This window comes from Vulpes lagopus, chromosome X, assembly GCF_018345385.1.
Source record: "Vulpes lagopus strain Blue_001 chromosome X, ASM1834538v1, whole genome shotgun sequence".
Taxonomy (NCBI): domain Eukaryota; kingdom Metazoa; phylum Chordata; class Mammalia; order Carnivora; family Canidae; genus Vulpes; species Vulpes lagopus.
Window position 1 is genome coordinate 25,529,700 of NC_054848.1, and position 72,089 is coordinate 25,601,788.

Sequence of the window (72,089 nt, forward strand, 5' to 3'; positions counted from 1 at the left end):
GCCACCCAGGTACCCCACATCCTATAAACTTTTAACTGTTACCTCTCTACCTGTCCACCTTGTGAAATGAAGATTCCTCCTTTTTTCCATCTCTTCCTTCCATGTCTCACCTGTCATCAGTTTCCCTTTATTTTACATTAACAAGGCTCCTAAGTTTTTCATTCCAGTCTGTAGTCAAATTTAAGCATTTCACTCTTTATCTAAATATTGTCAAAGGTAAACACCAAAACATTATTACAATGATGAAAATATTATTCACTCTTGCATCAACTAGTATTTACTTTCCCATGAATACCATCAATCCTGGATCTCTTTACAGGGAATATTCCTATTATCAGGGTAAATTGTAGACTCATTTCTTACAGTTCATCAGTTGCTTCAAATCATATCATAATTTTCTTTTTAAAAAATATTTTATTTGAGAGAGAGAGAGGGAGAGCACAAAGGTTAGGGAAAGGGAGAAGCAGGTTCCCTGTGAGTAGAGAGCCCAATTTAGGGCTTAATCCCAGGACCTGAGATCATGACCTGAAATGAAGACAGACACTTAACCAACTGAGCCACCCAGGGGCCCCCATATCATATTTTTTCTCTTTTTTTCCCCATATCATAATTTTCTTGAGCTTCCAACTAGATTGGCTAAAATTAAAAAGCCTAATAATACCACTGTAAAGGATGTGAAGCAACTAGAATTTTCAAACCCTGGTGGTTAGAGTGTTAATTGGCACAGTCATTTTGGAAAACATTTTAGCGACATGTATTAAAACTGAACATATACATACCCTATGATTAAACTTCTCCAGCCTCATGTATATAGCCCCAAAGAAATGTGAACATATATGGACCACAGACATGTACAAGAATGACCATAGCAGCAATTCAAATACCTTTCAATAGTAGAAGAGATTAACAAATTCATACAGTAAAATATTATACAGCAATGAGAATATGCTGCCATGTGCAACACATGAATGATGATATTGAATAAAAGAAGCAAGACCCAAAAGAGTAATGTACTATAGATTACTTTGTATGAAATTAAAGGACAAGAAGAAATATTTTATAGAGTGTTAGAAGTCAGGATTGTGTTTACCCTCAGAGATGCAGGTAGTAACTAGGATCACAAGAATGACATTGGAATGCTAAGAATATTAAATTTCTTGATACAGGTGATGTTTATATGGATATATTCACTTTGTGAAAATTCATCAAGCAGTACATTTACAAATTATGGACTTCTGTTATGCATGTTATACTTTTATTTTAAAAAATTAACCTTAAAATGGTTTTTTTTAGTGGTCAAATAAAAATGGCTTGTTTTCTATTGGGCTCAGAAATAACTTTTTTAATTTAAAGTTTAGGTAGTTAACATACAGTGCAATATTGGTTTCTGGAGGAGAATTCAGTGATTCATCACTGTGCTTATCCCAACAAGTGACCTCTTTTTTTATTTTTATTTTTTTGTGACCTCTTTTTTTTTAAAAAAAAAAAGATTTTATTTATCTATTCATGAGAGAGAGAGAGAGAGAGAGATTGGCAGAGACACAGGCAGTGGGAGAAGCAGGCTTCATGCAGGGAGCCTGATGCGGGACTCGATCCCAGGTCTCCAGGGTCACACCCTGGGCTGAAGGCAGCGCTAAACCGCTGAGCCACCCAGGCTGCCCACAAATGGCCCCTTTAATTCCCATCATCCATCTAGACCATCCTTCCCAAATCCCTCCATCAACCCTCAGTTTGTTCTCTATCATTGAGTCTCTTATGTCTTGTTTCCCTCCCTCCCTTTTTTCTTTTCCCCCTTCCCATATGTCCATCTGTTTTCTTTCTTAAATTCCACATGTGAGTGAAATAATATGGTATTTGTCTTTCTCTAACTTATTTCACTTAGCATAATACACTCTAGCTCTAATGTCCACAATAGCCAAACTGTGGAAGGAGCCTCAGTGTCCATCGAAAGATGAATGGATAAAGAAGATGTGGTTTATGTATACAATGGAATATTACTCAGCCATTAGAAACGACAAATACCCACCATTTGCCTCGACATGGATGGAACTGGAGGGTATTATGCTGAGTGAAATAAGTCAATCGGAGAAGGACAAACATTATATGGTCTCATTCATTTGGGGAATATAAACAATAGTGAAAGGGAGTAAAGGGAAAAGGAGAAAAAATAAGTGGGAAATATCAGAAAGGGAGACAGAACATGAAAGACTCCTAACTCTGGGAAACGAACTAGGAGTGGTGGAAGAGGAGGTGGGCAGGGGGTGGGGGTGACTGGGTGATGGGCACTGAGGTGGGCACTTGACGGGATGAGCACTGGATGTTATTCTATATGTTGGCAAATTGAACACCAATAAAAAATAAATTTATAAAAAAAATACACTCTAGCTCCATCCATGTCATTGCAAAGGGCAAGATTTCATTCTTTTTGATGGCTGAGTAATATTCCATTATATATATATACCACTCTTCTTTATCCATTCATCAGTTGATGGACATTTGGACTCTCTCCATAGTTTGGCTATTATTGATAATGCCACTATAAACATCAAGGTGCATGTATCCCTTCAAATCTGTATTTTTGTATCCTTTGGTTAAATACCTAATAGTGCAATTGCTGGATCATAGACTAGTTCTATTTTTAACAAGAAATAATTTTTAAAAATTAAATCCCACGTTTTATTTTTGTCTTCATAATTCTATTTTCTGAGTTTTCTAACATGAAAATTAACTTATCATAAGAGGTTAGTTTGTCAATTTCAAAAAAAAAATTATGAGTCCACATCACCCTTCTCAAACTTAAACCATTTTTATATGCAGTTTGTAGTGGATTGAATTGTATCCCCTTAAAAGATATATTTGCCCTAATATGCAGTACCTGTGAATGTGACCTTATTTGGGAATAGAGTCTTTTCAGCTGTAATTAAGGATCTCAAGATGAGCCTGCTCTAAATCCAGTAAGTGGTTGCCTTTATTTGAGACAGGAGAGAGATTTGACACTTAGATATCAGGAAGAAAGCCATGTGTAGACAGAGGTGAAGATGGGAGTAATGCATCTACAAAGTCGAGAACACCAAGGATTGTCAGTGCCCAGAAGCTATGAGAGAGGCCTGGAAAACACTGTCCTTTAGAGCCTCCAGAAGGAACCGACCTTGTTGACACTTTGATTTCTGACTTTAGACCTCCAGTACTGTGAATCAATTTCTGCTGCTTTAGTCCACCAAGTTTGTGGTAATTTATCTGAGCAGCTTTAGGAAACTAATACATCATCCCTCCTCATACACACATTCAGACAAAGGTACACTTAGACTAATGGCCCCACTTGAGTATTAAATGTACCATAAAGTTGTGTTACCAGATTTGTATTGTTTTTATAATAGTAGAAAAATCCATGGTGATTGGGAAAGTTTGTACCCCTTTCCTATGTCACTTCTTTGTGGTCCCAGTTTTCCATAGCCCTACAGACTGAGTCAGCACCAAGCTAGCAGTTTGTCAAAGTAACAGCTGTAAGCATTTCAACTTTCCCATCCCATGACACATTTCATCATTTCCTTCATCATGGCAGTTGATAACGCCAAAGAACAAAGTAGATCTCTTCTTGTAATTTGTTTTTTACTTAGAGTCCTAATTAGCATAAAGGGAGTTGAAGAGCAATTTCTATGTGGAATACTTATTACCAAGGTTAAGAGACACTATGCTTAACATTTAATTGGGTTATAGTCCTGTGAAGCTAGTCTTCAAGGTCATAAAAATCTTACTTATGAACACAAAAAGAAAATGCTAACAGCTGTTTTAAAAACATCAAATTTGCATTTTCTTCTTGAGCAATGAGGAGTTGTTTCTTACATAGAACACCAAGTTTATAATATGTCTTTAAATGTTCTTTTTAGTAATAGAAGAAAGAAACGACCCTGTTCTAAGAACAATGAGTTGACTGCAAATGTGATGTCTTTTGATTCCCCAGCATTCCCCCATGCATGAACCAATCTTCCAGTCATTCAGCTTATACTGACAAGGAAGTAAGACCCACTTGAGAGTCTGCCACAGTCTCACAATCTCCTGTCATGCAAGAACATGGTGGCTCAATGCTTTACTGCCAATGAACATACCTGGGTTATGGGTAAGCCTTGTTGAATGGACTAACCCAATACTGTTTCCAAATTTTTCCCTAACCTCCCATCCACCACAACCTATTTTTTTATACAGAAGCCATTTAATGACCATTTAAACACTTAAATGAAATGTTCTATTCCCTGACAAAACTCTCTAAGGGCTTTCTACTACCTTTAGAATGAAATCCAAAGACACTACATGATCCAATCCCTGTCTACACACTCTTCTTATTCTCAGCTCAGCATTTGCCATTCCTTCTACCTGCTGTGTTCAGCCCGCAGATTTTCCCATTGCTGAATTTTTCTTACCCGTCAGAATTGAACTTAGTGGTTACAAATCCCGAGAAGCTTTCAAAAGAGGTGCCCCATGCCCATGGCCAGTCTGTCTATATGGCATAAGCCAACTTTATTTTTTCTGAAATTATTAATCATTTACTGGTGGACTTGTCATTTGTCCCCATCACTTTCACCCTAAACTCGATTATAAACTCCATTAAAGTGGAGCCCTTTTTCATTTTGAATTCTCCTGTCCCCAGAATGGTTCTTAATAAAATATTTGTAGAATGAATGAATGACTATAACCATTTTGATAAATGCCACTATGGACATAGGTCCTTGCTCAAAATTAACCCTCATTTACCGCCAATAATTCATGTTTTCTTAAAAAAAACACTCTTGTATGTAATTATACATTTCACCCCATGACTATTGTATTCATTATTTATGGCTGAATAACAATTTACTCCAATACTTAGTGGTTGGAAGCAACAAATATTGATGGGATGAGCACTCGGTGTTATATGTTGGCAAATTGAATTTAAATTTTTTTAAAAAGGAAAAAATTAAATACATACATACATACAGAAATTATTAATGATCTCATAGTTTCTGTGGGTCAGGCAACTAGGAATGGTGGAGCCGAGTCCTTCTGCCTCAGAGTCTCTCGGGTTGCAGTCAAGGAGTTGGCCAGGGCAGCAATTGTCTCACAGCCCCCAAAGGGAAGTGTATGCTTTTAAACTCACTCTGGCTGTTGGAAGGATTCAGCTTCTCACAGGAGGTCTCACAGAAGGCTGAATTAGACTGGCTATCAGCAGAGGCTTTCTTCAGTTCTTTGCCACATGGACCTTCCCATATAGCCACTCAACACATGGCATTTTGCTTTGGCAGAGTGAGAAAGTGAGAGAGAGTAAGAGCCCTAAGACACACAGAAACGAAATCATTTTGTAGCCACATCTTGAAAATGACATACCATGACCTTTACAGTGTCCTATTTGTTGGAATTGAATCACTAGATCCAGCCCAAATTGAAGGGAAGGAGATTTCTCTCGAGTATTGGAAATCAGGGATCATTGGAAGCCATTTCAGAGGCCACCTGCTACAACAAATACCTCCATGTTTGCCTAGTGTTTGTACCTCCCCTCACTCTGTCTAGTTTTCTTGGGATTTTCTGTTCTTGAAGGCCAAAGCTCTGGTCATCAGGCCCACTTTCTGTCACTTGCCAGTTATTCTTGACAACTTAGCCATCTGGAGTGAAAAGTTTCAGTTCAAAGTATGTAGGAAGCTGGGACAAACAGCAGGTTACAAAACTTCCCTAACACATGGGTATCAGAACTATATGTACCAAGGACCGAGTATCATTAGAAGACAAATATTCATTCATTCTTTCGAGAAATATTTATCGAATGACTGAATGTGCTACATACTGTTCTAGATACGGAGATACATCAATCTACAAAACTGGAAAAATAAAGCTTGCTCTCATCAACCTTTATAAACTGATGTAGATAGAGGGCAGGTAATAAGCTATAAATAAAAATACACAGTGTGTTAGTGCTAAGTGCTAAGGAGAATGAGGGGGGATATAAGGTGCCAGATTGGGAGAGGGTAACATTTTAGCTGCAGTAGACCACCCTTCTTCCAATCCAGCACTTTATATTTCCTCTCGTCTTCCTTAGCACTTAGCACTATATCCTCATTGAGAAGATGCCCATTGAACAAAGACCCGAAGGATGATCTGCAAAAACCTGGGGGAAGTCATCCAGCCAGGTGAAATAACAAGTACAATGGAGAGACCAGGACCAATGTATGACAGAAAATTTAAAAGTTCAATGTGTCTGAAATGAATGAATAGGGGAAAGTGTAGAAGGAAATGAAGTCAGAAAGTGGGGGTCAGATCATACAAGGTCCTACAGATCGTTGTTACAATTTGGTTTTTCTTGGCAGTGATGTGGGGAGCTTCTTGGAAGATGTTGAGCACAGGACTGATCATGAGCTGCTGTAATATGTTAACAGGGTCATGTTGGCTGCCATGATGGGAGAGCAGACTAATGGGAACTTGGGAAGAAAGAATGAGACATCCTTTACATGGCCACTGCTATGAGCCAGATTAGAGATGCTAGGCACTCCAAGTAGAGTAGCAACAGTGGGGGTGCATGAGAAGTGATCAAATCCTGGGTATATTATGTTTTGTTTTGTTCTGTTTTTGTATATTTTTTATTGGAGTTCGATTTGCCAACATATAAAGCCCAGTACTCATCCTGTCAAGTGCCCCCCTCAGTGCCCGTCACCCAGTCACCCCATCCCCCTCACCCACCTCCCTTTCCACTACGCCTTGTTCGTTTCCCTGAGTTAGGAGTCTCTCATGTCCTGTCACCCTCACTGATATTTCCCACTCATTTTCTCTCCTTTCCCCTTTAATCCCTTTCACTATTTTTATATTGCCCGAATGAATGAAACCACATAATGTTTGTCCTTCTCCAATTGACTTATGAATGGATAAAGAAGCTGTGGTCTACGTATACAATGGAATATTCCTCAGCTATTAGAAAAGACAAATTACCCACCATTTGCTCCGATGTGGATGGAACTGGAGACTATTATGCTGAGTGAAATAAGTCAATTGGAGAAGGACAAACATTATATGGTCTCATTCATTTGGGGAATATAAAAAATAGTGAAAGGGAATGAAGGGGAAAGGAGAGAAAATGAGTGGGAAATATCAGTGAGGGTGACAACATGAGAGACTCCTAACTCTGGGAAACGAACAAGGGGTGGTGGAGGGGAGTTGGGCAGGGGGATGGGGTGACTGGGTGACGGGCACTGAGGTGGGCACTTGATGGGATGAGCACTGGGTGTTATTCTTTATGTTGGCAAATTGAACTCCAATAAAAAAAGAAAAAAAAGAAAAAGAAAAAACTCCTGGGTATATTTTGAAAGCAAAACTGAGAGGATTCTTTGAGTGATTGGATAGTATTTGTAGCAGAAAGGGAAGTCATGTCTGACTCCAAGGACTTTGGCCTGGACCAACAAAGAATGAAGTTGCCATAAACTGAGATGGGGGAGTCAGGTTGTGGGAGGAGCACATTTGGGGGAGGAATATCAGGGGACCAGTTTTAGACATGTTGACTTTGAAAAGCCTTTCTAGACATCTGAATGCAGATGTTGAGCAGGCAATAGTCTGGAGTTAGGAAAGAGGTTCGGTCTAGAGATAGACACTTGCAAGGACTTATTGTATAGTCGGCATGTAAAGCAATAAGACTGGATGAGATCACCTAGGCCACAAGGGTACCCAGAAAAGAAAGAGGTGAAAACCAAAACATCAGAGTCAAAAGCATGGTTCTGGAATCAGCTCTGTGCTTAAACTAGGTCCAATTACTAGGAGCATGACAGGAATTTCCTGCTGAATAGATGGCTGAGGTAATCCCAGGAGGGTCCCGTTGTTTAGATTTTTTTCTAGCCAGGACTAACATGAGTCAAATAAGATCTTCCTTCTGCCTTCGAGGTGGCAAACCTCAAGGCAAGCTCCACTTCATACCTGGGCTTCAAGAAAGTCTATTATTTCCTTTCTTCCAACTTTGACCTTTGTTTCCTCTAGGTGGGTGGTTTTCAAGCATCAATGTGTGTAATAATCCCCAGGAGGGTTTGTAGTTGCCTCCCTCCAGAGAGTGTAGGGAGGCTAGAAATTCTGTAGGTGAGGCTGGAAATCTTCATTCTTACTAAGTGCCCTGGTTAATCTTGATAAGGGTGCTCCACTTTGAGAAAGCTAGATCACCATAACGAGTACTAAGTCTTTATTACTCTAGAAAGGTAAGTTTAAATACTCATAGTGGCTATTAACTCTAGCTTTCTAATGATAATGTAGTTACTTCCTAAGTGCTGTCATAGATTTGAAGCTTAAAATCATATATCATCAGTTACTTAGCTGCTTGAAAATACATTTGGGAAACAAATACTCCTACTCTATTATTTTTTTTGGAAAGAGTACCAATCAACTATTATTGATTCAGAGAGTTAAGTTCTAAGCATGCAAAAAGGCATTTCTATCTGAAGACCACTGTTATAGGGACATTTGTGATCTTCCATATCCAGGTTTTGCTCTCCTTCCAGTTATAGAGGAGTATTAAACCTTGGCGGGGGAGAGGGGCATGTCATTGGTTCTGGTCAATGGATTGTGAGCAGAAATATTAGAAATATTAGACCTTCCAGACCAAAGTATTTCAGAGTCAGTATTTGACCTTCCAGTAGTTTCTTCCTTTGCCAGAGCAATTGTAGAGGAGGCCTCATGTTGAGTTGATGGATATGGAAGATCAAAACAGTCCATATCTCTAGTCATCTGATGGTGATGTTCACCTTGGTGAGTCTCTGGATTCATAGCAGACTTTATGAGTGAAAAATATATTGTGTGTGGAGCCACCAAAATTTTTACTGGTTTATTTGTTACTGTGTCATAAGCCTATCATAACCTGATGCTGTCACCTGCCAATATATCATAAGATAACTATAAAAATGTAGACCTGGAAAAGATTTTATTATTTTAAGTTTGTAACTCATTTTCAGACTTCATCCCACATATTGAAATGTTTCCTTGCTATATATAAAAACAATCAGATCACCTCTCACATAACAACTCTTACTCTCTCTTATGTATACAATTTCATATTGTTTGCTAAATGTAACATGAAACTTTGCTGCCTGCATGTTCTGGATTATTCTACTTACTCTATTTTGATATTTATATTAGGAAACTGAAACAGAGCGCATCCTATTTTTCAAACACTGCTTCCTTTAGTTGTTTCCTGTCCTTTGTTCTTATCCTACCCCCAATAAGCAAGATCACCAGCTCATCTTTCTCATTTTCCTTTTTACAAAGGCCAGGCTAGGTGCCTACCCAACATCTCTCTTTGCCGCCCTCACAGGCTTCTGTAATATTCCCTGCGTCCCTCTCACCACATAATATCAAAGTCTGCTGTCTCTGTATTAGGCTTAAGCTCTTCACCCACAGGGATTGTATCTCATTTGTACCTAGGACCTAGAACATAGAAGATATTCAGTGAATGTTGTTGCACTGAACCTGACCACTTGAGTCACACATGTCAAGCCTGTATGTAGCTCTGCAGATGGCAGGATGGATTCTCAGGAGTGTTCTTCCTCCAGGCCTCATGTAATGCCCCAGTTGTCTCTGTGATGGTTGTAAGAAGCTCTTATGCTTAAAAGGAATATTAACAGTTATTAAAAACATGGAATACTAGCTGTTTGTTCCATATTGATGTGTCAAAAGAATCATACAGGCCTAGAGGATGTGGCCACTTTTTAAAGTAGTCACCATATGCAATGAATACTGGCTGATTTCTAATTCATGAAGTTTTTATCATCCATCTTCTGGAAATGAATTGGGAATCTAGTTTTATAGACATCTAATTTTATTTGATTAGTTTAAGAAGCAAAAGCACGAGTTAATGGTGTATTACCATTCCCATGTACTAGAAAGATGTGTTAATGAAATATAATTGTCAACTATTCCATATGTTAATGGGAACTACATGTGAGAATCCGATATGCTTGCTTGCTCTATAAAACATCTTGAAGAGGTCTTTATGGGTGTTTTACAGCTAATTCAGAGATCTCAACCATGGCCAAGTCAGAGTAACATGATTTTGCATTACTATCTACCTTTCTGCAAAGTGGTTATCATTGCATTTTGAGAACAGAGAACATTGTATCCAAACTATGTTTTATAGAACAGTGGTAAGCTTTGAGATGTTAGTAGGACTCTGTAAGTACAAATTTTGGAAGTGTTAGGTAAACCAAAAGTAAACAGGATTTCTCTTTGTAAGACTTCTGCGAGTCTTGCCCTTGCCTTAAGAATGGGACTCATTTATCCAGTAGGCATGGTGCCAGGGCCCGTAATGCTTAGAGGAACCCACAAAAATATCTTCATTTCTTTCAAAATGAGAAGAATAAATGAATATATAATAATGAATCCAGCCTGGATTATATTAATCTTTATACCAATGTAATCATAAAACATATTTTCATAGTTTTTTATGGAGGAAGTAGCCCACAAGCAAAAGTGTCTAGAGCCCTTGGGTATTATAATGCAATCCTGGTTATAATTCTCTAAAAAGTGTGATATGCAGGATTTTCCAGAAATTACTTGTGCATGAGTATCGTTTCATACAGTTTCTCAGAGGGCCAGAGCTAAGAACATGTGGGAATATTTATAAATTGAAATGAACACTAGAATAAGAGTTATAAGAATTAGATTTTAGTGATATCTGCTACTAACTAACCATGCATCTTTGAGTAAGCCATGCAACATCCCTGGCTCCCAGATTGTTAAGAAAAAATGATGGTATTCAACTGGATGCCTTAAAATATGCTTTCCATCTTAAAGGTAATGTTATTTCATATTTTGACTATCCTTGCTTGGTTTGCTGATTTTTTTAAGTTTATACGCATAGGTTAGAACATGAATTCTGAGCGAAAGTCAGAAATACAAGTTTTATGCCTGCTTTCGGCCTTACCTACCTTCTTCCAATAAGAAAATATGCCAAATGTTTATCTCTCAAACAGGAAAAAAGAGTAAGAAATTGGGGCACCTGGATGGCTCAGTGGCTGAGCGTCTTGCCTTTGGCTCAGGTCATGATCCCAGGGTCTTGGGATGGAGTCTTGCATCTGGCTCAAACGGGGAGTCTGCTTCTCCCTCTGCCTATGTCTCTGCCTCTCTCTCTCTGTCTCTCATGAATAAATAAAATGAAATCTTTTTTTTTAAAAAAGGGTAAGGATATTGTGGACATTGCTGCTAAAAACATCGGGGTGCAGGTGTCCTGGCATTTCATTGCATCTGTATCTTTGGGGTAAGTCCCCAGCAGTACAATTGCTGGGTCGTACCAATAAAAAAATAAATTTATTAAAATAAATAAATAATTAAATAGATAGATATAAATCTGAGATTAAAAAAATGTATCCTAACGAAGCTTGGGGCTCCACATTTAGATAAATACAAAAGATAGAGAAGCCACAGTTTGAAAGAGAAACTAGTATTTTCACATAAGTACTAATACTGACCCCCCAAAAAATTCTATTATGAAGGGAGAGAGATTATATAACTATATTCTTGCTATTCTTGTGGTTTAAAGATTGTTTAAGTCTTAGATACATGTAATTATGACTTTAAAGTTACTTTTTTATAATGTAGAATATAGTGTCAGATTCTGAATAAAATGATGCTACTAATTTAAAAAAAAAAGGGTAAGGAACTTGGGAAATTCCCATCTTGAATGTGCTCTCTATTCAGATAGATAGCCATTAAAGTTAAGGTCTTTTTTTCCCTATGATAGGGGATAATACGGTGTTGGGGAGGGTGGTTGGTCAAGAAAGAAAAGGCAAATATGTCTCTTAGGTTTTAAGTGTGGGTGACTTCCTGGCTTGGCTAGTTGTACTACCAACTCACTTTTTGACATGTTGAGTTTTTGGTTATTTGTAAGATAACAAAAAGGAGATGCCCCACAGATGGTTCTACACACAAGTCTAAAATTCAGGAGAGAGGCCAGGTCTTGTGTCTTATATGTGGGAATCTTCAGCCTAGTGGAAGCAGTTCAAAGTACTGGAGTAGAAGAAATAATCCTAGGGAATAAGAGAGAAGAATAGTGGACTATGGATGTAAGTACGGGAAACATCAATTATAAGGGGTAGTTATAGCAAGATAAACTCCCAAAAGGGGGGACAGGAAAAAACAGAGAAATACAAGAACTAGAAGAGGTTATCATTATACAAATAGAGCAGAAGACATTATAATGGAAATGGATTAGAAAGTTTAAGACAAAAAGAAAAAGAAACCAGGTATTCCTACTCACTTCAGCTGAGACCATGAATAACTCCTGCTTTCCTAGGAGTCAGTCCGGTAGTGTACAGCACAACCCAAAGAACAGTAACACCATAGGACCTGATAATTCCCTTTTAAATAATTTATGATAAAGAAAGAATCCCAAGGAAATTGTCAAAGATTTATGTTCAAGGATGTATATAATACTTTCATTTATTTGTAATTTAAAAAGATTAAAAATATGGAGCAAATAGCCAGTAGTACAGGAATGCATCACCTATGACAGTTTATTTTGTAGAACATCATGCAGTTAAAAGCATTTTAAAAAATATTAAAGATACGGGGACATATTCACAATATCCATCTATCGAGGTATATGTGTATATGTCAAAATGTTAACAATGGTTATCACCATTTGTGTTTTTACAGGTGAAGTTAATTTTCTTTTTTGTGTTTTCCTATATTTTCCAAATACCACATAATTGCTATGGTCTGAATGTCGCGATCCTCCAAAATTCATAAGCTGAAATTCTAACCCCCAGAGGTGACAGGATGAGAAGGGGTAGCCTTGGGGAAGTGCCTCAGTGCTTAGGGTGGAGCCCTCATGAATCAGATTAGTGCTTTCTAAATGAGGCTTCAGAGAGCTCCCTTCCCCATCTGCCATGTGAGAGTTCCATGAGAAGTCTGCAGCCTGGAAGAGGGCCTTGGCTGGCCATGCTGGCACCTGAATCCTGAGCTCCCAGTCCACAGAATGGTAAGAAATAAAGTTCTGTTGTCTCTAAGCCACTCAGTCTGTAGTATTTTGCTTATAGGCATCTGAGTGGACTAAGATGGAAATGAACAGGAAGTGCTGATTTTATAATTAGGAGAAAAAGATTACATTTTGAAAGGAGAAAGCAATTAGCAGTGTCAAAGAGTGAAGTCTGGTTACATAATACTGGAAATGTATATCAGACATGGCAATTAGGTCATGATGGATCTTGGGAAAAACACTTTCAGTAGAGGAACGAGAGGAAGGCTGGTTGCAAGGCTCAAGGAGTAAAATGGAAGTGAAAGCCCCAGCCAGTTTTTCTGTGCTTTCACAAGATCTGAAAGTGGAGCGACGGAGAAGAGCCAGATGGTAGCTGAATAGGATGCAGGTGGGAGGGCCTTTTCAAATGAAAAAGTCTTCAGGTGTTTATAGACAAGGAGAGGATCCAGTAAAGAGTTTGAGAAAGAGATGACTGACAGAGCAAGGTCAGGGCAGATACAGGAGATGGAGTTGGACCACCAGCATGAATTGGCCTTGAGCTGGGAAGGGACACCACAGACTTCGGAGTGAAGGAAGGAAAGTCAAAACCAATGAATATAGATATGTTTACAGCGAAATTGAGCAAGACCTCCCTGATGACCTCAATTTTTTCACTGATGTAAAGGCAAGGTCGTCTGCTGAGAATGAAATCGGCAGTTGTTGGGAGGAAGGACCGGGGGTAACTTCTTCAGTTCTGGGCTCATCGTTGAGGGGGACGGAAAAGAGCTGACCCAGACCAAGGACAGAGATGGCCGGGTTGTGCTGGGAGGTGAACAGAATTCGGACACGATAAACGTGGGGAACCGTTGCATGTGAATATTTTTAAATTCCTTTCACAGAATGAGGCTACCAGGGAGGAATCAAGTGGTGAGAAAAAGAAAAAGTAGGAAGTTGGGAGCAGTGAGTGGGAAGCGAAAAGTGGAGAGTGTGTCCACCATGATGAGATGCAGGGCATGAGATTTTGAGTAGAGAGCTAAAGGAATGACAAGGCCCTTTAAGCTGGGTAAAGGTATCTCCATGTATCTTAAGTTATTCCAGGAGAGTAGGACTGGGAGCCGGCCTTCTTCCGTGAGGGGACAGATAACCAGGGGGCAAGTGGATGAGGACGGATGAAGAGTGCAGCCATAACGGTAGCGAGTCGGCCAGGAGAATGGGACCTTGCAAGCAATGGCAAAATCCCGTCCAGAGGCAACCCTGATATATGCCACCTCACCTGTGGGATTCATGGCTCCCCGAGTGGGAAACCTGGCAGCCTCTATGAAAATGGGCTAACGGAAAGGAAGTGGGTGACTGAGGAAGGAGCTAGTTAAGGCAAGCAGAGAGGAAGCTTTCTGGCCTCAATACTTAAGGCAGAGAGGAGATTGGTAGCAATGGACTGAAGTTTCCAACAGAATCCCCAGTTGAGTGGGGCCAGTTGTGAGAAGAATCTGGAAGCAAAAACATGGGATGGTAAGAGGGTAAAGATCTAAGAAAGTAAAACAGGCTTGATATTCGGAAGTTAGCCAAGGAACATAGAGGAGCCTTAGATGCCCTAAATTTGTAGTACTTGGTTTTGGGGCCAGAACAACATGCCTCCAAGGCAGCGTCTGCCTTAACAAGGTATGAGGAAGGCCTCCTCTGCACATACTCAAAAAACCATGGTAAACTATGGAAGAAGACAGCATTTTTTTTTCTTCATTACAAAAAATATTCTTTAGTTGTTTGATTACTCTGTTTCTACTTTCTAAAAGCTATGAAGTCTTTTGTAAATGATTTGAGGAACCTCAGACTAGTGTTCAGAACTAACATGCTTGTCACATTTATTAAACATGTAGTTGAGGGGAAAACTCTGATTTTAGAGGAGTTCAATTTAGGTTGTTTTGTTTTGTTTCTTTATGGAAGGAGATCCATATCTGTTTTTTCCCCCCAGTTATTTAACTTGGGAGGAAACAGTCAATCTTAGAAACAGATTTTTTATGCCTGATATCCGAATACTCATCTATTCATTCCTCTGTTGGGAAAGTGCTTACATCAAACTTCCTTATATCTGTGGCCCGGGTATGGGACCTGAGCCTGACCTATCCACTGTGTACACACCAGACTTTGAATCGGTGACTCGAAAGGCAAAGAAGCTGGGACAGAGGCATTCTTTTTTCTAGCAGCAACAGCCAGAGGAATGCGGTATTAGTGGCGAGAATTCAATGCTGACTATGCCAGCTATGAGATCTGGAATATAGCATGACTAAAACGTAGCTTTCCTGACGCTAGTACCATGGTGTGATGTTGGCTGGGTTCCAGGCCCTGGGGCCCTCGCTCCTCGCCTTTTCCTGAGCCTATTTCTCAAATCCTCCCAGTGATTTTATGACCTACTAAATGGTCTCTCAGTAAATTCCTTTTTTCTGAAATCTACCAGAGTTGGTTTCTGGTGCTTGCAACTATAAACCCTGATTGAAACGTGTAGACAGCTTACTATAGTCACCACCAATCACTGAGAATTCCAAACATAAACTTACCCTGTGACCCAGCAATTCTACTCGTAGGTTTAAACCACGCAGAAATGCATATGTGCACTAGAATATCCAGAGCAGCATTATAATAAAAGACAAAAACTGGGAACGATGCAAAAGTACATCAACATTTGTTCATTATGTAAAATGAATACATGTTGTGGCAAATTCTTAATACAGAACAGCAACGACAGTGATGAATTACTGCTATCTCAACAAGGTAGATGAATCTCAAACCAAATGCTGAGCAAAAGAAGCCAGATGACAAAAAATACATACCTATTAATTCAATTTATGTGAAATGCAAAAACTTGCAGGATGATATTAGGATATTCGAAGTCAGAGTAATGTTACTTTCGTAGCATTCTGTAGCATTTCGTAGCATTCTTTCGTTTCCTCTACAAAAGAGGAAAAGGTTACTAGGAAGGGGCACTAAGTGGGGACTTCTGGGTCTCAGGTCATGTTCTATCACTGGACCTGCATGATGATTTTGTGGATGTGCTTCCTTTTTGGTAATTCTGACCGTACTCTTAAGTTCGAGTGAAGTTTTCCATTTGTGGTTATCAGTGACAGTGCATAGGGAGCAGGCCAAACCAAGGCTCAGAGAGATCAAATAGCTGCCCAAGATTATATAAATGTTCAGTTAACCAGGCTGCCTGACTCCCACTCCCAGGCTCTTAAAATTGCCCCCAACAGTCTTGGCAGGAAGGCCTTACAAGTATCGTTGAGGGACTACGTAAGGTTCAGAGTTTTAGTCATCTTGCCCAAATCTCAAAGCTAGTGTGTAGGTGATGGAGCCATAATCTCTGTAAAGCCGGTTTCTATGTGTTTTCATTTCACTGCATAGTTCTTCTGAAAGTGAAAAGATTGATCATACTGGCAGCATACAAATAGCGTATATAAAAACTTTATCTACTGTTGTTAGGAAATGGTATCCATGAAAGCAAACAACCAGAGTACAGATTAATATGTATGGTATGCTACCATTTGTGTAAAAATTGAAAACCTTTGTGTGCACCTGCATGCATGCGTACAGGTGCATTTGTGTATTTTCTCTTAAGTATTAAATATTTCTGGAAGGATCCCCAAGAAACTGGTAACATTGATTGCTTCTGGGAAAGTGAGCAGTTTGGCTGAGGGACAGAGATAGAAGAGAAAATGTTACTGTAGACCCTTTAAATCATTTAAATTTTGAAGCATGGGAATGTGTTGTGTATTTTTAAATACATTTAAAAGGGGGATCCCTGGGTGGCGCAGCGGTTTGGCGCCTGCCTTTGGCCCAAGGCGCGATCCTGGAGAGCCGGGATCGAATCCCACATCGGGCTCCCGGTGCATGGAGCCTGCTTCTCCCTCTGCCTGTGTCTCTGCCTCTCTCTCTCTCTCTCTCTCTCTCTGTGACTATCATAAATAAATAAAAAAATTTAAAAAAAAATAAATAAATACATTTAAAAGTCTTCGTTCTACCTACAACCAAAAGTGGATCTCCCCCAGGTACCATATGAGCAGTGTTTAGAGGTGAAGAATTCGGGATTTTCAGGGACTTAGTGGATGTGTTCAATATGAGAAAACACTTATTTTCCTTGTGTTTCAGGTTCTTAATCTTATAATGAAGTAAGATATTTCTTAGCTCCTTCTTGGTACTTCTGGAAAGTCAATGGCATAATAGATGTGTAAGAAAAGGTAAGATTTTTTTTTTTTTTTTTACGATTAGCAGCACTTGTGGCATATCACTAGAACATGACCCTCTTCTCCCTTTCTTTTTCTCACTTCCTATTTAAATGTGTCCACTGATTTTCCATGTCTTATCCCTCCTCACTCCAATCCTCACAAACACCAGTTACCCACAGTTTGAAAAGCCTCTGCTGCTCTCAGGGTGTATAGTCTTAGGCCTAAAATTTTGTGTGACCAAATTTTAAAACATTTAGAGAGTGGACAATGGGACCTGAATATGTTGATAATAATAAATTATGGGAAGTGCAGGAATCCCTTCTTCAGAGAAATTCCTTAACAGAATTCTAAACATAATGAATGAATGAAGTGGGTGAAATAAGGAACCCTGCCCATAAACATTCAGTATTTGGAAGGACTCTTGCCTTTATTTTGTTCTGACATCCAGTGCCTGGTGCTATCAGAGTGAGTTAATGTCTTGACCACCATTTTATTATGGAACTCAAGGAATGGCCTGCACGTTAGAAAGCTCAGTGCGCATGATTTTTATTTTTTTTTCAAGACATTATTTGAGGGACACCTGGGTGGCTCAGTTGGTTTAAGGGTCTGCCTTCAGCTTGGGTCATGATCTCAGGGTCCTGGGATCAAATCCTGCATGGGATTCCCTGCTGTGTGGGGAGCTTGCTTCTCCCTCTGTCTCTGCCTCACTCTCTATGTCTCTCATGAATATATGAATAAAATCTTTTTTTAAAAGGACATCTGTTGATACAACAATATATATGGAAGCAAACAATACCATCTATAAGTTAATCATTCTTATTGATCATTTGGGCATGAACTAGTTGTCGTATGCCCTAATTGTATCAGGCCTCCTGTGTACCAAGAAAATTCTCTACTTTGTATATCTGTTAAACCTCTCTTTTTCCATTGACCATCCCGCAAGTAGTTGCTTAGGTTTACACGAGTATAGTACACACACATAAAAATACGTTTGGAGGGAAATCAGCATACTCATCAATAAAATGTACATGAAAATAATTTTTATTTTTTTATTTTTTAAAAGATTTTATTTATTTATTCATAAGAGACAGAGAGAGAGAGAGAGAGAGGCAGAGACACAGGCAGAGAGAGAAGCAGGCTCCATGCAGGGAGCCCGATGTGGGACTCGATCCCGGGACCCAGGATCATGCCCTGGGCCGAAGGCAGGTGCTAAATCACTGAGCTACCCAGGGATCCCGAAGATAATTTTTAAATGATGTTCAATGGGAAGTGAAATTTTTCAAGGACATCAAAGCAGTTGGCAAGGGGCACCTGGGTGGCTCAGTCGGTTAAGAGTCTGCCTTCAGCTCAGGTCATGATCCCGGGGTCTCACTCTCTCTCTGTCAAATAAATAAATAAATAAAATCTTAAAAAAAAAAAAAGAAAAGAGGCAGTTGGAGAGCCTACTTAAATAGGTGAAGCTTTTTGTAGGAAAATATATGTCAAGATGGAACAGTTACACTGGCATAATTTTAAGAACTATACTACCTTATTTTCAGTATTCCTTTGATACTTTTAAGTGTGGCTCAGTGACACTGATGGTAATTTCTGTTTTTAAAAAAAGATTTTATTTATTTACTTGAGAGAAAGAGCAAGTGAGAGAGCAAGCACAAGCGAGGAGGAGGGGCAGAGGGAGAGGGAGAAGCAGACTCCCTGCTGAGCAGGGAGCCCGATGCAGGACTCAATCCCAGAACCCTGAGATCATGACCTGAGCTGAAGGCACATGCTTAACTGACTGAGCCACTCAGGTGCCCTGTTACTGCCGGTAATTTCAATTATTTGTTAATACTAGCGCTTTGTCAAAAATGAACTTTCTTCTTTAGATAGTTTTAAAGATTTGTTCATTCATTTTTTTTTATTTTTTTATTTTTTTATTTTTTTAATTAACTTTTATTGGTGTTTAATTTACCAACATACAGAAAAACACCCAGTGCTCATCCCGTCAAGTGTCCACCTCAGTGCCCGTCACCCATTCCCCTCCAACACCCGCCCTCCTCCCCTTCCACCACCCCTAGTTCGTTTCCCCGAGTTAGGAGTCTTTATGTTCTGTCTCCCTTCCTGATATTTCCCAACATTTCTTTTCCCTTCCTTTATATTCCCTTTCACTATTATTCATATTCCCCAAATGAGGTCTAAGATACATAGAGTAAAGCACACAAATCATATATCTACAACTCCATGAACTTTTGTGCATGTGCACGCACACACACACACACACACACACACCTACACACAGCAGGGTAACTACCACTCAGTTGAAGATAAAGGGCATTTCCAATACCCCAGAGGCTTCCCTCATGACCTTGCTGCTTGTAACATACTCCCAGAGGGAACCGCTCTTCTGACCTCTATCACAATACATTTGGTTTGCCCATTATTGAAATTCATATAAGTGGAATCATATGCTATTAAGGGAGCTCATATAAATGGAACCTATTCTTCTGTATCTGAATTTTTTGGCTTATCATGACATCTGTGAAAGAAAGCCACATTGTAGAGTGTAGCAGTAGTTGATTCTTTTTTATAGCAAAATAGTATTCCACTGATTATACCACAATTTGTTTATTCATTGTACTGTTGTTGGGCATTTGAGTTGGTTTTAGTTTGGGGCTATTATAAAGCTGCTAAGAGACACCTGGGTGGCTCAGTCCATTAGGCATCCTACTCTTGGTTTTGACTCAAGCCATAATCTCAGGGTCTCAAGGTCAAACACCATGTTGGGCTCCACATTCAGTGTGGAGTCTGCTTAAGACTCTCTCCCTCTGCCCCTGCACACCCCTAAAATAAGTAAATAAATATTTTTTAATAAGCCTCTAAGAACATTCTCGTACCTGACTTCTGCACTCATTCTTGTGGGTGTAAATCTAGGTGTGTGATGGCTAGGATATAAGGTCAGCATTATGTTTAGCTTCAGAAGATACTGACAAGTATCTTTCCAAAGTGGTCATATCATTTTACACTCCTGGCAGCTTATGTATGAGAGTTCCAGTTCCGTATCTTCACCAATACTGGGTGTTGTCAATGTCTTTCATTTTAGGTAGGTGTTTAATAGTATCTCATTGAGGTTTTAATTTACATTTCTCTGAGTAGTAATGTTGAGAATATTTATATATGCTTATTGCCTGCTTGAGTATCCCCTTTTTGTGAAGTAATAACTCAAATCCATTGCCTGTTTTCTGACTTGATAGTTTTTTACTGTGCTTTATTGCCTTTGTGATCCAGTTGGTTTCCCTCAAAAGTATAGAAGTCAATTAGAAAACAAATTAAATTTGAAATACATTCTCTTTATGGCAAATGTGGTCAACTACCTCAATTTCTCTTATAAAGTATTTCTATGTATATGTATGAGATAATAACCTGAGAGAATGTATACCACTTAAAAGAAATGTTAAAGAACTTGCCTTATGTCCATTGTCACCACTGCTATTCAACATAGTACTAGAAGTCCTAGCCTCAGCAATCAGACAACAAAAAGAAATAAAAGGCATTCAAATTGGCAAAGAAGAAGTCAAACTCTCCCTCTTCACCGATGACATGATACTCTACATAGAAAACCCAAAAGACTCCACTCCAGGATTGCTAGAACTCATACAGCAATTTGGTAGCGTGGCAGGATACAAAATCAATGCCCAGAAATCAATGGCATTTCTATACACTAACAATGAGACTGAAGAAAGAGAAATTAAGGAGTCAATCCCATTTACAATTGCACCCAAAAGCATAAGATACCTAGTAATAAACGTAACCAAAGAGGTAAAGGAACTATACCCTAAAAACTATAGAACACTTCTGAAAGAAATTGAGGAAACACAAAAGACGGGAAAATATTCCATGCTCATGGATTGGCAGAATTAATATTGTGAAAATGTCAATGTTACCCAGGGCAAGTTACACGTTCAATGCAATCCCTATCAAAATATCATGGACTTCCTTCAGAGAGTTAGAACAAATTATTTTAAGATTTGTGTGGAATCAGAAAAGACCCCGAATAGCCAGGGGAATTTTAAAAAAGAAAACCATATCTGGGGGCATCACAATGCCAGATTTTAGGTTGTACTACAAAGCTGTAGTAATCAAGACAGTGTGGTACTGGCACAAAAACAGACACATAGATCAATGGAACAGAATAGAGAACCCAGAAGTGGACCCTGAACTTTATGGTCAACTAATATTCGATAAAGGAGGAAAGACTATCCACTGGAAGAAAGACAGTCTCTTCAATAAATGGTGCTGGGAAAATTGGACATCCACATGCAGAAGAATGAAACTAGACCACTCTCTTGCACCATACACAAAGATAAACTCAAAATGGATGAAAGATCTAAATGTGAGACAAGATTCCATCAAAATCCTAGAGGAGAACACAGGCAACACCCTTTTTGAACTCAGCCACAGGAACTTCTTGCAAGATACAACCACGAAGACAAAAGAAACAAAAGCAAAAATGAACTATTGGGACTTCATCAAGATAAGAAGCTTCTGCACAGCCAAGGGTACAGTCAACAAAACTAAAAGACAACCTACAGAATGGGAGAAGATATTTGCAAATGACGTATCAGGTAAAGGGCTAGTTTCCGAGATCGATAAAGAACTTATTAAACTCAACAGCCAAGAAACAAACAATCCAATCATGAAATGGGCAAAAGACATGAACAGAAATCTCACAGAGGAAGACATGGACATGGCCAACAAGCACATGAGAAAATGCTCCACATCACTTGCCATCAGGGAAATACAAATCAAAACCACAATGAGATACCACCTCACACCAGTGAGAATGGGGAAAATTAACAAGGCAGGAAACCACAAATTTTGGAGAGGATGCAGAGAAAAGGGAACCCTCTTGCACTGTTGGTGGGAATGTGAACTGGTGCAGCCACTCTGGAAAACTGTGTGGAGGTTCCTCAAACAGTTAAAAATAGATCTGCCCTATGACCCAGCAACTGCACTGCTGGGGATTTACCCCAAAGATACAGATGCAATGAAACGCTGGGACACCTGCACCCCGATGTTTCTAGCAGCAATGTCCACAATAGCCAAACTGTGGAGGGAGCTTCGGTGTCCATCGAAAGATGAATGGATAAAGAAGATGTGGTCTATGTATACAATGGAATATTCCTCAGCCATTAGAAACGACCAATACCCACCATTTGCTTCGACGTGGTTGGAACTGGAGGGTATTATGCTGAGTGAAGTAAGTCAATCGGAAAAGGACAAACATTATATGGTCTCATTCCTTTGGGGAATATAAATAATAGTGAAAGGGAATAGAGGGGAAGGGAGAAGAAATGTGTGGGGAAATATCAGAAAGGGAGACAGAACATGGAAGACTCCTAACTCTGGGAAACGAACTAGGGGTGGTGGAAGGGGAGGAAGGCGGGGAGTGGGGGTGACTGGGTGGCAGGCACTGAGGGGGGCACTTGACGGGATGAGCACTGGGTGTTATTCTGTATGTTGGCAAATTGAACACCAATAAAAAATAAATTTATTATTAGAAAAAAAAGAACTTGCATTATCAACTGTAATTATTTGTTCCTCTTACCTGAAAGCCTATTCTACCATTGTGAAAATGAACCATATTCACTGACAACATCAAACGCTGGTGAGGATATGGAGCACAGAAATGCTTATACATCACTGGTGGGCATGCATAATGGGAGAGCCATTTTGGAAGACAGTTTAGCAGTTTCTTAAAAAACTTAACATCTTCTTAACATATGATCCAGCAATCATGCTGGATTTACCGAAAGGAGTTGAAAACTTAAGTCCAAACAAAAACCCACAAACTAATGTTTATAATGGCTTTATTGATAATTGCCAAAACTCGGAAGCAACCAAGATCTTCCTAAGTAAGTAAGTAAGTAAGTAAGTAAGTAAGTAAGTAAAGTAAGTAAGTAAAGTAAGTAAACTGTGGTACATCCAGATAATGGAATATTACTCTGTGCTAAAAAAAAGAAATGAACTATTAAACCATGAGGAGACATGGAAGGAACTTAAGTGCATACTATTAAGTGGAAGGAGCCAATCTGAAAAGGCTATATACTCTATGGTTTCAACTGTATGGCATTCTGGAAAAGGTAAAACTATGGAGACAATAAAAAGATTAGCAGTTGCCATGGGGTATCTGGGTGGCCCAGTCAGTTAAGCATCCGACTCTTGATCTCAGCTCAGATCATGATCTCATGGTCGTGAGTTTGGGTCCTACATTGGGTTCCATTCTGGGCATAAAGCCTACTTAACAAAAGATTAGCAATTACCAGGAGTGGGGAGGTGTGGGGAGAGGTGACTAGAGAAAGAATGGAATTTTGGGGGGCAGTGAAAATATTCTGTATAATATACAGTGGTGGATACATATCAAAATAGTTTTGTTCAAACACATAGAATATACAGCACCAAGAGTGAACCCTAAGATAAACTGGACTGTGGGTGATTATGATGTGTCAGTGTAGATTCTTACTTAGCTTAAAAAGAAAAAGGTACCATTCTGTTGGTGATGATGATAGCAGAGCCCATGCATGTGTGGGGGCAGAGGATATATAGGAAATCTCTGTGACTTCCTCTTAATTTTGTTGTAAACCTAAAACTGCTCTTACAAATAGTCTCAGAAAAATATCCAAATTTCCCCACAACTTCCTGCCTTCTGTAATTTACTTTAGAGTCTGTGATCAAGACATAAAACCTTGTGACAGGCACTAAGGAGGGTGCTTGATGGGATGAGCACTTGATGGGTGTTATACTATATGTTGGCAAATTGAATTTAAATTTTTAAAAATTAAGAAAATAAAACCTTAATTTGGTAAATAATCATTATTCAAATTAGAGCAACTAACAGAAACACTGCCACATGCCTATTAATGGTGCATTCTTGCCTGAGCAGATATGTAGAAGATAGAAATATATAAAATATACAAAGTAAACTTTACAAAAATGAATCTTACATTGTGAAGTAATAATAATGGTACTTACAGCATGAAAAAGATTTTTAATCTTCGAAACCCATTTATGTACCTTGTTTTCACCAAGATTGGCAATGACTGGTGAAAAGGGAGAAGGTTATCTTATTTACAGTGTGAAATTGAGCAAAGTAATGGACAGAAAGCTTAAATGTGTTTGTATGAAAACATGTTTCTCCATTTCAAAAGTACTGATACATATTAATAATGAGATACTGATCTTCCAACGTACGGTTCTCCTTTGCCATCTCAATTTGCTCCTCTTTTGGAACAATAGTGAATATCCTCTCTTGTGCACACCCCCTAGTATTCACAGAAGCAAATCAATGGACAATTGATCCAAGTATTTTCTTGAGTTAAATCCAACCATCTCAAAATGAGCACAAGATTGAATATCCTTCGGTGGCTTGTGACATCAGCTGAGCAACATGAGTGAATTACAGCTGCATGTCCCCTCTAGGGCTATCTATTATCCAATATGTCTTATTTAATTTTCAGTTTCAGGCAGGCAAATTGACCATGTATACTTGCTTGTGTCAGTAGCTAATTTTAGATCACTATTCTAATTGGAAATGGCATGCCCCTTTAGCTTGTCATGTAAAAATTCACATTTTCTGATTAATGTGATTCATTTATATTAGATTTGACTTGACAGAATGGCAATGTGTAATATAGGAGGCAAGTATGACAGGATTCCTCTCTCCCTCACTCAGTCACCCTCTTTATAAATGATCCAATCAAGGCATCAGACTGCAGTGTCTTCCTTTAAATAGATAAATTTTGAACTCACACCTATTCTAATGTGACTTTCGTGGTATTTTCTCACAAGTCAGGCACCTCTTATTGGGGGGGCAATTTTATTTGTAGTGTTGCCTTTACATTCATTCATGGCACATGGACAAACTGCTGTGATCGAAAGGTTGCTCTTTTGCTATTGTTTTTGTGTGTCTGGGTTTGTGTCTAAACTGCAGATCAGACAAAGCTGGACATTCAGGTTTTAAATGCAATTTGAAGATAGTAGTGGGAATTGTGAATTATATAAGCACTATGTCATGTCACTATTAGTCTGAAAAAAGTAAGAACTGGTAAAATGAGAATTGCAACTAAAAGTAAAAGGAAATGTTTAAAAGACTAAAGGAAAAACATATCAGGTTAGGAATTCCTGTTATTAAAAGAAGATTTTATTTTATGTAACTTATGAATTTTCTATACTCTATGCCCTTCCCTTTGTTATATTAAAGCATGTTCTCAGGCAGCCCGGGTGGCTCAGTGGTTTAGCGCTGCTTTCAGCCCAGGGCCTGATCCTGGAGACCTGGGTTCAAGTCCCACATCAGGCTCCCTGCATGGAGCCTGCTTCTCCCTCTGCCTATGTCTCTTCCTCTCTCTCTCTCTCTCTCTCTCTCTCTCTCTCTCTCTCTCTCTTTCATGAATAAATAAATAAATAAATAAAATATTTTTTAAAAAAGTACGTTCCCTCTAAACCTACTTTGTTGAGCTCTTTTATCGTGAATGGATGTTGTACTTTGTCAAATGCTTTTTCTTCATCTATTGAAATGATTATATGGTTCTTAACCATTAACATGATGTATCACATTGATTGATTTGCAAATATTGAATTACAGTTGCATCCTGGGAACAAATCCCAGTTGATTGTGAATGATTTTTTAAAATGTATTCTTGAATTTGGTTTGCTACTATTTTCTTGAGGATTTTTGCATCCATGTTCATCAGGGATATTGACCTGTAGTTCTCTTTTTCTGTGGTGTCAATCTGGGTAGCAGGATAATGTTGGCCTCATAGGAAGAATTTGGCAGTTTTCCGTTCTCTTCTATTTTTTGGAATAGTTTGAGGAGAATAGGTATTAATGCATCTTTAAATGTTTGGTAGAATTTACCCATGAAGCCATCTGGTCCTGAACTTTGTTCAGGAGTTTTTTTATTACAGATTCAGTTTCTTTGCTGGTTATCAGTCTGTTCAAATTTTCTATCTTTTCTTGTTTCAGTTTTGGTAATTTATGTTTCTAAAAATTTACCCATTTCTTCTAGGTTGTCCAATTTGTTGGCATATAGGTTTTCATAATATTCTCTCATAATTGTTTGTATTTCTGGAGTGATGGTTGTTATTTCTCTCCTCTAATTTGTGATTTCATTTATTTGAGTCCTATTCTTTTTTTTATTGAGGAGACTGGCTAGAGGTTTATGATTTTTTTTTCAAAGAACAAGCTCCTGGGATGTCCAGTGGCTTAGTCGATTAAGTGTCCAACTCTTTTATTTCAGCTAAAGTTATGATCTCAAGGTCCAGGGATCCAGCCCCTTGTTGGGCTCCATGATCAGCAGGGTGTCTGCATGAGAATTCTCTCCCTCTCCCTCTGCCTGCACCTCCACCTGCTTGTGCACACAATCATTCTCTTTCCCTTTCTCTCTCTAAAATAAAATAAAATAAAATAAAATAAAATAAAATAAAACTTAAAAAAAAAAGAAGAACCAGCTCCTGGTTTCATTGATCTATTATATATATCTATTTTTTAGTTTCTATATAATTTATTTGTATTCTCATCTTTATTATTTCCTTCCTTCTGCTGGTTTTAGGTTTTGTTTGTTGTTCTTTTTAGCAAGCTTAGGTTGCTAATTTGACATTTTCCTTGCTTTTGTAGATAAGCCATTATTGCTATAAACTTCCCTCTTAGAACTGCTTTTACTGCATCCCAGAGGTTTTGGAATGTTGTGTTTCCATTTTCATTTTTTCTATGTACCTTTTTATTTCTTCTTTGATTTCCTGGTTGACCCATTCATTGTTTAGTAGCTTTAATCTTCATGTGTTGTGATCTTGCCAGATTTTTTCTTGTGGTTGACTTCAGGTTTCATAGAGTTGTGGTCAGAAAAAATCTTGAATTTGTTGAGGCTCATTTTATGGGAAAATACATTATCTGTTCTGAAGAATGTTTTGTGTGTACTTGAAAAGAATGTGTATTCCACTCTTTTAGGATGGAACATTCTGAATATATATGTTAAGTCCATCTATTCCAGAATGACATCCAAAACCATTGTTTCCTTGTTGATTATCTGCTTAGATTATCTGTCCGTTGATGTAAGTGGGGTGTTAAAGTCCCCTACTATTACTGTATTATTATCAATTAGTTACTTTATGTTCAATATTAATTATTATATGTGTTTGCTCCCATGTTGGGTGCATAAATACTTAAAATTGTTATGTTTTCCTGTTGGATTGTCCCCTTTAGTATGATATAGTGTCCTTCTTTGTCTCTTGTTGCAGTCTTTGGTTTAATGTCTGTTTTGTCTGATATTAAGTATTACTACTCAACAACAAAGAAACAAACAATCCAATCATGAAATGGGCAAAAGACATGAACAGAAATCTCACAAAGTAAGACATAGACATGGCCAACAAGCACATGAGAAAATGCTCCACATCACTTGCCATCAGGGAAATACAAATCAAAACCACAATGAGATACCACCTCACACCAGTGAGAATGGGGAAAATTAACAAGACAGGAAACAACAAATGTTGGAGAGGATGTGGAGAAAGGGGAAGCGTCTTGCACTGTTGGTGGGAATGTGAACTGGTGCAGCCACTCCGAAAACTGTGGAGGTTCCTCAGAGTTAAAAATAGATCTACCCTACCACCCAGCAATTGCAGTGCTGGGGATTTACCCCAAAGAAACAGATGCAGTGAAACGCCAGGACACCTGCTCCCCGATGTTTCTAGCAGCAATGTCCACAATAGCCAAACTGTGGAAGGAGCCTCGGTGTCCATGGAAAGATGAATGGATAAAGAAGATGTGGTCTATGTATACAATGGAATATTACTCAGCCATTAGAAATGACAAATACCCACCATTTGCTTCAACATGGATGGAACTGGAGGGTAGTATGCTGAGTGAAATAAGTCAATCGGAGAAGGACAAACATTAAATGGTCTCATTCATTTGGGAAATATAAAAAACAGTGAAAGGGAATAAAGGGGAAAGGAGAAAAAATGAGTGGGAATTATCAGAAAGGGAGACGGAACATGGAAGACTCCTAACTCTGGAAAACGAACAAGGGGTGGTGGAAAGGGAGGTGGGTGGGGGGTGGGGGTGACTGGATGATGGGCACTGAGGGGGGCACTTGATGGGATGAGCACTGGGTGTTATGCTATATGTTGGCAAATTGAACTCCAATTAAAAAAAAATGTAAAAAAATAAATAAATAAACATAGACAAATTTTAAAAAAGTATTACTACTCCAGCTTTCTTTTGACATTTATTTGCATGATAGATGTTTCTCCATCCCCTCACTTTGAATCTGCAAGTGTCTTTAGGTCCAAAGCGAGTCCCTTGTAGACAGCATATAGATAAGTTTGGTTTTGTTTTCTTTTTAATCCATTGTATCATGCTGTGTCTTTTGATTGGGGCATTTAGGCCATTTACGTTCAAAGTAGCTATTAATAGATATTAATTTATTGCCATTTTATTATTGTTGTTTCTGAAGTTCTTCTCTAATTCTTCTCTTTCTCTCTTTCATGGTTTGCTGGATTTCTTTAGATTTCTTTCTCTTTATTTTCTGGATAATTATTAGTGGCTTTTCATATATAATTGCCATTCAGTTTGCATATAACCTGTTCTGCATATAGCTGTCAATATTAAGTTGATAGTTGTTTAAGTTTGAACCTATTTTTTCCTCCTTTCCTCCCCACATTTTAGGTATATGTTATTATATTTTTATATCCTTTTATTTGTGAATTCCTTCACTGATTTTTTTTATAGAAATAGTCATTTTTACTTCTTTTGTGTTTCCTACCTTTATACTGTCACTTTTGACTTCTTTCCATTCAAAGACTCCTCTTTACTATTTCTTGCTGGTTTAGTGGTCACAAACTCCTTTTTTTTTTTTTTTTTTTTTTTTTGTTTGTCTGGGAAAATATCTCTCCTTCTATTCTGAACAATAGGCTTGCTGGTTAGAATATTTTTGGCTGCACATTTTTCCCATTTAGCATGTTGAATATACCATTGCACTGCCTTCTGGCTTGTCATGTTTCTGTTGAAAAATCTTGCTAGCCTGATGGGTCTTCCGTGTAAGTTAAAAGACTTCTTTTGTCTTGTTGCTTTTAAGATTTTTTTCTTCATCACTATAATTTGTGAATTTAATTATAGTATGTCTTGGTGCGGGCCTGCTTTTGTTGATTTTGATGGAAGTTCTCTGTGCCTCCTGGATCTGGATGTCTGTTTCCTTCCCCAGATTAGGGAAGTTTTCAGCCATTATTTCTTCAAAAAAATTTTCTGCCCCCTTTTGTCTCTTATCTTCTTCTGGGACTTCTGCAATATGAATATTATTATGTTTAATGGAGTCACTGAGTTCCCTAAGTCTATTCTTGTGTTGCATAATTCTTTTTCCTCTCTTCTGTTCAGCTTACTTTCCATTACTCTGTCCTCTAGGTTACTAATTTGTTCCTCTGCTTCTTCCATCCTGTTCATTCCATCAAGTGTGTTTCTCATTTCATGTATTGAGCCCTTTATCTCTGCTATGTTATTTCTTATCTCTGTGGTAAGGGTCTCACTCATGTCTTCCCCTCTTTTCTCAAGTCCAGTGAGTATCCTTATAATCATTGCTTTAAATTCTTTATGAGGCATGTTACTTTTATCGGTTTTGCTTAGATTTCTGGCCATGGCCTTGTCCTGTTCTTTCATTTGGGGTAAATTTCTCTGTCTCCTCATCTTGTCTGCCTCTCTGTCTGCTTCTGTGATGAGAGTCAACTGTCTTCTGCTCTTGGAAGTAGTGTCTTTGTGAAGAGTAGGTCCTGGAGTGCCCTGCAATGCAGTATCTCCTGTTCACCAGAGCCTGACACTTTAGGAGAGTCTCCCATATGTGTTATTTATGCTCTACTGTTGTGTCTAAGTCCCTTTTCCTTTCTTTAGAGATGTTTTTACTGACTCTCTGCCTGCTATGGGCTATCCTTGCTCTCTGTGGTGTTAGTGGGACCCAGACAGGCCAGCTCTGAGGGGGAGTGCCTGCCAGTGAATTTGAGAGCCAGAAAGTGTGGTGCTAGGAAAATTTGTGCTGGGCCACTAGTCCTGTACCAGATCCCCCAAAGCACTATGGTGGCTGGGGCTCTGCCCTGGGGCAGCTGGGGGCACATGGATGGGCACAGCACTGATGATGGCTGGGTGAGGCTGGGCCTGGCATGTGATGGTGACTGGAGATGTGCAGCTGTGCACATGGCAGTGGCTGTGCACCTGGCGGCTGTCACGACACGGTGATGAGGGCTTGAGACTTGTGGAAGCTAGGTGGGGCATATGTGGGGCTTTAACAAAATTTGCCCTAAGCCCAGGCCCAAGGCCAGCAGTCTTGGAGTGGGTGGATCCTCAGGAAATCTTATGAGTGTGGCGCACTACTAGCAGGTTAGGTTACAAATGTCTGTGTAGCCCCATCTTCTTCAGGTGGCTCTGTGTTTATGATGGGAGTGGAAGAAAATGATGCCTGCCAGCTCCTTCATTTCTAAAGCAGTCCCCCAACATACTGAAACCAGTATGAACAGAGTCTCTGGTTTATCCCATGTCTTATGTAAAGTGCCATTTTTATGTGGTTTCTCCATGCAGGCCACTGTGTCTTTAAGGATGACAACCCAGCTATCACTCATCTTCTTGGCTGGCCCAGTGCTGAGTCAGCTGACTTTGCAAGCTCCAGGTTCCAAGCCCTACTGGTTTTACAAACTCATGGAATTCAGCCACTCTGGTTTTTAAGGCCAAATGTTATGTGGATTAGTCTTCCCCATGTGAAATCCTTAGTGTGAGGGCCTGTTTGCCCACCTACTGTGCGTGCACGCAGCTCCCTCCCTCCTGGGGATAGCCTCTTTCCACCATTCTGACCTTCCTAACCTTTCATATGCAGCTTCTTCTCTATATTTAGTTGTGAAGTTTGTTTTCCCAGTCTTCTGATCGCTCTCCTGGTCACTGACTTGGATGTGGATGCTATCTAGTTGTAAACTGGGATAGGGTGAGCTCAGGGTCCTCCTACTCTGCCGTCTTCCCAAGCTCCTTACAATGAAGGTAATTAACACATCCATCACCCCCACATACTTACCATTCTTTGTGTGTGATGAGAACACTTGAGATCTACTCTCAGCATGTTTCAGGTATATAATACAGTATTATTAACTATGGTCATCATGCTGTACATTACATTCTGAGAACTTATACATCTTATAACTAAAAGTTTGTGCCCATTAAGCAACATCTCCCCATTTCCTCCAGTCTGCCCCCAGCCCCACCATTCTACCCTCTCTTTCTGTGAGTTCAATTTTTTTAGATTCCGTGTATGAGTGGGATCATACAGTTTTTGTCCTACATCACTTAACAGTGCTCCAGGTTTATTCATGTTATCACAAATGGCAGAATTTCCTCCTTTTTCATGGCTGAAAAATATTTCTTTGTATATATACACCACATTTTCCTTATCCACTCATTTATGTTGTTTTCATATCTTGGCTCTTGTGAATAATGCTACACTGAGCATGGGAGTGCACATACCTCTTTGAGATACTGATTTTATTTCCTCTGGTCATATACCCAGAGGTGGAACTGCTGGATCACATGGTATTTCCATTTTTAATTTTTTGGGCAACCTTCATACTGTTTTACATAGTGATTGTACCAGTTTGCATTCCCACCAACGGTGTACAAGGGTTCCCCTTTTCTCTACACTCTCACCAGTACTCGTTATTTCTTGTCTTTTTGGTGAAGTTCATCCTAACATGGGTGATGTCCTATCTCATTGTGGTTTTGATTTGCATTTCCCTGACAGTTAGTGATGTTAAGAACCTTTTCATTTATTTTTTTGGCTAAGTGTATATTGTCTTTGGAAATATGTCTATTCTGAGATGCTTTATATAAAAAGGATTGTGAGTCACTGGTGACGACAGTCACCAAAGCAAATTTCTTAAAAGACCTTTCTAATCCTCTTTGAGGTTATTCCTACTCCATTTATCTGTGGAATCTGTTTTAGGGAAATTGGAGTAAATACCTATAAACTTAAAATAAGGAAAATGAGGGATATATCATGTGTGTGGATAATTTTCATGAAGTAGACCCAGAGCTATTAAATATAATAATATTAGGCAGCTTATCAAAATGTAATCCCAGGGGTGCCTGGGTGACTCAGTTGGTTAAGTGTCTACCTTCAGCTCAGGTTATGATCCCAGGGACCTGGGATCAAGGTTCACATTTGGCTCCCTGATCAGTGGGGAGTCTGCTTCCCCCTCTCTCTCTCCCTCTCCCCTCTTTCTGCTCATGTTCTCTCTCTCTTTTTCTCTCAAATAAGTAAAATCTTAAAAAATATATAATAATACTTGCTTTGTGGCAAATGTAAAACTCTCAACTGCAAAAACAGAGCAGTCACAGAGCCAGTAAGTGGTAGAACAAGGACTTGAATGTGAGTCTTATGATTCCACATCTAATGTTTTTTAAGACTCAGAATTCCAAAATATGCCACCATTATCCATTGCACTTTATTACTAGTGACCTAAATTGGGAGTGCTAACGGGGAATTATGACATAAATATTCTTCAATGTAGCCTGTTGTTTTTAAATATCTAAAGGGATTTCACTACTCACAATATTAGATGTTGCTTTAAGCATTCTTCACAACTGTGCATTTCCAAGAAGGCAGATGATTGCCACATTCCGTCATTTCACTGGGCAGTAATTGATGTACTGGTTGACCATTGATAATTAGTAAAACGATTTCCGCTGTTGGTTCAACAAAACAAAGGAAAATTATTCATGGCTATTACTAATATGTATTACAGCACACCATTTTTTGTTTCCTGTCTGAGTGAGAATTCTGCATTTCATATCTACAACTAGGCTTTAGAACTGTCAATACTATTATATACCGTGTAGTATATATGTATATACTATTATATACTGTGGTTCGTGTATGTTAACATGAACTAAATGCTGATTGCTTACCCTGAGATTGGAAAATATTAACTTCCCTGTATTCTGTGTAAGTTAGTGCCTATCATCCTGTCCTATATATATAGACCCAATGAAACACATTTATTTAATTTGAATTATTTTTTTTTTGTTTTTTGGGGGTTTTTTGTAATTTGAATTATTATTGACAATTTAAGAATAAATAGTATCATCAATTTATAGCACCAGAGAAGGTACCTATCCATCTACTTTTAAGTATAATCTTTTTTTAATGCAGTATAATGAACATACAGTATTATGTTAGTGTCAAGTGTACAATCTTTGCACAAGGTAGGTGTCATATGTGATTAAAACATATATAATGAGTCCAACCCTTCCTCACAATTCCTTTGTTATCACTCTAATCCACAGTTTACAATGTCAGCCTAAGACTTCTACAGTGGCTTCATGGCTAGCTCTCTTGAATCTGATCTTCAGCCAGCCAAGTTGCCTTGACTGTCATTAATAGGAGCAATTAAAAATAAAATAGGAGTAAATTTTCTTAGAGGCTATTGTAATTATGCTACTTTCTTGCTCAACATGTCTTATCCCATAGAGTCTCAGTACTTCTGCCCTAATGCCAGTTTTCCATAATCATCGTAATTGTGCTAAAAAGCTCACCTGTTTATATTTAATCCTCAGCAAACAGGTAATTTTACATATAGGGGAACTGAGGTTTAGAGTGGGAGATGACTTGAATATAATCACAACCAACCTGTATTTGGCACAGTCTGGATGTGACTTCAGCTAAGTCCTGTTGCCTCAATTTACCTTTCTAACATTATTCCTCCTTACTTTGCTATACATACAATTAGCAGTGGTCATTCTGGTGTCCACACGTTCTCCACAAATACAGTATGCTTGTACTTTTGTTCATCCTGATCTTTTATTGGAATGCCCTTTCTCTTCCCTTTAGAGACTCAAATTCTACGCATCTTCCAGGGCAACACAAGCCCCAGCTCCTCTGTCTTCATTGACCTCCGTCTCCTTTCACTTTCTTCTTTTTTTTTAAGATTTTATTTGCCCATTTTAGGGAGAGAGAGAGAGAGCAAGGAGAGGAGCAGAAGGAGGGGGAGGAGCAGACTCCTGCACTGAGCGTAGACCCCAATGCAAGGCTTGATCCCAGGACCCTAAGATCACTACCTGAGCCAAAATCAAGAGCTGGTCACTCTTCCAACTAGGCCAGCCAGGCACCCCTCATTTCCCTTCTATAGCATATTAAAAATTCCCAGTATTAGCATACTGTCATCATTATTTTGTGGACATTAATCATTCCTACCAAAACATATTGTGAGCTGCCCGAGGGCAAGACCATGTTTTACATGCCTTTGGTATTTCTTGGCACAGTCATAAGCCCATTGTAAATGATAATAAATGCTGGCTGTTTAACTGTTATTTTGCTTTAAATGAGCCTTTCCTTTTTTGGCCTTTTCTCAATGAGAATAAAAAGGATTTGTTAAAGCCTGTAATTGAACTTTAGCTATCAGCCATTCTGCATTTTAGTTTTGTAATATAATAACAGTAATTCTTATTGGGCTCATTTTTTTCCATTCAACATAAAATAGTAAATGTAAAACATGGGAAATAACAAATTACTTTAAGGAGTATTCTGAGCACCATTTGGAGTTCTCAGACTGAGCTGAATAAATAATTTGAAAATGCGGGTGTGTCCTGCATTTCTATGCTTCTAAAATGGTCTATGAAGTGAGATGTTTAATCATTTATTAAAAACAAACAGATCATTTAGACCCAGAAAAATGTAGTAGGCAAAGTAAGATTAACCCCTTTAGTTGCTAGTGTCACATAATACTGTCTAAACAATGTACAGGTGGGGAGACCACTCTAATACAGTACTGGCTAGTGCGTGCACCCCAGCTTGCTGCTTCTTTCTTTATGGAGAGCTGTATTTCTCTCCCAGGCCCTTCACCTCTGTTTTGCACCCCTCCCTCCCTCCCTCCCCTGCTCAGCCAAGTGTTGAAACATTTTGTAGGACTAATTTAGTCTAAGTAATTTCATTTGAATTTTGGTAAAGTGACATTCAGAAGTTATGGTTCTTTGGATAAATCTTTCTCTTAATTGGTATAGGTCTCAAAGGTATAAAAGAAGTATATACATGCATGTGTGTAGAGAGAATATCCCCCATACTAGCTTGATAAATAAGTACATAAGTTATGTATATCAAAGGTATAAAAGAAGAAAGCTATATATATCCATATATACATAAACATGTTTGCGCAAGCGGGCATAGGTGTGTGTATGGAGAGAGTGGGGTGGAGAATATCCCCATACTAGCTTGGTAGCCCATTTCTATAAACATTTTTTGTGATGATTCCTTGGATGTAAAGTTTGTATCCTTCTTGTATCTTTTTTATTCCTGCATCACCCTTTTCTCAACTTTCTTGTGCATTAATGATCCTGGTATAGGCATTTTCCAAGATTGATGGACGACTAGCTAAAAGGTTTCATAGCCCAAGGCAAGGGAGAGGTCCATTAACTTCACATGGTCAATAATTTCCCTGGGTAATGCCCTCTTCTGAGATTTTATTGCTAATAAAACCCATGTTATAATGTTCAGAAAAATTAAACATCATTGTAAGTTGCTCATTCTTAAAATTAAACCTGTCCTTGCCTTTTTGCTGTGTCTTCATTCCTCATATATGTTGGTATGCTTTTTTTATATATATCTTTAAAACTTAAATTTTACTTTCTTTTTATATATTGAGTCCCACGCTTAGAAACTAATACTCATTTTCAAGTGACACATTTATATAATTCCCTTAACTAAAGGAATCAAGCGTGGTATTCTGAAATGGAGTGTCTGTAACTGATAGCTTTAGTCAAACTATATATTTATATCTGATGGGTCTACTAGGATTACTAGGTTGCCAAATCCAGCTAAAAACTTAGGGGAAAAAAGACACTTACCATCATCTGGGGAAAATAACATAATTTTGTTGTTTCTGTGGTGTTTAATTATTTGACTGAGGCAGGCTGAATATAAGACCATCTTCCTGCAGACCTTACTTTTTCATCCAAAGAAACCTTCCGTGGACTTTTATTGGCCTTTTGGTTTAATTTGTCACCCCCTCTGAAATCACTAATTCTTTGTATGGCTTTTAATTTTTAAATCTCTTCAGATACAGAAACTTAAAATAGTCCTTTGTATTTTCTGAAATATGTCCAAATGGGCTTTGATTTTTATTTAAGACAGAGACAAAGGTATTAAAAGTTCCAAGAGTGGGAAAGTTTACTTAAATATTTTTCATACCCTTGGGGAAATTACCAGTAATCTGTAGGCTTGGATACATCTGATCTCATCCACATTGTGTCCAAATACAGGGTATAGAGCTTCCTCTCCCAGTTTTATTTCTTTCAATGATGGGATTAAAAAGTACAGAGGGAATAAATTGAGAATCAAAACACTTTATTTTGAGCTCATCCTTACCAGCCTAGTGACCTCTGGAAAATCGCTTAACCTGCTAGTACATTAGTTATATATCACCCCCTTGAAACACTATTTAGTAGCAGTGATATTTGCCCTGCCTACCTATAGGGCTATAGTGAGAATCAATGCAGGCAATGTAGGCAAAAGTGCTTTCTAAAGTCTAAAACCCCAAACAAATATCATATACCAAATGAGAATATAGCTGCAGCTCGGCCTTGCTACTTTCCTTGGCATGAAATGTCTCTATAAATTACTTTGTCTGCCATTGTAAACTTGGGAAAGAAAAAAAGAATCAAGGTCAAGAAAAATATGCCTATGAGTTATTCTTCTGCATGTTAATAAGTGAAAATGGTACCCATTATGGCCCTATAAGTTGTAAAACCTGGGGGAGCCATGTTGGCTAATTATGTTAATGGTTAGATGCTGGAGGATGTTGAATATTAATTCCTGTATAGAATTTGTCTAATCACCCATTTCTTACCTGCCAATCTGTTCCAACTACTAATCAATCAGGCAGAAAACACAGAACTCCAGCCATTAGAAAACAAATGGCCACACATATGTAGCTACCCATATGCCTGAATCCTTCATTTTTGATAAAAACATATTACCTGTAATGAAATAACATTGTGAATATTTACTTCACTTTTGTATATAGAATGGATTCCCCTTTCTGTATGGAGCTGTGTAATATATGCATACATAAAAATGGCTGTTCAATCAGATCAAATAGTTCCATAATACTGTCCCTATAATCTGGTCAAGAAAAACTACTCCATTGTCTAACTGATAAAATAGAAAACTAAAAGTAGCTACTTATGTGAGTCCACTTAAAGTGGACTGTGGGGAAATTATTAAGATGTTGGGCAGGAAATCTTCATCTTTAGAAATTCATTAGGTGGGAAAATCCGTATTCATTAATAAATTTAAAATCTATAAATTATTTTTCTATAAATTATTTATAAGTTATTTATAAATTCTTCTTTTGCAATTCATAAAAAATTTTAAATTTATAAATCATTTAAAAACCAATAAATTTAATTTCCATATTCATAAAGCACTGCACTCAAATATGTGCAGTGCTTTCAACCAGGGTAGTATTGTCATTTGGGAAAGAACAGTTCATCGAGGGGGCCCATCCCTCAGAGGGCAGGACATTTAGCAGTCAGGCTCTTGCTCTGTAATGACCCTACCCATAGTCATTGTGACAAAAGGCTGTTAGGAAGATAAATATCCCACTATCAAGAGCTACTGGAAGGAAAATTCTACATGTTAAGGTAGGACAGACAGAAAACTAAACTTTTGTCAGAGAGTGGAGCCTAGAAGCACAGAGAAAGAATGATTAAAAATGACAAATGAAATTTTGAAGATAATTTTAATTAACAATTGTGAAGAAAGCAATTTTTTAATAATAAATTGATTTTTTATTGATGTTCAATTTGCCAACATACAGAATAACACCCAGTGCTCATCCCGTCAAGTGCCCCCCTCAGTGCCCGTCACCCATTCACCCCCACCCCCCACCCTCCTCCCCTTCCACCACCCCTAGTTCGTTTCCCAGAGTTAGGAGTCTTCCATGTTCTGTCTCCCTTTCTGATATTTCCCCACACATTTCTTCTCCCTTCCCCTCTATTCCCTTTCACTATTATTTATATTCCCCAAAGGAATGAGACCATATAATGTTTGTCCTTTTCCGATTGACTTACTTCACTCAGCATAATACCCTCCAGTTCCAACCACGTCGAAGCAAATGGTGGGTATTGGTCGTTTCTAATGGCTGAGGAATATTCCATTGTATACATAGACCACATCTTCTTTATCCATTCATCTTTCCATGGACACCGAAGCTCCCTCCACAGTTTGGCTATTGTGGACATTGCTGCTAGAAACATCGGGGTGCAGGTGTCCCAGCGTTTCATTGCATCTGTATCTTTGGGGTAAATCCCCAGCAGTGCAGTTGCTGGGTCATAGGGCAGATCTATTTTTAACTGTTTGAGGAACCTCCACACAGTTTTCCAGAGTGGCTGCACCAGTTCACATTCCCACCAACAGTGCAAGAGGGTTCCCTTTTCTCTGCATCCTCTCCAAAATTTGTGGTTTCCTGCCTTGTTAATTTTCCCCATTCTCACTGGTGTGAGGTGGTATCTCATTGTGGTTTTGATTTGTATTTCCCTGATGGCAAGTGATGTGGAGCATTTTCTCATGTGCTTGTTGGCCATGTCCATGTCTTCCTCTGTGAGATTTCTGTTCATGTCTTTTGCCCATTTCATGATTGGATTGTTTGTTTCTTGGCTGCTGAGTTTAATAAGTTCTTTATCGATCTCGGAAACTAGCCCTTTACCTGATACGTCATTTGCAAATATCTTCTCCCATTCTATAGGTTGTCTTTTAGTTTTGTTGACTGTTTCTTTTGCTGTGCAGAAGCTTCTTATCTTGATGAAGTCCCAATAGTTCATTTTTGCTTTTGTTTCTTTTGTCTTCGTGGTTGTATCTTGCAAGAAGTTCCTGTGGCCGAGTTCAAAAAGGGTGTTGCCTGTGTTCTCCTCTAGGATTTTGATGGAATCTTGTCTCACATTTAGATCTTTCATCCATTTTGAGTTTATCTTTGTGTATGGTGAAAGAAAGTGGTCTAGTTTCATTCTTCTGCATGTGGATGTCCAATTTTCCCAGCACCATTTATTGAAGAGACTGTCTTTCTTCCAGTGAATAGTCTTTCCTCCTTTATCGAATATTAGTTCACCATAAAGTTCAGGGTCCACTTCTGGGTTCTCTATTCTGTTCCATTGATCTATGTGTCTGTTTTTGTGCCAGTACCACACTGTCTTGATGACCACAGCTTTGTAGTACAACCTAAAATCGGGCATTGTGATGCCCCCAGATACGGTTTTCTTTTTTAAAATTCCCCTGGCTATTCGGGGTCTTTTCTGATTCCACACAAATCTTAAAATAATTTGTTCTAACTCTCTGAAGGAAGTCCATGATATTTTGATAGGGATTGCATTGAACGTGTAACTTGCCCTGGGTAACATTGACATTTTCACAATATTAATTCTGCCAATCCATGAGCATGGAATATTTTTCCATCTCTTTGTGTCTTCCTCAATTTCTTTCAGAAGAAAGCAAATTTAATAGTAGTTTATCACTTAGAGATGAGTAGCTTTTGTTGAAACCAACCTTTGCATAATTCTTGTTAATCACTTTGCCCCTTTCAGTTATTGATGATAAAATGCCCTTCACTCCACAAAGCAATCATCAATTTTATTTGTAAATTGACAGTTTTCTACCATTGACTTAAATTTTCTCAGTAAATACAATTTGTTCGAATTCCCCCAAGAGCCCCAGCTCTGGTGCTGCAGCTCCTAATACACATCACCCTGTCCTTACATGGCTTGGACTCAAGGAAGTTTCCTGTTGGATTCTTCTCCACATATTTATAGACTAGCCAAGAAATGTCCCACCCTTTCCTTAAAACACACTGTCACGGGCAGCCTGGGTGGCTCAGCGGTTGAGCGCCTGCCTTCGACCCAGGGTGTGATCCCAGAGTCCCAGGATTGAGTCCCACATCGGGCTCCCTGCATGGAGCCTGCTTCTTCCTCTGCCTGTGTCTCTGCCTCTCTTTCTCTCTCTCTCTTTCTTTCTCTCTCTCTCTCTCTCTCTCTCTCTCTCTCTCTCTCTCTCTGTGTGTCATGAATAAATAAATAAAATATTAAAAAAAAAAAAGAGTCACGAACTAATAGCTACAAATGCCGTCACTGTTTCGCCATAACCTCCGTATTAGGTCCTGTGGGTTCGGTGTGCCTTGGTCCCTAGCCAGCTCTGAGACGATTTTCTACTCCTTAGCTCTTTGCTTTCCCTTTTGTGCCCCGGCCGCCTTGTAATTACTACCAGTTTGCTCCCACTGGAGGGACCCTGCCCTGGTAGATCCATCTGCCAGGACGCGTTCCTCCTGATCTTCACTTAACCCTGCCTTTTCTCCTTTCAGACCTCAATTCATCTCCTCAGGGAGGTCTCTCTAAGGCCAACATATCTAAACATGTGCTTCCCTCTCCCCCATTCTGTCATTCTCCATAGCCTCGAGCCAGCTCTACTTCTCTTCAGAGAGCTTACTGCCCCCCTGCTATGTGTTGGAGTACTTATCCAATAAAGTCTTTATCAATAACATATTGAGATGGTTAAGGGTGGGCTACCTGGGCTTGAGTCCAGTGCTGTGCCTTCCTACCTGGCGACCTTCGGCAGTTGCTTAACGTTTCATTGTATCTCCTTCAGAGTGCTGCTGCCCCATCTTCCTTGGCATGAAGATATGGCCTACGGAGAAAGCACTTGAGAGACTATTTACTCCAACTTTCTGTCAAAGAAAATAATATTTGCTCCTCTCTTCTTCTCCTGCATCTCCTCTTCTCTCTTAATTTTATCTGTTTCTTATTACTCAGTCTCAGAAAGGCGAGGAGGAAGAATCACCTTCAGAGCTTTTCGCCATCTTGTGTATGTCCTTTTTATGAGGCTCTTAGGTAGAAAATCTCAGTGATCTTAATTTCACCTCACATCTGCTTTTCTTTCCTTTTTTTTTTTTTAAAGATTTTATTTATTTATTTGACAGAGGGATAGAGAGAACACAAGTAGACAGAGTGGCAGGCAGAGGGACAAGGAGAAGCCCCGAGCCTGATGTGGGACTCGATCCCAGGACCCCGGGATCATGACCTGAGCCAAAGGCAGACAACCAACTGAGCCGCCCAGGTGCCCCTCACATCAGCTTTTCAGTGAAACAGCTCTTCAACTGATTTTCTCTATCATACACTACAAAAAGTGACAATTGTCATTTGATTATTTGACTAATTTCAAGCCTCAACAAATACCTACATAGACCAGCTCTTACATCCTCACAGGTGGTACGTACTGAGAGTAAAAGCTGAGATTGCCAATAAAGTTTAGATTATAGCCTGTGTCCTTACCAAAACTCAGAATATAATTATGCATATAAAAATCAGTGCTCATCAAACAAGCAATCTTATTTGAGTTTTTTAAACATCTAAGGGTATTATTTTTTTGTTTCCAGAAGAAAATTTTTGCTACTATGTATTTTTTAAATGAGTATTTTGGTAAAATTAAATAAATTTAAAACCCAGATTTTCTCAAGCATTTAAGTTCAATTTCAAATCTTATACTCCTTACAGTTCTAAAATTATAAATGATCATTTATACTTACTCTTTGATTGGTGTTCATTAGCTCACATTTAGCGGGTTAAATTCCCCTAAACAATTAACCTCAAATACTTAAATTCCCTTAAGAATTTCAACATATCTACCAATTTAATATATCTGATTATTAAAATTCTTTACACAGCTCCCAGTATGACACAATCTTCTTCACTTAAGCAGCTCCTGTGAATCTAATAGAGCAGAAACATTAATAAAGTAAATCAGGTCCACTTACACATTTAAATACTTTTATCAACTTTAAGATTCCTTTATACCTCTCAAGTCAAAGTCACAAGTCTAATGTTGATTAACCATTTCAAATCAAATCATTTCACATGTCAAATTCTCTAGCACATCAGCTTCTTTGAAATGTGTTAACCATCTTAAAAAGCGATAATAACTGAACTGGCAAAAGGTAATCCTAAACTTAAAGTGATATTAGTATTGTTTTAATTTCAGTTTCTGCTTTTAGAATTGCAAAGATTCTATAGGATCTGATACATGACACCATAATTTCAGTTTGTGGTTAGAAAAGTCAATCCAGAACATAGGAGCCCCCTCATACAGTTTTATACTGAGTTTCTTCCCCATTTCAGTCAATTGAGCTAGTCTCTTATCATCTGATCGGATGCCATTTTGTCCTAATACTTTTTTCCTGGCTGGTTATCATCAACAACCACCACTTATCATAATTTTATATTAGACTACATAACATGAATTAGAGTATAATATCTAATGGCTTCACTGTACCATATACACTACATGCACAAAAGTAAACTATTTTCATGTTGCCTGGGGAATTTCTATGAGCAGATATATGCTAGTATTAAAAGATAAGATTCTGTTTTAGCTCATGTTCAGTTTCATTTCAGAAATACACTGTTGTCTATTAGTGGATCTTAAAGCAAACAGGATAGCGACAAACCCAGTTTTGAGTTTGATTGAGCACCTTTTTAGAACAAATGAGAAAAATTGATTGAAAGGTATTTTTTAAAAAGGACCTAAAACCAATTGGTGTTCAGGGGATTTCCCATGCAACTTTCCAAGTTCCAAAAAAAAAAAAAAAAGAAAAAAAAACAGGTTTTAAATTATAGTCCTGCTCATGAAGCTATGAGCAGATGACCAACTTCAATGGCTGGAAACCCAGATTCAAAGTCAACTTCATTTATAGCCCCTCCTTCTTTTCCTTTAAACTGCCTCAACTTGTTGTATTAATGGCATTGTAACTAAAGCCAAAGCTAAAGAATAGAACCGGAGGACAGGAAAAGCAGTTGAATTAACTTTAAAGTACTCTTCATATTATCCTTTAAAATCTTTACTTCTACAAGGAAGAAAAAAGTCTTCAAAGTGGAATGTTATTTAAAAGGAATTTTCAAGTGCAGGCGTTGGCAAAGCTGGCCGAGGGAACTATAGGCAATGAAGTAGCCGGAGGAAGAATGTCAGAACGAGCCTGAGGTTTCCATGTGAAGGCCTTGCTTCCTAATTGTTATTATGCTTACAAGGACATTCTGTAAAAAGAAAAATGAACGAACGCCTTGTTCAACACCTGCTGTAAAAAGATGCTGGAACTCTGTGGCTTGCTTAAATCATTTTTTTTCCAGAAACAAATTGCCGAACAAGCCCTAGGCCATTTAATTTCCAAATACCAGTAATTAAAATGAGTAACATCGTCAGAATTTGGCAGGGCCACAGCTTTCCTTTCCCTTTTCATTTTCACATAAATTTCAGTGAAGGTCAGATTTGTTGAAGGGAGGAGAGGGGGCGAAGCCTGCCGGCCGCGTGCTCATGGGAGGTTAAAATATGACTCGTTCACAGTGTCCCTCATAGTTCAGGACTTAATGGTCCTTGACGGGGATAACCTAGAAGTTCATTTTACTCTGTGTCCCAAAAGCAGTCATTGTCAATGTAATCTTTCTTGTGGGCTGAAAGATATTGTCAACAAATGATCTGACTTTCAATAGCAGTTGACCAGCAGTGCCTCAGATCCAAAACCTCATGAATGTGGATCCTTGTTGATCTGTTTCCTACTCATAGCAGTACAGATATTTATTTGGGTTTCCTTTCATTTTGGGTTTTTTTTTTTTTGGCTTTATTTCTTATACAGGTCATTTTTACCTATTTCTCCCTAAAAACCAAACTTTTTAAGGTGATAGCTAGGTCTTGTTCTGGGAAAGATGGGGTGCAGCAGTGCAGAGAATGTGTGCCCTGGTTGCAGTCCATTTCTCAGCTGAGCACTGCTACTTCCTAGATGGGCACACTGGGGTACCTGTCTCACCACACTTGGCCTTATTGCCTAATCTGTGAAGGGGAAAGATTAAAACTTGCCTCAGTGAAAATCCAAGGACATGGAGCATGTGAGGCAGATTGACTTTGCTGAAGGATAACCTGAGTCTCATTCCCACAACAGAGTCATCGTGGATAAGCAAATAAGATTTTTCCTTTTCTAGTCTACCCCACCCTAAAGAGAGCAGTGAAGTCCAAGCTCCTGGAAGTGTGGGTTCTCCTCACCCAGCTGAGAGTAACAGGCATGGATCTTCAGAATGCCAGCCACCTGGGTTGTTCTCCACAGGGGCCCTGCTGGAGAGGATGACTCTCGTAATCTATGGAAGCTAGACGGTAAATGCCAAGGACATGAGCATGATCAAGGACCTTGAGTGGTAGAGCCTGTTGGGAGGGACATTGCAGTAGAAGCGCTGCAATCTGTTGGAAAGCCTCTAATAATGGAAAATGTGGGAAGAGAGGACAAAAGGACCAGTCAGAAAAGAGCTCATCTGAGGCAGGAGAAAGAACACATGGAGACAATGTATTTGTCACATAGCATGGAGGACATCCTGATAGACCATTGCAGACAAATGGACAGCAAGACGGAGATCTACCTGGTTTTCTCCATTTGAGCCCCAGGAAACCAAAAATTCCAAAGAAATAGAAAATATAGAGTGGTTAAACCCAGTTCTTTGTGTTCTTGAAAGGATGAGTCTATAAGTGGGCAGATGGAGAGTCTCTTCACTCTTGGATGGTTTCTGATCACGAATCTTACAATACAACTTGAGAGCTGCTTCTTGTCCAATTATTTCTGATCTGATCCACAAGGAGATGAAAGATGATAAACAGAGCACAATGAACACGGAAAAGAACTAGGTGAGGAGTGAGGCTGCTGGGAATTTCATGGCCTACGTCATCTTCCCACGCCTCACTAGTCTGCAGAAATGTGGTTGCCTTGACAATAATAATGGATTTTCTAGCCCTGACCCACTTTTCCAGGACATTTAGGAAAACCCAAGAGAGTAATGTACTCAAGAGCAAGTTCATTCCCAGGTTATCACAAAGCTTTGCCAGGAACATGATATTCTGGGTGGAAAAGAGCATGGGGCTCCTTCCCCTCTGTTGAATTGGGTTCTGCAGCAGGGTTATTCCCGGTCCATATGTTTTGAGTTTAATGAAATAGCTTTCTCAGCTTTTACTTAGAGCGTTCTTTCACTTCAGCATTTACCTAAGTGTCCAAGTGACTGGAGAAATGGATTCAAGCAAAAGGCGGAATGTTTCTCTTCCCTCAGAGGACATAAGATGAGAATAAGCTTGTAACAGATACTGTCAGTGCCCTCTTAGTGTCCCTGGAACTTTCTGTAGGTTGCTGTAGATGTCCAGCTACCCAAATCCATATCCCTGTGCCTAAGGATGTGCCCAGTGCTAAGGAATGCACACCTCCTGGGAGCAGCCCTCAGCCCTTGATTCTCAAGATAGGTGTGTAAACTTCTCAGCTCTCATACTTCATGTGTTGTGTACTATTTTCCAGAGGAATTCTGCTCCAGAATTCCCCTGGGGCAGTTGGCTTCATGTATTGGTTACCTCCCCTGCCCTGTCTCATGACCCCATTCTTCTACCAACGTTATCTGTACCTCCCAATTAAGCTCCTTGAATTTGGATCCTTCCCTCAGGTCCTGAATCTGGAAAAATACCGAGACAAGAATCTTCAAATAAATTCTCTCCCAAGAAGTTTCTAGCAACTCCTACAAATAAATGACTCTTTGGTCATCCCAACTCATTAGAAGCATTCAGATATGTCTGTGCCACAACAGTAGGCACACACTGAGATCCTTCCCAGGACACTTCCATGGCAGGATGACCCCACCAGTTCACCAGTCATGATTGAATTCTTCCTCAACTCAAGCCGTAACTCATCCTCCTTTACCTATACTGCAGCCCAAATTGCTTTTTATTAAATTTTGGCTTTATTGAAATATAACTGACAAAATTGGAAGGTATTTAAAGTGCACGTCGTGGTGATTTTGATATATGTAACTATTGTGAAAGGATCTCCCCCCCATCTCATTAAGTAGCTCATCCATTGCCTCATAGATTGATCTATTTTCATTTTGAAGAAAATATTTAAGTTCTACTCTCTTAGCAAATTTTATTTACACAATGGTGTTATCAATCAAATTGCTTTAAGCAAGAAGTAACAAAAGGATTTTTAGTTTGCAATGACAATTCAGTTATTAGGATCTTCTATAGTTGTTCAAAGCCCCAGAGCATTGAGAAGTGAAAATAACGTACTATGGAAGGCAGCAACGATAGAAATAGTCATTATCCAAAATTATGATTTCCACAAATATTTTTCTCTTGACTATTTATTCTGATCCCACGTAAGTAAACTTTGTTCCTTGCTTGCTTACTGGGCATGAGATAGGGGTCTTAGGAATGAGAGAGGTTTGATTTTCAAATAAATATTTGAAAAATGAGAAGTATTTTACCTTAAAAATGGACTTTTGTGGGGGATCCCTGGGTGGCTCAGCAGTTTTAGCGCCTACCTTCAGCTCAGGGTGTGATCCTGGAGTCCCGGGATCCAGTCCCACATCGGGCTCTCTGTGTGGAGCCTGCTTCTCCTCCCTCTGCCTGTGTCTCTGCCTCTCTCTCTCTCTCTCTCTGTCCGTCTCTGTCTCTCATGAATAAATAAAATCTTTTAAAAAATGGACTTTCAAATAAAGACATTTCAGGAGAACACTATTCTTTCAATACCCATAGCCTTGGTAGTTTTTATATGTGTTTTTTCATATGTGTTTTCATATGTGTAATTTCATATAGTGTAATTATTTGAAACATGGTCGATTTGAAAGCCTCTCATTTACTTGTTCACTCTTAACCTTTCCTCAAAAATGAAAAATCAGGCAAATATAATTTAGGTACAAAAACTCCATGTTATTTTTTAACTTCTAAATAGAAGGGAAAATCACAAATTAAATTACTAAAATGCTCCCTACATAAATCTCTCCATGTAGAAATAGAGTAGAAAAGTTACCTTTTCAAGATGTGGTAAGCAGAACCTGAAAATGGCTTCCAAGAGTCCCACCTGTTGGTGTATACATCTTTATAATCCTTGAGTGTGCGTGGAATCTGTGAACATAATGGGATGTGACTCCCCTAGTTAGGAGACTGAACCCCCATGATTCAGTTGACTTTGAATTAATCAAAAGGGAAATTATCTCTGGTGGGCCTGACATAATCAGGCGAGTCTTTACAGGAAAGATCTGGCCCTTCCTGAAGTCCTAGAGATTTAAAGTGTGAGAAAGATTGTTCTTCTGCCCTCAAAGAAGCTACGAGTCCTGTTGTGAAGTGGCCTGTGGAGGAGGTGACGTGATAAGAACCTGAGTGGTCTGTAGGACCTGAGAACCATCCCTGGCTGACAGAAAGCAAGAAAACAGAGATCTCAGTAAGGAAATGAATTTTTCCAACAACTTGGCAAAGATTCAAAGAGAAACCTTCCCCCATCAAGCTTCCACATGGGGATATAGCTCGCCAACGTCCTGGTTTCAGCCTTTGAAGACCCTGAGCAGAGGACCCCAGCTAAAATGTACCCGATTCCTGACCTGTGGAAACTAGGAGGTAATAAATGTGTGCTACTTTAAGCTGCCAAGTTTGAGGTCATTTGTTAAGTAGCAATATATAACCAATGCACAAAATTTCCTTTGAAATTGATTTCCAGGGTCAGTCTATTATATTAAAGGCCTGTAATCCCCTGCATAAATTTTTTGCACCTCAAAAGGCACCATCAAGAGAATGAAAAGACAACCTACAAACTGAGGGGGAAATATCTGCAAATCATATGACTCAAGGAGACTTGTACCCAGAAGATTTAAAGAACTCTAGAACACTTCAATAATAAAAAGCCCAGTAACCCAATGAAAAATGTGCAGAGTCTGAAGAGAGATTATTCCAAAGAAGATAGACGGAAGGCCAGTAAGTAAACGAAATGCTGCATAACATTATTAATCATCAGGAAGATGCAAATCAAAAACACAATGAGACTTCACTCTCTATCTGCTGGGAGAGCTCTAATAAAAAGAGGACAGAAGACATTTGAACCCTCCTACACTGCTGGTGAATGTGTAAAATGGTGCAGCCGTTTTGGCAAACAGTCTGGTAGGCCCTCAGCAATCCCACTCCAAGGAATCTACACAAGACAGATGAAAACCTGTCCACACAAAAACTAGTATATGCATGTTCATAGCAGCATTATTCATAATAACAAAAAATGGAAACAGTCCAAATATCCATCAGCTGATGAGTAAATTGGGGTCTATCCATACAATGAACTAGTATTTAGCAATAAAAAGGAATAAAGTACTGAAGCCTGCTACAACATGCTAAGTGAAAGAAGCCTATCATAAAAGGCCACATAGGGACACCTGGGTGGCTCAGCAGTTGAGTGTCTGCCTTCGGTTCAGGGCGTGATCCTGGAGTTCCAGGATCGAGTCCCCCATCGGGCTCCCTGCATGGAGCCTGCTTCTCCCTCTGCCTATGTCTCTGCCTCTCTCTCTGTGTGTCTCTCATGAATAAATAAATAACATCTTAAAAAAAAGAAAAGGCCATATATTGGGGCACCCAGTCTCAGTCAGCTAAGCATCTGACTCTTGGTTTCATCTCAGGTCATGATCTCAAGGTCATGGGATCAAGCCCTGAGTGGGGCTCTGTGCTGGGTGTGGAGCCTGCTTAAGTTTCCCTCTCTCTGTCTCTGCCCCTCCCCCACCCTACCCACTGACTCCCACTCCCGCTCTAAAAATAAATAAATAAATATCACATATTGGGGCACCTGGGTGACTCAGGCAGTTAAGCATCCGACTCTTGATCCCAGCTCAGGTTTTGATCTCAGGGTCATGTGTTTGAGCCCTATGTTGGGCTCCACTCTGGGCCTGGAGCCCACTTAAAAAAATAGAAAATAAAAAAGACCACATATTGTATGATTCTATTTATATGAAAAGTCCAGAAGAGGCAAATCTATATAAATAGAAAATACATCATTGTTTAGTTGGGGTGAGGGATGGGAAAGGGGCATGGCTATTAAAAGTATAGAGATTCTTTTGAGAAAAATGGAAATATTCTAAAATTAGATTGTCATGATGATTGATTATCTCTGTAAATATAGTAAAAATTGTTGAGCTGTACACTTAAATGAATGTTATGGCATGTACATTATATTTCACTAAGCTGTTTTTATTGAGGCTAGTTTCTTCTTTGTTTTGCTGGGGTCATGCTAGGAGAGCAAGAGTTCTATAATAATGAAACCAAAAAAAAAGGAAAAAAAAGCCAGTCCCGTGATAGGCATAAGTCAGTGACCAGATTTTATATGCTTTCTGATGGTATTGGAAAGGCAGCACGGCAGAGGGAGAAGCCACACTCATGAAACAGTGAGTTTGCTTATCTTTGCCCATTTTCTCACTAGCTTGGGAACCTCTCTGACTTGGACTGGATAAATTCCCAGTCACTCACAATTCTAAATGTTCTGTTCAGCCTAATGATTTATACAAAGATAATCACTAAAATGACATTTGAAGTATCCAAGTATGCCAAGATATCACTGAAAAATGTTCTTATCTTCTTTAAATGAAAGAATTCATTTAATCCAAAAGTGTGACCGAGAATGACCTCAAACATTTCACAGTACCTTTTCTGTGTTACTTGTCTTAAGTTTAATGCTAATGTGAGATCAGGATTTCATGCAAACTACCACTTAGATCGGAAGCCCAATTATTTGCCTTAGTTTTCCTAATCCCAATTTTGTTCTTATTCTCTAACTAAATTATTTTCAGGCTGTTTTTCATTTACCTGTTCTGAAAGCTCAGAAATGAGGAAAAGAAAGAACACAAACCAGTTTAATGCAATGAAAAAAAATTTCGGGTGCACTTAGAACATCTAAATGGCTTTCCACTTTCCTTGGTCACTAAATACTCGCAAGGTCTTAGTCTATTAGTTACTAAGGTAACTCAAAGCTGGCAATATGTTGACATACCTTTCAAGGCCAACAGATTTTTCAGTATTTCACAGATAATGTCACATTAACCTCAAACTTGGCCTTTTCCCAAAAGAAAAATGGTTGTTTGAATGAATCTGTTACAATTTTATTTTTTGTTTTTTTTTTTTTAAAGGAGCTTTTTGCTCACTTCCCTTCAGCTCAGGTATCATTGATCCTGTTTTTAGAATAACATAATAGTACAAGTCAGATATCTTTATTGATGCCTGCAGTAAACCACTCATTTGCCCCTTTTGCCAGATACTCACAGCCTGAGTCAGAATCTGTGTAGTCATCCAAATGGTGCTCAAAAGAGAGGACATCCTTTCATTTACCCAGACAGCCCCACAAAGATATTCCTGGTGTAGGGACGCCTGGGTGGCTCAGTGGTTGAGTATCTGCCTTTGGCTCAGGGCGTGATCCTGGAGGCCCGGGATGGAGTCCCACATTGGGCTCTCTGCATGGAGCCTGCTTCTCTTCCCTCTTCCCATGTCTCTGTCTCTCATGAATAAATAAATAAAATCTTTTAAAAAAAGAATATTCTGGGTATAAATCAAGGCAAAGAGGATGTCTTTAGGATAGAAATGGACAGTCTTCTTGCCTTTTTTGCCATTAATCATGGTGTATAAATTCACATGTGCAAAGTAGGATTTTCTGTCCTCATGTTGAGAATGAGAAGTTGTAGCCAGGAATCTAGTGTATTCCTCTCATAGCCCATCATTACAGTGGGAAGGCAGATGTGCTACCTGGTGTGTCTAAGAATCAGCTGCTAGTCAAATTTACTCACGGCACTCACTGAAAGGAAAAAAATATGGTGAAGAGAGTTAGTCTTTTCCAAAGAACCCAAATTAATAGTAAGACAAATGTAAATTTGAGCAGATAAATTAAATATTAACAAAATCTAATATACTGACAGCAGATGATCTCTCTGTTTAACAATGTATATACTTAAGAAACATTTGAGATAATGTACATATAATAAATCTGATCCAAGAAAATGCCAGTATCTAAAATCATGGTAGTGTTCAACCATTTGCAAACCCCCGCCTCTGCCACCCGCCGCCCAAACACATAAATCTTGATATTTGTGGTGGTGAATTCCTTCTTCTTCTAAAGTTCTTCTTGTTCTTGGAGATTAAGTAGTTCTTGGGAGCTCTGAAATGTATTTACTTTCAGGGGCATCTGGCTGGCTCAGTCAGCAGAGCATGTGAGTTTTGACCTTGAGTTTGTGAGTTCAAGCCCCATTGGGTTAGAGATGACTTAAAAAAATTGTTTTTAATTTATTTACTTTCAGTTTAGTGAACTTCAGGTATCCTTAAACTTGACCTTATTTACTTAGATTCTATTTTTAAAATATTTCTGAATCTTGCCAGTTATATCAAGTTCATATTGAATTCATCAAAGGGGTTAATAAAATGAATCTGAATAAAATATTTTCTCTAAAGCGATAGTGTGCTTTCCAGTTTAGCCCTGTAATAGTTAAAATGCTAAACTAGCACTATAGTCAATTCAGTGATTTATTTACTTATGTAACTTCTCACTTAAAGTTTGCTTTATTAAAACTAATTTTTATTATTTCCCTGTGGCAATCTAAACTTTGAAGAGTGGGGAAATTATCCACCCTATGCATATTTTGTACTAGATTATTAACATCCAGTTATGTTGTAGTTGATTTAAAAGTGTTGAAAAACAAATGAATGTTTTGCTTACTGCAGAAAAGCTTGTCATTGAAAATTCAATGTTAGTGAATACCCCATTTCTGTATTCATGATTATAAGAATACCAATTTGCATGGCACTTTAGGATAACTAATGAACAGTGTAAGATTAGAAGTTGGAGGTTACTTTAAGTCATAATACTTTTCAAGAAACATTTTGTAGCTAATAATCCTGTATTATGTACTTGAAAGTTGCTAAGAGAATAACTCTTAAATGTTCTTACCACAAAAAAAGAATTAGTAATTGTGTGACACATGGAGGTGTTAGCTAATGCCATGGCAATAATCATTTTGCAATATGTAAGTGTATCAAATCAACACATTGTCTACCTTAAGCTTACACAATGCTATATGTCAGTTGTATCTCAGTAATAAAGCCAGCAAAAAGAAATATTTTGTTTGTTGAAGTCCACTGTGAACAATGTAAAGTTTGAAAACAGAATCAACAGAATAAAAAGCTGTAAGACAAAGAATTGAGTGCATTTTTTCATAGTTGCATATTCAGGTTTGTCTAGGTAAAAATAACTTCTTTGGTGTTTCCCCATTTTAGCTGGGGTTTTTTTCTGCTTATTTGTAGTTTGTTTTGTCTCACTTATGTTAATGAAATTCTAAAAGGGCAGCCAAATGTCACGAAGCTTTATTTTATCACCTAACTCTTCGGTTTTTTAAAACTAGGTTCAAAATTCAATTATGATCACATAGATTGTTGTCAAATAAGCTGCCTTAAATAGAATCAAATATTAACTGTAACATAGGAAAATGTAAAAACATTTGGAAAGGAGCAATGCTTGGAAAAGTTCTAAAATGTAAGAAATAATCTGATAATATAATTGAAATTGTGTTTTCACATACTGAAAAGATAATAAATAGCCTTTGCCTTGTCAGGTTTTATTGAAGAGGTGATACACTGAGAGTTTGTTTTCTCTGTTTTTGAGCTGTATATAACTTTTGATTCTTTATATTTTCACTGAATATATTTAACATGTAACACTAAATTTAAGGTATATGTTACTTTCATACATTTATAGATTGTAATATGATTGCTATTGTAGTGACATTTATCACATTATATAATAACAGTAAAATATTGTTTATATTCATGATACTGTGCATTAGATCTCTGTAGCTTATTTACTATTCATTCCATGTTTGTACCCTTAAATAGTATCAGTCATATCCCCCACCCCTCTCCTTATGGTAACTATTATTCTACTCTGTTTTTACAAGTTTGAGTTTTTTAGATTCCACGTATAAGTGATATCATACAGTATTTGTTTTTCTCTGTCTGACTTACCTCATTTAGCATAATGAGCTCTCTGTCCATCCATGTTGTCACAAATGGCAGGGTATCCTCCTTTCTCGTGCTGAATAATATTCCATTGTGTATAGATACCACATTTTTTTTTTATCCATTTATCCATTGGTAGGCATTTAGTTGTTTCCATATCTTGGCCTGATTCTTTTCAAATTAAGAAACTTTCCCTTAAATATTTCACTACCGTTGCTTTACTCAAGAAGAACAAACACTGTAATATATTAGAAGGAATGGGATAAACCCTTAAAGTCAATTCATCCAGTCTGAGAAAACCTAGTCGTATATGGCCAGTTATACTATCAGAGAAGCAGATAATAACTGAATCACAAATACTTTATCATTTACTCAAAGCCTAGCACTGTGGCAGGAGTTGATGAGTACAAGGCAATTATTAGACATTTAAAGGAAATGTAACCTTATTTTGTAAGTAGGCTAGTCAAGCAGGATATATTGATGACATAATCATGCTTAATCTTTCCTTCTAAACCATAAACTACTTAGGATCTGGGATTGGTTCTTATTCAACTCCTTATTCTTCATAACTGGTATCACTGAATCCTGGATTCAGAATGTGAACAGATGAAGGAACAAAAACCAGACTTTTTCTTCTTGACAATTTAGTGTAAATCCTGGTAAGAAAGACTCCCATGGAATGTGAACTGGTGCAGCCACTCTGGAAAACTGTGTGGAGGTTCCTCAAAGAGTTAAAAATAGACCTGCCCTACGACCCAGCAATTGCACTGTTGGGGATTTACCCCAAAGATTCAGATGCAATGAAACGTCGGGACACCTGCACCCCGATGTTTCTATCAGCAATGGCCACAATAGCCAAACTGTGGAAGGAGCCTCGGTGTCCATCGAAAGATGAATGGATAAAGAAGATGTGGTTTATGTATACAATGGAATATTACTCAGCAATTAGAAACGACAAATACCCACCATTTGCTTCAACGTGGATGGAACTGGAGGGTATTATGCTGAGTGAAATAAGTCAATCGGACAAGGACAAGCAGTGTATGTTCTCATTCATTTGGGGAATATAAATAATAGTGAAAGGGAATATAAAGGAAGGGAGAAGAAATGTTGGGAAATATCAGGAAGGGAGACAGAACATAAAGACTCCTAACTCGGGGAAACGAACTAGGGGTGGTGGAAGGGGGGAGGAGGGCGGGTGTTGGAGGGGAATGGGTGACGGGCACTGAGGTGGACACTTGACGGGATGAGCACTGGGTGTTTTTCTGTATGTTGGTAAATTGAACACCAATAAAAATTAATTTAAAAAATCTTAAAAAAAAAAGAAAGACTCCCATGATTATGATTTCTCTAAACTGCCCTGCTTGTCCCTACTATCCCTCATAATCAGCTAAATTTCTCTACATAAAACAGAAGAGACTGACTCTCAGCTGTTTTCTGTTAAAAAAAAAAAAAGTTATCTTACTCATGTGGTGACCTCTCATGATTTTCTAGCCTTTTGTGGCTTTTGTGTGCTTTAATGAAGACCCATACATATGCATTGTTTCCTTCAAAACCATTGTTATGAAAATATTCTGAATCTATAAAAGCACTTTCTAGTTCCTTTCCATCCTTGGAAGCCAGCCACTTTTTTAAAAAGATTTTATTTATTTATTCATGAGACACACACACAGAGAGAGAGAGAGAGAGAGAGAGAGAGAGGCAGAGAGAGAAGCAGGCTCCTTGCAGGGAGCCCAGTGTGAGACTTGATCCCGGGACCCCAGGATCACATGCTTGGCTGAAGGCAGGCGCTCAACCACTGAGCCACCCAGGCATCCCGGAAGCCAGCCACTTTTAACGTTAGTTACAGTAATCAAGATTCTTGGTTCAAATTATTTTTTGAAAATTGTACTCTTGGTGTTGGGGGTAGGAGAAGATGGCAATCTCCACGGACAAATTATGAAAACAGAATACATAGCCTGAAAGTAGAATATGGACCTAAATATCCAGGAGCCCCTCTATCAGTTAGATTTGTAACCAAAATTAATATGAATGGAATTAATAATTCCAGTAGAATGGTGGATGCACAGAGCATACCAGTGTTGGCAAAATAGCAAAATATAACATTAAAGTTGTACTTCAGGAGCTAAGATGTCTAGTGATGTCCAAATATAGGAAGTTTCCACAGCCACCAGAAGGACAAACACAGAACAACTAATTTTAGTGGATCTCAAACTTGTCTTAAACCAACAATCTTCTACTCGTGTTAATGTCTTGATTAAATATCACAGTGCAGGGCAGCCTGGGTGGCTCAGCGGTTTAGCACCACCTTTGGCCCAGGGCGTGATCCTGGAGACCCGGGATTGAGTCTCACATCAGGCTCCCTGCATGGAGCCTGCTTCTCTCTCTGCCTGTGTCTCTGCCTCTGTGTGTGTGTGTGTGTGTGTGTGTGTGTGTGTGTGTCTCATGAATAAATAAATAAAATATTTAAATATATATATATATATTTCACAGTGCAGAGTACCCACACATTAAGTAAAAGAATTCCAGCTGGTAAACATGACCTGGACATTGGTAAGAATATATTTAAAATATATACACCATTGTGTTTTCAGTTTACAGGAGGAAAAATGAAGCACAATTTTCCTTCCTCTTGTTGAGACACCGTCACTTAAGCATAAACTCGGAGTACTCAAAATAGAATTCAGGTTTACAAAATGAAAGCCTGGGAGAAGAGTCAGATTACTATAGAAAAGTAAAAAAAAAAATCTCAAGAAGGGAAAATAGGCATGCTTTATCCATCTTGCTTCATGAAAGAGCTTCAGTTGAGATTGTCTAAAGTAGCAGGTACAATGAATATTGCCACAAATTGTGAATGTTTGAAGCGGTATGAGAGCTGACTACTCGTAGTATCATAAATATGTTCAGAATTGTTTTGATGCCTGTATTTTATAAGAAAAAATGTTGTGGAGGAGGTCGATGAATTTCTGTTAAAAGCCATTCCTTTGTGTTACATGTAATAGCGTAAATATTGGTTTACAGTCTTCATTTGACAAACCATGCATTTAAGTGAAATCAGCACAAAGGAAATAGGTGTACAGATATGTGATTTGGAGATTAAAGTGAGTCTTAAAATGTGGACAAAATGTGGAATGTGTCCTCAGGGGAGGAAATTGCACTCTTTAGTTGGCCAGTTGCACAATAAAGTTCATCATGTCAGTTTTGACTGCTTATTTGGGACAATATATCCTTTTACTCATAAAGCATTTAAAAATTTTGAGAAAGATAAGCACAGGAGGGAGGGGAAAATGTTAGTTGTCTAGTTCTGATCAGTTGAAATGGTAATAGGAAAAAAAGGCAACTGTGATTACTTAAGATTCTGGGGGGAAACAAAACTGCTTAACCAACATGTTCAACTCAAGAGCTCCAGAGGAAAAAGAACCCTTGTCTTTGACAAGGGTGCTCCCAGGTCCATCCTTGAATTTTTGATCCCTGAGGGAGTCTAGTTGACATTTTGTCTTGGAACTTTAAATACTTTGTATTCACGTTCTGGCAAAGCCCTTTATTAGAACTTTTCCTTACTGATGCCTGGTCATTTGGTTGCCCTCTCCCCAAATTTCTAGATTCTTCTGTGAATGCCTACAAGTCATCATATTGCCAATATGAAGTTTATTAAGAGAAACCAGCTCACTTCTACTCTTGTCACTCTTCAGAAGCCAGCTGATCAATTGTAAAATAGTAAGAGTAGCTACCATTATTGCATGCCTAATTTGTTCTAGTACAGTAGTAGGCATTCTATACATGTTTCTTAATGATAGAGAGCAGTCATTTTATTCAGTAGAAGTATGTACACCTTTGTTCTGCAGTAGGTTATCTGGCCCAACATGTAAGAATCCGTAAATACTTGAGGTTAAGATTTCACAGCTTTGTAACTGGTTTTGTTTGCTCCTCCATCCACAGACCAGGACACACACATTTCACAACTGTGGAAAGAAAAGCCTCATGTGTGCTGTCACCAGTGGCCTGAGGCCTCAGTTTTATTCTTTATTCTAGCTCTAAGATGGACCCTAGGGAAGGTTATAAAAATTGTAATATTGAAAGTCGAGAAGGGGTTATTGTTTAGTAAATCCCTGCCCCAGGGAAGGAATAGATGGAGCCTCAGTGGATGTCTTCCTTCCTTACACAGTTCACTATGTTACAGAGAGTATGGTCACATACCGCCCGTGTATGTGCCATAGCATCGCAAGGGACATGTGAACCCCAGTGGGATCACTTCCTTCCTGGAAAGAATGTTGGTTGGTGTTGTTGAGATTGCCTGGTCTAGTGCTTTAGCACCCAGAGTACTGCCACAAATGTACTGGGTCACTTCAGGATGTTGGCTCCCTTTTAGGGGGCCACTATTTGGCAATACATAAAAACAAAGGGATGCAGGGTGCCTGGGTGGCTCAGTGGGTTAAGTGGGTTAAGCACCTGCCTTCAGCTCAGGTCACAATCTCAGGGTTCTGGGATGGAGCCCCATATCAGGCTCTCTGCTTCTCCCCCTGCTCCTCCCCCCCTGCTAGTGCGCTTGCTCTCTCCCTCTCTCGCTCTCTTTCTCTCTCTGTCTCTCTCTCTCTCTCAAATAAATAAAATCTTTTTTAAAATGGAAGGATTCATTTAGGCTTCTCTTCAAACTAAACAATCCATGAACAAAACTCTGAGAAATTGTTTCACTAAATATATCATCACTACTAACACCATAACCTCTAAGGTGATTCCAGTCAGAAAAGAAACTAAGACACTATAGCCCTACACATGCAGGCAGATTTAAGAAAGTAATGGTGGCCCTCATTCTGCAACTGTATCCTATGTGCAAAGAGTGGGTTCTGTGAACCAGACCATACCCCTCCTCCAGAAGTTGAGCAGCAGCTGTACCCAGGCCCTAGAGCCTGGCACAAAGACCAGCAATCCTTATCCCATAAAGTCACAGCAACCTTCACCCTCAACACTTCTTACTATGTCTCCCCTCTTCCTCAGATTAGAAGAAAGTGGTATTTGTAGTTATCTGTGATCTAAATGTGGGTGAAACTTTGTTGTTGCTGCTAAACTGTTTTGCTCTCTGGCTCAGTACTTGTGCCCAAACCCCACAGTCCTGTCTAGCAGAAGACCTATGTTTAAAGTCTCCTATTTGTGAAATAATATGTGAAAGTAGTGAGATGGTGTCCATTATTTAACAACTGTCTCCTCACCCTGGAATAAGTTTCTTTTGTAAAGGATTGACAGAACCCGAACTGTAAATACGGTGAATGGAGCAATACCATGTCACTGACTGCAGGGACTTGTCCCTTTAACCTCTTGAACACACAGACACACAGTGGGTGATGTGCTTGAGGTTTAGAAGTAAAATCTTTGGTTTAATCCTCAAATGCCATGATTTATAAAACATTTAGCTTTCACACTGCTAGCAGGTAAAGGTCACCTACCAGTATTTTTATTTTTTTCTAATGGTAAAATGATATATATTTGTTCCAGGAAATCTGGGAAATTCGGAAACATACAGAGAATGCGAAGCTAGCGTATTATCCAATTAACCACAGAAAATCACCATTAATATTCTAGCGTATTCCTTTTTTTGTTGTTGTTTTAAATTTCCTTTAACACGTTGATTCATTCATTCATCAACTATCACAGTTTTCAACCTGAGCTACACATTTGGATCACCTGGGGAATTTGAAAAATGCTGATGTGGGGGGTCCACTCTCCTGATTCTAATTCAGTTGCTTGGGATAGGGCATGAGCTTCAAGATTTTTTTTAAATAAGCTCTTAGCCCAGCATAGAACTCTCCATGGGACTTGGACTCATGACCCTGAGATCAAGACCTGAGCTGAGATAAAGAGTTGGATGCTTAACTGACTGAGCCACCCAGACACCCCTAGGCATCAAGATTTTTTAAAAGATTTTATTTATTTATTTATTTATTTATTTATTTATTTATTCATGAAAGACACAGAAGACAGAGACGCAGGCAGAGGGAGAAGCAGGCTCCTCGCAGGGAGCCCAATGTGGGACTCGATCCCCAACTCCAGGACCACGCCCTGAGCCAAAGGCAGACGCTCAATTGCTGAGCCATCCAGGTGTCCCAGCATCAAGATTTTTATAAAAGATTTATTTATTTGAGACACGGGGAAGGACAGAAGGAGAGAATCCCAACTGACTCCCTGTGAGCACAGAGCCTGATGTGGAGCTCAATTTCAGGACCCTCAGATCATGACCTGTGCTGCAATCAGGAATCAGACACTTAACCAACTGAGCCACCGAGCTGCCACGGCATCAAGATTTTTTTTAAGTATTCTTCCTAGATGACTCTAATGTGCAATCAAGATTGTAAAAACACTGATTCATCAGATTTCTATGATGTACCTGACATTGCTTGGCATAGAAATGACAAGAAGATGTAGAATGCCCCAAGAACCTTAATTCTTGTGGAGGGATAGACAAATGAAGGAACAGTTTGGGGAACCTAAAATAAATATTATAATGGAGGACTCTACAAAAAACTGTAGAGAAGCACAGGAAAAGGAACCCTTTACTCCGTCTTGAAAAGTCAGGACAAACATTTCAGAGAGTAAGGCAGGCAGACAAATGAGGTGAGCATTCCAGTTGTAGAAGCATAGGAGAGCATAGAGTGCTTCAAAACTCCAGGTGCTTAAACTGTTTGTAGATAATGCTGGGTATGTAGGCAGCAGGCAGGTCCTAAAGGATCTCGTCGGTATTGAGAATGATGGGCAGCCCTTGAGAAGCTTTTGCACAGCAAAGGATACAGTCAACAAAACTAAAAGACAACCTACAGAATGGGAGAAGATATTTGCAAATGACATATCAGATAAAGGGCTAGTTTCCAAAATCTATAAAGAACTTATTAAACTCAACACCAAAGAAACAAACAATCCAATCATGAAATGGGCAAAAGACATGAAGAGAAATCTCACAGAGGAAGACATGGACATGGCCAACATGCACATGAGAAAATGCTCCGCATCACTTGCCATCAGGGAAATACAAATCAAAACCACAATGAGATACCACCTCACACCAGTGAGAATGGGGAAAATTAACAAGGCAGGAAACAACAAATGTTGGAGAGGATGCGGAGAAAAGGGAACCCTCTTACACTGTTGGTGGGAATGTGAACTGGTGCAGCCACTCTGGAAAACTGTGTGGAGGTTCCTCAAAGAGTTAAAAATAGACCTGCCCTACGACCCAGCAATTGCACTGTTGGGGATTTACCCCAAAGATTCAGATGCAATGAAACGTCGGGACACCTGCACCCCGATGTTTCTAGCAGCAATGGCCACAATAGCCAAACTGTGGAAGGAGCCTCGGTGTCCATCGAAAGATGAATGGATAAAGAAGATGTGGTTTATGTATACAATGGAATATTACTCAGCAATTAGAAACGACAAATACCCACCATTTGCTTCAACGTGGATGGAACTGGAGGGTATTATGCTGAGTGAAATAAGTCAATCGGAGAAGGACAAACAGTGTATGTTCTCATTCATTTGGGGAATATGAATAATAGTGAAAGGGAATATAAAGGAAGGGAAAAGAAATGTTGGGAAATATCAGGAAGGGAGACAGAACATAAAGACTCCTAACTCGGGGAAACGAACTAGGGGTGGTGGAAGGGGAGGAGGGCGGGTGTTGGAGGGGAATGGGTGACAGGCACTGAGGTGGACACTTGACGGGATGAGCACTGGGTGTTTTTCTGTATGTTGGTAAATTAAACACCAATAAAAGTTAATTTAAAAAAAAAAAAAAAAAAAAAAAAGAAAAGTTTTGAGCAGGTTAATGACGCAATTACCTCTGTGTCTAACTCACTTGTCTCTGGCGTCGATGTGGATTTAAGGGCCTGGGGAGACCAGATGCAGCAAGACGAGACCCAAGTCTCTAACAAAACTGCAAGAGAGCAAGCATGACTCCTTCTGACTCCCGAAGAAGTCTCCTAGAGATTCGTGGTTATCACAATATCTTGCACTTGAATTCTAGGCAGTCATGGTAAAGCTTTCTTCTGTTTTTCAGAAACAAAATTCTTTTCAAAGCCTAATGCTTTGTTCCTGGGGATCAGCAAGGATCCCAATAGGAAGTATAACTTATCCCCATGTAGTTCAAAACTAAGAGATCTTAATACAGAGTTGAGGGGAAAATGAGGCATGCTGAGGCACCCAGAGTCTAGCAGCAGTGGAAAGTCATTGCCACTTCTAAGGCTGAAGGGGAAGAGGGCGAAGCAGACACTAGGGAGAACCAGAATCGAGGAAGAGACGCTGCCAGCAGGTGTGGACCTTGTTCTCTTTCTTCCCCCAACCTCTGACCTACCAATGACTCCCATTGGCCAAACCCAACTTGAAGCCATTCATAAGGAAGCACAGGAGATTTCATTCAGAGTGGTCAGACTCCTGGGAGCATCACGAAGGTCAGAAAAGGACAGAGAATGCATCCAAAGGCCAACGGAGAAGAACGAGCCTGTGGATGAACATGATTTCATAGCAAAAAGATCTTAGATATGACCTCCCTCCAATATTCAGTAGATGCCTAAGGAAAATCATGGTAGACTGACAACAACACATCCCCGGGGAATAAAACAGGAACCCTCTTCCCATGAACCAGACTACTATTTTCCCTCACTCCACCCTTCTTCAATTATCAAATGTTAAATTATAAATTCAAGCTTTTTATTAGCCTAGAAGTCAGGGTAAAACTGAGCCACTGGGGTGGGTGAGACTGGATCCCTCATATGAAGAATTGCAACATCATTACTATTGTGTATACTGACTCTTGATATTTAAAAATGTTCCTCATCAAGGGTGCCTGGGTGGCTCAATCCATTAAGCATCCAACTCTTGATATCCACTCAGGTCATGACCTCAGGGTCGTGGGATCGAGCCCTGCACTGGGCTCCAAGTTCATCACAGACTCTTCTTGTCCCTCTCCCTCTGCTCATCCCCCCTGCTCACACACACACACACTCTCTCTCAAATAAATAAATTAAATCTTTAAGAAAATTTTTAAAAATTAAAATGTTTCTCATCATTCAGCTCTGAGACTCTGCAGCAGTGGTTTACACATGACGTGAAGACATTTGTTTAAAAATATTTTCATTATACTTTTTTTTAAGATTTTATTTATTTATTCATGAGAGACACAGAGAGAGAGAGAGGCAGAGATACAGGCAGAGGGAGAAGCAGGCTCCATGCAGGGAGCCTGACATGGGACTCGATCCCAGGTCTGCAGGATCATGCCCAGGGCTGAAGGCAGACGCTAAACCGCTGAGCCACCCGGGCTGCCCTTATTTTCATTATACTTGCTTATATGTATACCTTTCTGCCCCATCAGATTGTGAAGACCTTAAAGGCTTTGTCTTATTGTTTCTGTAGCTTTTACATGAGCTCGTACACTTTTTTGTATATTGTCACTGCTCAGAAAATCTATATCAAATGCTGAAAGGAACTGCTATGTTAAATCTGTATACAATTTAAAAATTCTATTTGTTGTTAGTCAATTTGTTGAATTGAAAGTACTATACTTCTGTGCAACACTTGGATCCTCAATCTTTTTTTTTGGATCCTCAATCTTAAAAGTATTTAAAGATGTTAACTGGAATTATTGTCATGATCATTCTGCAGTATATACAAATATTGAATCCTTACACTGTATGAAATATGCCTAATATTGAAATGATATTGAAGTCATTCCATCTTTCTTTGATAATTTGAGAAAGCTTTCAAGATGCTTCAGGGCCTCAGGGTCACTAGTGAGAATATCAGTTTTCAATTATCCGTGTGAGAGAAAGCATTAATAGGAATTTCTAGTTGATAAAATATCAAAAAAGTAGACTTTATTTTATTATGGTTGGTTCTCATTGAAGTAACTGGAATGTGGCCTGTTGACCTTTATACTTAAAAGTCTCTAATCTTATTACATAAAGTTAGTTCTTGGTGTTCAAAAGTCCTTGCTTCATCCTGCTCCCCATAGTCTGTTCTGTGAAGAGGAAAAAAAGTTTTCAAGCTCTCCCAAGATGACTGAAGTTGACCTGCAGGCTTGAATAAAAGAGACATCTCTTAGGTCCACAGTGACAATCTCAATCCTTCTAAAGATCTTCTATTTCACTGCCAGGGGCTAAAAAAGAGCTTTGTAACATTCAGCTGTCCTGCAGGGTTTAATGCTTCCACTAAATAAAATCTTTTATTTTGGATTTAGGCGAAATGTTCCCATCACTCATGAGTATGCTGAAAGACTGTAAAATACCTCATACAGTTGCAGCAAAGACAAGGTATGTTTGAATGAGAAAAATACATGAATTATACTTTTTAATAATGGAAGAGATTTCTTACAACCTTCATCCCCACACACATCTAAGCTTGATGAAAAGTTGTACAAAACTCCATTTCATAAAAGTAGTTTCAACTTCACACACTTTTTACTTGTTTCTTTCAACACAAAGCATTTTTCTGTATATCACCCCTAACATAAATCAGTTTTCATAAACCAGTTTTTATTATTTTATTTCCTATGTCTTATAGAACTAAAAACTATTATTTGGGTTATGGTGCTGGTTATAGATCTCTTTCATACTCTTTTATGTCAGGTCGTGCTTTTGTGAAACAGAAGAATTCACACGTGTGCACGTGCGTGAACGCACACACTAGCTTTATAGCTGTTCCTCCCACTAATTGGCTGACAAAGCAAGAGAAAGGAAGATCCTGGCTCTAATTTTGCCACACAGTCTTGCTAGTCTGGTTGGTGCATACTAACAGAAGTGAATAAGTATTCCTCCCAGTACATTGGTTCCTCTGGGAAGCTGGTATGTTCTCTATGGCCATGAGACTGAAATTGTTTCAGTTGGCTTCAACAAGTGTGGGAGTGTCTGTTAAGCCAAAAAAAAGAGAATTTTAATGAAGCTAAGAATAATGGTGACCAATTAGGTCTAGCTTAGCCACTTTCCACTAAGTCCCAACCTTCAAGCATGCATTTAAGTTTTCATCTCATTTAGCTGGTAGTCGGGTGACCACATAAAGGGAGTCTCATTATAAAATTGATGTTAATGGCCATGGAGAAAATCAAAGACCATAGAGATGTTTGGGGATTTTCTCCAGTTAAACCCATCATTTACTAAAAGAGGTGAGTTTAGATAGAAGAATTTAGAAACTACTTCCACTTATACCTTGTCAGGAAGCCTGGTATTCTATAAATTACAGGGGAAACTTTAGATAGACTAAAATAACGAGTATTGCCAACTTTAAAAAAAAATGTAAGGCTAAGAGAAGAAGATATAACCCAGTTTTTAAGTAACTGTGAGGATGAATTTACTGACCTAATTCTAATATAGTAGAACCCAGTTGAAAGTTGAAAGATATAGTTCACTGATAATAAAAGTGCATAACAATCTTAAAGAAGTAGTACCCCCTGGAAATCTGAAGATTGGATTTCTGACCTTTCTGATCGTGCTTCATCTCATTGGTTCTTCAGAGCCTGGAGACTAGACTGGATACTCATGACTGATCTAACTGCAGAAGTTCACTCTTACTTATTTTCTCTCTGGTCAAGGGTATAGTGTTTGCTCTGTTAAATCATCCCTGATGTCTTGACTATTTTCTCTTAAACTTCCTTCCTAATTGATGGGAAAGTAAGAGATTAAGACACCATTTCTGACATCAAAAAGGGGATGAGCACTGGGACACATGGGGGGCTCACCAGTTAAGTGTCCAACTCTTGGTTTCGGCTCAGGTCATGATCTCATGGTCCTGGAATCGAGCCCCGCATTGGGCCCCATGCTCAGTTTAGAGTCATCTTGGGATTCTTTCCATCTGCCCTTCCCGCTTAAGCTCTCACTCACTATAAAATAAATAAATAAAATCCTTTAAAAAAAAAAAAGAAGGGGATGAACATTTAAAAAGGTGAGGGGAGTCATCACCCAGGATGGGTTAAGTGTAGGGTTAGGGGAAATGTTAGGAGAAGCCATACCTAAGAAAAGTCTTGATATATGTTTGGGATTGAGCTAAGTAAAGGAACTAGAGAAAGTCTTCCAAACAGAAGAAATGAAAGGAAAAGCTCTGAGGCTTGACATGACATGGCTAGTGCAGAAAATCATAAGAAGTCTGGTATGCATTCAAGAAGCATTAAGTGGGAAGTGGGAAGTGATGAGAACTAAGTTCATAGAGAAATTTCTAGCACAGATCAGATCCTGCAGGTGTATATCATGCTAAAAAGCTGTGTTTTGTTAAGTCGCTTAGTATAGAAGATAAGTTTGAGGGACATAGGACAAGAATCAGGGTGTTTCTTAGAAGTCCAGGTAAATGCTTCTACCTCAAAATTGTCAGCATAAATCTGTCTCAGAATACTTCATTGACACATGTAATGAGCTGTCTCAAAAATGAGGATAAACACATTGTTTTGGAATTTAAACTTTAATTTGAGATAAAATTTTGCACCAATTCAATAGTTGATAAATATGAACAAAGAAATGACATTATACTTTGGAATAGCTGCTGGAATAAAAGGAGAATTTAAGACTGCTTACCAACCCCATTGGTTATGCAACCAAACCCTTTAGTTATATAATATGTCCTAGAAAGAAGACTGACTACCTTTGGACAACGGCTGCCTCCTCCTCCTTAGATATTTTGAGTGAAGATTAAAGTAGCACAGGCTTATGTAAAAGTTACCTTTCTAGTTATGAATAGATGCATCAATCTCGTGAGGGCATGTATGCGTGTGCCATGATCATATCACATACCTTACACCTAGCACTTCAGTGGTACGTGGTGGGTTTTATGTGTCTATTTTAAAACTGATTTCTGAAAATAGTAGCTATTTAACTTGATAAGCAACTGACACATTTGGCTTAACAACAGCCCCAAAATTGTGTGAGAAACTGCATCTTATGAGCATCCTAAACTGAAGGACAAAACAGGAGGCACAGTGAGAATGCCTAGAATAATACATGGGTGTTTGAAGTGTGCCTGACTTGGCTTGTCCACATCTACTCTAAGAAATGTATTTAGTAGCATTAATTTAACCTTTATCCTACATAAACTGCCCAATAGTGCTCATTACTTCTTCTGTTGATATCATGCACGGTAGGCAGATTGCTGGCCCCCCAAAGATGCCTACATGCTAATCCTTAGAACCTGTGAGTGTGTTATGTTACATGACAAGAGCAACGTAAGTTTGCAGGTGAAAATAAGGTTTCCATTCATCTGACTTTAAGATAAAGAGATTATCCTGGACTATCTGGGCAGACCCCAGATGATCACAAGGGGCTTTAAAGATGGAAAGGTGCCACCAGTTAAGGAAGGCAGGTGATCTGTAGAATCTGGAAAAAAGGGAGAAATTAAATTCTCCCCTGGGGGCTCCAAAAGGAGTGCAGCCCTGCCAACACCTTGATTTTAGTCCATTGACACCCATTTTGGACTTGTGACCTCCAGACCTGGAAGAGAATAAATTCGTGTGGATCTAAACCACTGTTTGTGGTAATTCATTATAGCAACAATTGAAATTGACACATAATGTATGTGACAGATGTCATTTAGCATTGTTAGCTGAAACTCACATCGATGCATAAAAAGGAATCTAAAGCATTTAGCTTCTACTCAATCAACTGCTTTATTCATCCTGCAACATCTGCATTTTTGTCAAAGGCAATAGGGACACAATAGGACACCAAAGAACCTTGGGGAGATATGAACAAATATGCTTTTCTATTTTTCATGAGCTGATTAGATAAGGTTTCATACAATGTTTTATTTAAAGTCCTTTCCTAAATACAATCACCTTCACCCCTTGGAGGATTTAGCCAGAGCAATTTGGCAAGTGATTATGTGAACTGAGAATTGATAATAATAATAATAATAATAATAATAATAATAATAATAATAATAAAAAGAAGAAGAAGAAGAAAATAGGTCAGTGCTGAGCTCCTTTTACCTTAACCAGATTCAGTGTTTCTTTCACTTACTTCTTCTTCACCCTCTTTCCTTCTATTTCTTCTGTTAACTGCTGCCTGTATTCTGTATTCACTTCAAGAGAACAAAGCACACGGTTTCACTCCCCCATTTCTGGACTGCCAAAGAGGACCTGGCCCTAAGGTCAGCACATTTGCGGCACTGATGACAATTGTCCGTAGGTAGCAGTTGCTACAGCTCCCCCGCTGGGGAGGCCTTGACAGCTCTCTGACCTCGTCCCTGTCCCAGTCCCCCCTCTGTAGACCTTCCTCCTCCCGCTACCTCTTGTGCTGCCGCCTGAACAAAACATCACATCAGCACTGTTTACCGCAGGAAGCCAGCCAAGGAAGTCATAACAGGACAATAGACATACAATCTGATAACCTTGTTAGCTCCAGTCAAAGCTCCTAACAAGTGGGAGAGGTTAGTGAAGTGGGATAAAACTATTGCAGTATTTGGGTTTGCTGAATTGGCTTTTCAGATTTTCTTCCCCCGTTGGGAAAAAAAAAAGTAGCATTTCTTATCCCTTTATTTAAGATTAAAACCAGGCACAAGGACACTAAACAAAACAACATGTACAAGGCTAAGGTTAACTTTTAAAAGAATATAAATTATAAACGGAGAAGGATCTACAAAGCTCATGATTGTCTTCTAATGGAAAATAACACAAAACTTTCTTTGTGTTGCCAGATCTCAGCAGAAGTGTAGTTAAGTGTGGAATAACCTTCAGTATCCAGAAAAAGTTAGGGATGTGAATTAATTTGTGTAAATGATAACCAGTAATGAACTCATTTCAGATAACAGGCAAGGATGATCAAGGTCTTTGTATTTTCTGTTTTATTTACTTCACATAACAGGATACTGTTTCAACACACAGAGATTTGGCCAGGTCTGATTCTGGCCTCTTATTGCCTCCCCATATCCACCTCATGCTTCAAGGAACATTCCAACCTTTAAAAAATATAATTTTAATCCCACCATTATCTCCCTAGTTGCAAAAGACATGAACATACACTCCACAGCCACCTAAAATGCAGGGTCTTCCACAGTGTCTTACTTACCCTCCTTCCACCTTCAGTTCCCAAGCTCTTGCCATTTCCCTGATCCTGGGAGAAATAGCACGAACCTCCAAGTCAGCACCCAGCACCAATCAGGCCCTGTGACCTGGTAAATAGTCTCTGTGCCTCAGTTTCTTCATCTGTAGCAAATGATAAAATCATAGATTCAACACGTGGGCGTGAGGATCCATTTGAATGTGTCATATTTATATTTGGTGCTATTTTAAGGTTAAAAATCGGTGAAGATTTGGCATGGCTCCTGATGTATCTTTTGCTCCTGTGTTTCCCTGAAAGGTTAATTAACCACAGCTAAGTTCATACAGGTTTAGTACTCTGTATCTATTTAGGGGATTTTACTGTGAACATTTTGTTCAACGATACTTTACTGTTTTACTAACTGGAAGTCCAAGTAATGATTCATTGTGTTTGTGTGTGTGTGTGTGCATGTGTGTGTATATGTGTGTGCATGTGTACCTGGGTATGTGCACCCTTTACCTGGGGAGAAAAAAGCTTCTTTTATAGCATCTGGAAAATTGCATTGATAGACAGTAACCATTTTCCCTTTCCTATTGCCCTTTATTTGTGAGGGGTGATAAAGTGGCATTTCTCCAATTATGACTCAGGAAGCCTGAAAATAATAAAAAGGTCTACATTGCTTCCTCTCCATCTTGTGTATGACTTAAATCGAAAAAAAAATCTTAGAAATGAAATCTGGACAATTACTTTTACATATATAGTACATGTGTAGTTCCTATTCAACAAGATGACGGTGAGAAAATAAAAATAAAAAGAACACAAAGTAATATATTTGCTATACATTTGGCACTCACCTACATAAATAGGTGGCATATTGCAGGGTTTATCTAACAATTACATAAAACAATTGGATATTCGCAGTGAGAAGTTAAATATGGATTTTTCTGTTTCTTAGCTTTGAGTGTTTTCAGTTTAAAAATAATCCTTTACATAGAGTTCCAGGCAGCCTTTTACATAGACATCTATGAATACATTGTTTGAAAGGCTTTGCTGCCCTAAATATCTTCACCACTGGTCTCTTCCAGTATCTAAAATTTGTAGCACTTTTACACCTTTGTACTAGGCCATTGAAAGACTGTTAGACAATCCACAGTATCCGGAATTGATAGGTAGATAATCATTATTCAGCAGCAATTCTAGCATGAATTAGATAAAAAAAGTTGTGGCATTTCCTGGGTTATCAATCTTCATGGAGTCTTAGACTTTGGACATGACAATTAAGACCTAGTTGATTCTAATCTTATTTTTACTCACCCAACTCAAGTGAAGGTTTGGTTTCATTGACAAGCATGCTTCTTGGCACTAGACCTAGTCTAGCTATAATTACCAAATCTTCTTTAGGAATACATTGAAGGAAGAAATGATAAGTATCTAAATTTATTCAGTGCCATCATTTCTTTTTGGAACTCAAGATAACAAATAAAATTCAAAATACTGCATCAAGGGTGCTTGGCTGGCTCAATCAGAAGAGCATGCAATTCTTGGTATTAGAGTCTGAGTTAGCCCCTCATTGGGTGTAGAGATGACTTAAATAAATAAAACCTTAAAAAAATACTAGACCATCCAAAAGTAAATATGACAACTATAAAACAGGAATATATACCACACACACTGCCTGAAGTAGTGTAAGACATTTAAGATGTCCATGAAGTACCTTACCACTCAGAGGCCAACTCTAAAGAATTCTAATGCTATATGTTCAAATAAAGCAGTGTTTTATGTTTCAATATGAAAATATTGACTCAGTTTAGCTCACTGATATGAAATGTGGAACTTATGAACCTCAAGCATACTCTAGAAGTCCCATTTTTTTTCTAAGAGTTCTTACCTGTAATCGAAGTGTAACCCAGCATGTAAACAATCAGTTTGAGTATTTGAAATGTAAATAGGAAACAGTTTATTAGCTTATTGATTGTTAGTCCCTTAGAACATGGACTAAAATTTGATTTTTAGCCAAATTGGAGACATGCCAAATAGTGGTGTAATTGGGATGCCTGGGTGGCTCAGTGGTTGAGCATCTGCCTTCGGTTCAAGGCGTGATCCCAGGATCCAGGATCGAGTCCCACATTGGGCTCCCTGTGAGGAGCCTGCTTCTCCCTCTGCCTATGTCTCTGCCTCTCTCTCTCTGTGTCTCTCATGAATAAATAATACATCTTTCAAAAAAATAGTGATGCAATTGAGAATAAGAAGAGAGTGTCAGGACCCACCGCTAGCTAAAGCCAGATGTGCTCAACTGAATGTAGCATATATCCATTTGACCTTCTATCTCCGAAATTCTAGCAACTCAGAAAAGCCAAGTGAAAGGGATTTCAAGACAGGGCTCACTTCTTGTTTATCCTGCATTTCCTATTGTACCTAGCACACCACTGAGTCTGGGCTTAGTAGGTGCACAGAGTTGAATGTTTGAGAAGGAATCAAGAGAAGTTCATTTTTTACTTCCATTCAAATGTTCTTAAGGCCACTCAGTTATTTGTATTTCTCCCCAAAGTTGATTGATTCATTTTGATCTTCAGTAAGTAACATTCCGCATTGGCTTTTCTGCATCAAAAGATTCAAATTGTATTGAAATGCCTTAGGATCAAATTAGATGTTTCTAGCATTAATAGGCATCACTTGGATGGGACTTGGACCTAGTCAGCTTTTAACTAAAGAAGGAAATACTGTGTTGATTTTAGCTAACAGGTTATTTGAAACAGCAGCTCATGTTCTTAAATGAAAAATTATCTTGTGATATGAGGACATAACTATAAAATACAGAAAGAATGGATATTTTATATGGTCTTAAAATATGGTATCCTCTACTTTTATAATTAATGTGACTCACATAGCGTCAGGGGTTTCTTAGAGAAGCCGCATGAACTGGCATTGTAGAATCTCATTCCTTCCATTCTGACACTGGCAACACAAGTCATTTATTAGTAATTACTTCTCAGACAGCAAACTTAGCCTTCTGACTACTGCAGTAGCAAAACTCCAAACTGAAATACTTCCTTAAGACATTCTTTACATTTGCAACTGCTTTTGCTTGCCCTTGGTTGTTCGGCTCCAAGCCTAAATTTACAAACTCTGTGTGTGTGTGTGTGTGTGTGTGTGTGTAAGTTCCTCAACACACTGGTACCCTTGGGAAGCCTATAATCTTTTAAACTAAGATATTTTTGGTATAAATTGTAAATTAGAACAATAACAAAAGTGACACTGTGTCTTGATTGAATTTCAAATGCAATCTTTGTTCAGTTAAAAAATAACAAACCAGATTTATTTAAAGGCTTGAGTTATGACCTTGCAAATAACGTAGCTTTGAAAATGACATGAACTCTTCTAGGTTCTTATTTTACTTCCAAATGGCTTTGCCTATAATTCACCATTAATGTTAACCCACCTTTGTAATTGAACAAATGACCCCTCATCAGAATAACAACAGAAAGAAATATCACCTCTGGAAGCAGAGATTCTCTGGGCTTTCCTGTCATAACACCACAAGGAAATGACACCTCTTTACACCATGCCTTGCTGTGGTCAGCATCTTGGGTTCCCAACATGAGGATGAAGTTCATGATTCAATGATGGTGCTCAAGCCTCTTTGACTGTTCTGTATTTGAATAAGAGACATAAGACTGAACAGAATCAGAACGTCAAAGTAGGAAGGAGTGTAAGTGATTGTCTAATTCAATCTGTCAGTACAGGTTTCCTCCACAAGCCTAGCTTTCCAGAGTTTTGGCTTGTGACCCAGGATAAAAAAGAAATGTATAAATACATTATGACGTAGTATGCACAAACTGGAGCCTAACTGGGCCTGAGAGTTTCCATAAAACAGTATGCAATGGATTCAGATACTTCCCTCCTTACATTCAATTTCCTGTTTTTTTTTAATTTTTTTATTGGAGTTCAATTTGTTAACATTTAGCGTAACACCCAGTGCTCATCCCACCCAGTGCCCCCCTCAGTGCCCATCATGCAGTCACCCCAACCTCCCGCCCACCTCC

General features: G+C 38.8%; 1 protein-coding gene across 1 annotated transcript; it reads left to right on the forward strand.

Moving 5' to 3' along the window:
• Positions 1–14,112: 14,112 nt before the first annotated feature.
• LOC121482459 (ubiquitin-conjugating enzyme E2 variant 2-like) lies at positions 14,113–55,250 on the forward strand. The gene is given in 3 exon segments (XM_041740377.1): positions 14,113–14,285; positions 54,963–55,147; positions 55,150–55,250. Coding segments are annotated over 3 exon segments (459 nt in total).
• Positions 55,251–72,089: the final 16,839 nt, after the last annotated feature.